Here is a 64,591-nt window from a genome sequence, read left to right on the forward strand (position 1 = left end):
GTTATATGTTGACACATGTTGTATGATGGGTGAATTTGGTGAACATGAATAGAATGCTTGTGTCTATTATATTTTTTGTGTTATAGAATGATGATAATAAGTATTGGTATGCTATTTTGTGTATTTGAAATGATAATAAGTATTGGTGTGCTATCTTGTGTATTTAAAATGATAATAAGCATTGGAATGTTATCTTTGTGTAATTAAAAAGGTGATGAGCATTGATATGCTCTGTATGATTGGTATGTTATTGTTGAATGAATGGTGTTGCATTGATATGCTATTATTGTATGAATTTTTATGCATTGGTATGTTATTCTTGGTTGAGGTGTTAAGCATTGGTATGCTATACATGATTGATGTTATTGATCTCTATATGCATTGACTGAATGTGATGTATATAATAGATACATGATGATGTGTGGATGCTGAGAATGTGGTGTGGCATTATAGCATGATGGCTAACTTAGGATTTGAGGAGAAAAAATTATTTTAAATACTGAAGATCCCATATGGGGTATCTTGGAGTGGTGTTCGGGTAGGCCATTGTTTGAAAAACCCTCCTTGCGTAGGTGCGTCTCTTGGAGTATGTTTTGAGGTGTGTTGAGTCTCCTCCAAATATTTAGTTAGTGGTAAGGTAGGATGTCGATGGCTACAATCCTTAATCAAGTACTTGAAAAGGTTGTGTGATTCCTTGAGGATAATCAGTAGACGAATTCTATATGTGACTTGGTAATGCATGTCAAGGTCATGGTAAGCCTATACCCAGCTATACTACTCTTGATGATGGAATCGAACTTTCCTAGTGTAAGTGATAAGATCCGAGAAACCAAAGGAGGGATTGATATCCCATTTTGTTGTGATCGAGCTAACGTTTCGGGCGTGAAAACGATTAGGTTGGTTTGATAAGATGGAAATCAATTAGACTGTTCATGTTATTAAGATATCTCCGTAGCTAAATGTGCGATGACACATTGTTTGATGTGTTTGCATATGATATATGTTGAGGTGTGTTTATATGCATTTTGATGTCTTTTAGGACATGATTGGGTGAGGTACATGTTTGTTTTGCATGTGATTAGCTTCCATGTATGATATCTAGTGTGTTGTTGTATATTATAGACTTGTTTTCTATATGTACATGTTTTCGAACTCTAGCTTATCCTTTTTGTTTCCATGGTGATTCGGACTGCAATGATCATACGTTGTATAAGAACAGATCAGGGCTAAGCTTGAGGAGCTGATGTAGACAAGTGTTGTGACCTTTTGATGTCGGTACTACTAATGTGTCTTGTATAGGCGTGCTTGACCCACATTAAAACATATGATTATTTAGGATGAATATATATATATATATATATATATATATATGTGTGTGTGTGTGTGTGTGTGTAGTATATTTCTTCCATTATCTTGTACGCTCTAGTAACTTAGCTTTAGTTGCTAGTAATAGTAATTTCAAACAGTGACGACTATGACAGATTATTATATAGGAACATATATTTTTTGTCTCCAAAATTAAAAACTTTTAATCTCTAATTTTTTTTATAAATATTTTTAAAAATTTTAATTTTAAAAATTATTATTTTAGTCTCTTTAATTTTAAAAAATATTATCTTAATCTATTAATATATACATATCTTAATAATAATAATTTTGCTCCAATGAAATATCAATGGCTAGAAAGGCTAAAATAATATTTTTAAAGTAATGCAGAAATTAAAAAAATTATTTTAAATTTAAAGAATTAAAATAATTTTTTTGAAAATTACACGATTTAAAAATATAACTTTTAAATTTAAATAACAAGAAAAGTGTACTCTATATTTAGAGAATTAAAAATATAATTCAGTCATTTTAAAATTATAGAACAAGAAAAATTGGGAAAGTTTCAACGAAGATAATAGATACATAATGATGATTTCCTTTGTCCTTTCATGATGGATAAGTGATTAAGTGCAGACTGCAGACAACGGATTGCAATGTTTATGAGATGTGTCAGAAGCAGAAGATGTCATTATTCTTGAAGATAGAGTCGTGGTTAAATTTGCTTTAACAAATTAAATATTCTAAATCTTGGAAAAACCAAAAATAGATTCGGCACATTTGATATATATGCATTATATTTCATTGAATCACATCATACGTTACATGCACGTCTAAACTTCTTTAACACCTTATTAATTTTCATGTAAAAGTCATCCTTTACATTCCCTGAATAAAAAATTATTAATAATGTCTATACAAAAAATAATAACAGTATCAAGATTAAAAAGAAAGAAACAATATTTAGTCGTGAAAGTTTTATTTATTTATTTAGGTTTTTTTACTTTTCATATGAATTCTTATAATTTTATTTACTTGAATTTAAATCTTTAAACTAAAATAATAGTTTTCATTTTTTCAAACTAGGGTATCCAAGCTGGAAGCTAACGAAAATAGTCATTTAAATTTTATTGTTACAGCTTTAACTCGAACCTTTATTTTTTTAATTTAATAATTGTACATTGTTATGTAAAAAATAACTGTTTATATAACTTTTAAAATGGTTAGTATAAAAAGTCAACTAACTTATTATTTATGATTAATTATAATTGAATAACTATATAAAATTATTTTATATTATGGATCACCATTAAATTTGTGTTTTTAGTTAAGTATTTATATCTTTAATTTTTCAATTAGTAGCTAAAACTAAAATTAATAGAAGAATATAAAATTCAAGACCAAAAAATTATATAAACATATGTTATATATAGAGAGAAACTAATATATACCTACTTATTTTGTAGTTTGAGTAAGTTAATAAGTTATAATTAAAATTATCTTAAAATACGTTATAATATAACTTGCTAACATACTCTAATAATTTTATTACATTCAATTTAAATTTAATTTCTTATCTTGTTTTATATCAAAATTTAAAAGATAGATTTAAATATGTTTTAATCTTTACAAAATAATCAAATTTTGATTTTGATCCTATAAATTTTTTTCTTTATTTCATCACTCCAAAATTTAAAATTATTGTTTAGTTTTTATTATTATGTAATTATTTTTAACTATTTATTTATTCATTGAAAGGTTAAGTGGCTCTTTTTATAACAACTCAAACATAATGAGAGGGATCCACATATTTGTATTATTTATACCAACAAAGCGTGTGTTTGCGTTAGAGTCAAGAAGTGATTTTTCAAGTTTAATTAGAAGTAATAAATAGTAGCTTTCATGTAAATTCACATTTGGATGTGCAGAGAGAAGAAAAAATTACGTTAAAAAATGAAAATCAAACACGTATAAAATGCATTTACTTTTTGGTAGCTCACTACTTAAAAACTTCATAGTTAAAATGTACTTGGTTTGGAGCAATTTATGGATAGGTAACCTTCTAGAAAGTTCTCAAAGAGTGTGTAAGTGCAGACAAAATACGTTAAAAAGTCTTGTGTTTAATTTGTGAAGTTAATCGTTGATCCTAAAAGCAAATGAACATCTAAAAAAAGGCTACCCACAAAGTTTTTTGATAGTGAATGGTTCTAACTAACGAGAGATTATGTGAAGTGTCATAGAGTGGAATTTGTTGAGAGTCTGAAATGTCATAATCTAAAGGATAATACACTCTTACGAGTTACTCACAATTGTTAGAGATATCATGTTAATGTATGACACCTCTAAAAAAATATATTGGTCCTTAAAATAAAGGAAAAATTGTTATGACCTCCCTTGAGGACTTGAAGTTTATCAAAATGATACCAACCTCCCTTCTATTTTATTAGTTGACACTTGCTTCACTTATTTTATAATTTAGATTTCACATATCACCCTTTTTCATAATGTTAATTCATTTACATGTTAAAATTCATTCTCTCTTACTATTTGAATTTTTTTTACTATTGAAAAAGTGTATAGAGCCATTAATGCATATTTCAACTATTGGTTTCATTTTATTGTGACATAGTACAAATATAAAATGAATGTCATTTACTGGTGGTCAACACAAAGATACAAGTGGTTAATTATTCTTATCTAAAAATCTTATCGATGTTATTGATCACTCACAATTAAATTCAAAAAACTTAAATAACTTTAGGTGTATTAATTAAATATGTGACCTTGTATTTCCAATAGTATATTCCTTTATCAAATATCAAAACTAAACCTCTAAAAAAATATATAGGTCCTTAAAATAAAAGAGAAATTGTTATATCCTCCCTCAAGGTTTGTCAAAATGACATGAACCTCTCTCCTATTTTATTACCTATTTCCCTTATTTTATAATTTAGTTTTCACATAACACTCATTTTCATAATAATTCATTAACATGTTAAAATTCATCTATTTTACTACAATGATTTTTTATTTTTTTTTTGCTGTTGAAAAAGTGTACAAGGCCATTAATGTGTATTTCTACTCTTGGTTTCATTCTATTGTGACATAGTTAGAGGTATCAAATAGGTCAGGCTAGCTTGACCCAATTTTGACATACATGAGTCAAATCCTATTTTATTTTAGGTTTAATTAGCTTGGCCTATAGTTTTTTTAGATGTCAGTTTTTACCCAACTTGACTCATGTTGGATCATTAGACCATCAAAGCAAATTAGCCTAATTAAAAAAATACATTAAAAAAATTAAATCATTTTTTACAATGAATATATATATATATATATATATATATATAATATGATTTATTAATACTATATACTATCATGAAATGCCTAATAGTTTTACATGTATATAATTTTTCACAACCATTGCATTTGCATTTATTCACCCCATCAACTAGACCAACCTTTTTATAATAATTTTATACCTTAAAGGTATTTGACTTAGTTTTCTTAATATTTTTAGTATCTTGGTCTTTGTCATTAATATCCTTAATCTTGTTTTTATCGTGACTCCATGAGCACATGCATGAGCATAACTACATCTTTGTCTTCTTCGACAAACAAAACAAAGATCAAGTCATCAAGGTTGCAACAAGAGCAACAAAACTCTCATTAGTAGCTAAGTTGACTCTAAGTTTGTAATTACAACTCTGTAAACGAACATTAAAGAGTGGGAAACTATTACTATTATTATATTATATTATATTTTATTATTTTATAATACATTATAGATTTACAAATTGACTTATTCATTTAATGGGTCAACCTATAAACATGTGGGCCATCCTGACCTAAGCCCATTTGACTTGTCAAGCTTAATAAGTTAGGCCAAAATGATCTAATTCTATTTAAGTCATCTTTTTTAAGATTTAGCCTGACTTTATTTGCAAGTTGGTGGGTCAACCCATTGGCTAAGCCCAAATTAACAACTCTAGACATAATACAAATATAAAAGAATGTCATTTTCTAGTGGATTGCACAAAGGAACAAGTGATTAATTATTCCTATTTAAAAAATTTATTAATTATATTGATCACTCACAATTAAGTCCAAGAAACTTAAATAACTTTACATGTGACTTCGTATTCCCAACAAAAAGTTTTTCCATTCAAATATCAAAATCACTAAAAGAACAATTATGCAACATTTATGAAACTAAATTTTTGTTTGCATAAATAAAAAAAGAAAACAATCTAGAAAGATTTGCTTAAATAAAAGCATTCAAAAGAAGAGATAGTAGTGGAGACAGGTCTGTTAATGAATGAATGAGAAAAGTTATGCACATTAAAGATTTATTACTTTTTACCTAGATAATTTTGTAGTTTCATTTATAATTTAAAAAGTTAAATAGAATTAATGTTAGGGAATGTCTTTATTTGTCAAAAATTAGAGAAGTGATTTGTGTCATTTAAGCAAATTTTAGGAGAGGTAAATGCAATTTCTCCTAAAATAAAATGTTATTTTTATATCTTATAATTATTGTTAAAGACAAAAAATAATGATGTTAAATTTTAGAAAGATGAAAATTAAAGAAAAAATACATTACATAATTAAAATCAAAGTTTACTCATTTTAATAGGACAAAAAAATATTTTATAAAAACAAAAAATAATATTTAAAAATTTTAAAAGGATATAAAATAAAAAAAAATTACAAAGACCAAAATTAAAACTTATTAATTTTATAAAGACTAAAAAGTAAAAATATACTTATTAATTAAAACTTATTAATGCCACACAGATCAAAATCCTCGATCTCCAACTCCTGTCCCCAAACATGTCTCTCTAATCATAAAATACCATCTTAATTAAATTACCACGTCATTATTTTTAATTTTTAAAAAATGTAACTGACGGTAAAGAGCACGTAGCGAGGCACGTGAGGGCCGGCGAAGTACCTCAGCGTGAAAAGCACCATGCCCATCGTAAGAGACAGCGAGATCAGGTAAAACACCCACATCTCTCTCGTGCGATGTGGAATCACTGACACTGATTGGAGAGGTGATAGATCATAGATCAATTGCGTCGCGTTGCAACATATGAAGCATCCATGGAAGGGTCTTGTTGGAACATGTCGTTGAAGGAGTACAAGCGATTTGAGAAGGAAGAGCAACGCGACACACCAATTGAATGCGCTCCTGAAAGTGTTACCATTTCATCTATTGACAAACCCTTTTTGGAGAAATTACTAACGAGTTCATCGGCACTAGAGCGTGGTCCAGGAAGATGTAGAAAATAAGAGAGACGAGTAATACTAGTATTGGGTGAACGTAGCAACTCACTGTACTTTATTGAATAAGAGATGACATTTAAATAGTCATTGTACAACGTACCAAATTAACAAGAAGATAACAAAATATCTTATCAAAACAAATCTTATCAAAAACTATCTTATCTAAACTGAAACAAATAAAACAGATAAACTAACTCGGATATCTCTAAAATTTAAGATTATCTAACAAAACTCCCCCATAAGCTTAAATTTCTCCTTTTTCTTTCATTCCGAGTAACTTCCTTAACTCCTGAAATGTTGTTGTCGGTATGGTTTTGTAAAGATATCAGCTACTTGCTCTTTACTTCCTACGTGTTCGAGCTCCACGCTTCCTTCTTTCACCTTCTCCCTGATGAAATGAAATCAGACGTCGATGTGCTTACTTCTTTCGTGATTGATTGGATTTTTGGCTAACTCGATTGCCGACCTGTTATCTACTCGGATCAATACTTTCTCAGCTTTCATAATTTCCAGTTTGCTTAGCAAGTTTCTAAGCCAAACTGCATGTTGGACACTCCAAGATGCTGCTACATACTCGGCTTCACACGTTGATAGAGCTACGATTGGTTGTTTCTTTGATAGCCAAGTGAAAGCCGTGTTTCCCATGAAGAATACGTACCCTGCTGTGCTTTTCCGATCATCCACATCTCCACACCAATCACTGTCCGAGTATCCAGTAAGTCGGTAGTTGTCCGACTTAGTGAAACACAGTCCAAGTGACATCGTCCCCTTCACATACCTTAGTATCATCTTCAATGCTTTCCAATGAGAATACTCGGATCCTCCATAAAGCGGCTTACAATTCCCACACTTAGCATCAGGTCGGGTCTTCTACTTGTCAAATACCTTAGACTTCCGATTAGGCTTCGGTACCTACTTGCATCAACTTTTTCAGCTTCTCCATTTTTAGATAACTTCGTTCCAGGTTCCATGGGAGTAGAAACTGGATTGTAATTCAGCATCTTTGCCTTGCTCAAAATCTCCTCGGCATACCTCTTTTGGGACACAAAAATACCTGTTGTTCTTTGGTCTACCTCTAAACCCATAAAGTACTTCATGATGCCCAAATCGGTCATCTCAAACTCCCTCTTCATCACTTCTTTAAACTCCTCAACTAGCTCAGCTTTGCTTCCCATGAATATCAAGTCATCCATGTATAGAGCAACGAACAATATATCTCCTCTGCACTTCTTTAAATAGAGAGCATGTTCATAAGGACATTGTTCATAACCATTTCTCTTGAAATAGGTGTCTATTCTCTCATTCCATGCTCGAGGAGCTTGCTTCAAACCATACAAAGCCTTTTTGAGCTTCAGCACCTTCTTCTCTTCACCTCTCCTCATGTACCCTAGAGGTTGCTCCACGTAGACTTCTTCCTCCAACACCCCATTCAAGAATGCTGACTTCACGTCCATTTGTTGTATCTTCCATCCATGCTGAGCTGCTAAGGACAGTTATAATCAAATCGTTTCCATCCTTGTCACGGGTGCAAAGACTTCATCATAATCAATGCCTTTCTGCTGTTTATAACCCCTCACCACAAGACGAGCTTTGTAGCGCTCCACTTCGTCATTTGCATTTGTCTTCCTTTTGTATACCCACTTCAAACCAATTGGCCGAGCTCCTGTGGGTAAATCTGTCAGCTTCCACGTCTCACTCTTCTCAATTGATCCGATCTCCTCATCCATTGCTTTCTTCCATCTCTCATCAAGTACCGCCTCTTCAAACTTTATATCTTCTGTTCCTGTCAATAGACATACTACATGTAACTCGTCAGTAGAGTTGTAGATGTCTTGCTCCTTTACTTTGTACTCGAACGAGTTCAGAAAACTTGTTCTTGTATGCTTTCCGAGTACACACGCTTCACAAAACTTCTTGTCAAACTCAACACCACGTAGTCCGTGCACCAACTCCTTCCTTGATAGCTCGGCCAAACCTCCAGAGTTTAAATGCCCAAAACGAGAATGCCTCATCATTGCTTCATCCTTCACGTCCAGCTTTAAGCACTTATTTTGAATGATGTTCAGCTCCAGTTTATACATCCGATTCTTTTTCATCTCCACTCGGGCTATTAAACGATCATGCTTGCCCTTCAAATAAAGCACTCGATCCTTCATCAAAACCGAGTTGTCTTTCTCCATCATCTGCCCCATGCTTAAGATGTTATTCTTAAGCTCGGGAACGTAGTAGACATTCCTTATTTCTCCAACTCGTCCATCCTTCTGCATATGCCTGATGGTTCCACGCCCTTTTACCGCCACCTTGGAATCATCCCCAAATGACACAAATCCAGCCTTCACCTTGATGAGTTCGTTGAAAAAACTCTCTTCTCCACACATATGATTGCTCGCTCCAGTGTCCAAATACCAGATCGAGTTGTTTAAGAAACTCGAATCAAGCTCGACTTCTGACATCTCATCTGAGCTTGGAAGCTCAACTACTAATCTCTCCACGCAACTCAAGTTTAGCTGAACCTCGGAGGCACAACTCGGACGTAGCTTGGTCTCCGAGCTCTGCGTCATCATAAAAATTCCTGCTTCCTCGTCCTCTTCTTCTGTGAGAAGATTCTTCTCTTTCTCTTCACTTCGGCTTTTAGCTCGGCAATACTTTGCTATGTGACCGTATTTGCCACAATTGTAGCAATTTTCCGATCTGCATTCCTTTGCGTAGTGGCCGAGTTTGCCACACTTATAACATTCCACCTCCGACCTTGGCTGACTTCCTTGGCTACGATCACCTCGTCCTTGTCCACCTCCATGATCACCTCGTCCTCTATCTCGTCCTTGATCACCTCGTCCTTTGCCTCGTCCTTGATCACCTCGTCCTTTGCCTCGTCCTTGATCACCTCGTCCTTGTCCACTTGATCTTCGGCCCTAGGTGTTCCGAGTTTCATTCAAAGCAAGTTGCGCCTGTAATGCTTGATCAAGAGTACTCTTCATCTTCCTCCTCCTTTGTTCGTGGGCTTCGAGTGACCCAGCGAGCTCTTCCACTGAGAGAACTGACAAGTCCTTTGACTCCTCAATTACGCATGCAATACTCTCGAAATCATCTGTTAATGATCTCAAGATTTTCTCCACAATTCTACTTGCTGGCATTGGCTCCCCATTCCTTCCGAGTTGGTTAGCCAACTTCTCCACCCGAGTTATGTACTCGGATACTTGTTCCTTATCCTCCATCTTCAAACACTCAAACTTTCCTCGGAGAGTTTGAAGTCGGATCTGTCTGACATGGTGGTTACCTCTGTGCGCAACCTCCAAGATCTTCCATGCTTCCTTTGAAGATGCAGCGTTTGCAATCTTCTCGAAACCTGACTCATCCACGGCATTGTACAAAAAATACAAAGCCGATTTGTCCTTCACTCGTGTCTTTTCCAATGCGGCAATCTGAGCCACAGATTGGTCTTCGTCCTCCTCGGGTTCTTGGAACCCCTTCTCCACTATGTCCCATAGACTTTGGGAACCCAACAGGGTCTTCATCTGTAAATACCAATTATCATAATTGGTTTTCTTTGAAAGTTGTGGTACGGTCATTCCATTAACAACCTTCACCATTACTCTCTCTTTCTTCTTTCTTTCCCTTCACAGGCGCACACTGTTTTCCTCTCACACTCGGCACTCAGAGCATAAAGCTCTGATACCAATTTGTAGAAAATAAGAGAGACGAGTAATACTAGTATTGGGTGAACGTAGCAACTCACTGTACTTTATTGAATAAGAGATGGCCTTTAAATAGTCATTGTACAACGTACCAAATTAAAAAGAAGATAACAAAATATCTCATCAAAACAAATCTTATCAAAAACTATCTTATCTAAACTGAAACAAATAAAACAGATAAACTAACTCGGATATCTCTAAAATTTAAGATTATCTAACAGAAGATGTTGTATCACTTCGTCACCGATTGAGACACGACCGTCTCTGCGTCCTGATGGGACCTCGTAGTTTGTGCCACCAACTTTCACAACATTATCTTGTGCGTTGGTTACATTTTTTTTAAATCAAAATTAAAATTAATGATGTAATAATTTAATTAAGATATTTTATAATTGGAGGGCAGGTTTGGGAATAGGGATTGAAGACAGAAAATATCTCCGAACAGATGCATCAAATCAATCAACTCACTTAAAAAATAAGTTAAAATAAATCAGACAAACTGAACCAATGTATTTTAGATCATGAGCCACTTTCTAATTTAAAAAGTTAAACTCATCAATATATCATGATTTCTAATAAATTTCGAATATGGGATAAAAGTTAAAATGATAGTATTTCTAATTTCCATTCATCTACTCGATCGGTTCCGGATCGTCCGGCTATATTTACAATTAGACATTGAAGCAGTTTTACGAATCAATTTGTAAGTGTAGGTTGAGAGAGAATTAAGAGTAGCAATAATATGTGGTCGGTCTGGTTACTATCGAGAACCATACAGCACATGCTTGAAAGGTATTTGCGTGGATCATGTCGAAGGAAGCCAAAACGAATACGGAACAGGTGAAAAAGGTTGACAAAACAACAACATCATAAGACAGAAAGTGCATGTAATGTAAGATCAATGACTTTGGACCATGATAGGTTGTATCTAAGTGCATGTACGTGACTAAGGAATATAATATTCATAGTTGTGTTGTGATGAAAAGGTTAAGGCCATGATTATGAAGCTGGGCCTGAGATCATATCAGACAAATAATCTTACGAGGCCTAAAACAAGCTGCGTTGGCAGTCGACAAAGATTGCTTCTTCTATTCAACTTTCGTCACACATATAAGAATCATTCCCATTTAAAATTCATGCTAGTTGAACTATGTAACATTCTAGCTTATTCAATAAATACCGCATAAAAGAAAGGGTGGGGCCTTATAGGATATAACTTAATTAAGGTCAAATTTCTAATAATTATTGCTGCAGCTGGATCAGTATAACTATTCACCGACCTAGGAGAATCAAGAAGATTTGGCGCCCATAAGTTTTGAAGCTTCATCATACTACAATAATATATATATATATATATATATATATATAATACTAGTATAACTTTTATTAAGTATTATATCACTAAATAATTTTATATTAAATGTGAATTTTTTAAATTTAACCGTTAGATTGAAAGTTTATATTACTTTATATATTTATATTAAATTTTGTTAAATAATAACTTGAAGGTAATCAAAATGTTCATATTGTAGTATATTTTAAAATGTATAGTTTACGTCAATTTTGTTTTATAAAAATAAAATATCAAATCATTTTGAATTAATATAAAATTTTGTATATATAATTTAAGAATAAAGAACTTTCAATCTAATAATTTTAATAGATATGGTAATTCACTAATAACCTCCTTGAGTAGACACATCTCTAAAACCTATAGACAAATGAAAAGCTTTAGTTAGTGGTTCAATGCTAAAAGTATTGAAGCCTACACATAATGGCTTGCACCTATTTGAACACATTAAAAAATATGCTTAATAACTAAAAGGGAGTGTTTGGCATACTCAATTATCAAACCTTCCTTATCTCACTATCAGAGAATTGGTCTAGTAGATCCAAGTTGGTTCGAACACTTCCCCTAAAAAGAATTGGTTCTTGAGGGATGATGCTTAATTAGCTTCATCCTTAAATCTTTCAGGCCAATTGAGCATATATGTTAAAGCTCAAATATAATAATTTAACCACTTTTAGGCTCTACCAAATGAAATAAGTACACTTAAAGGATTGTTTTTTCACTCCCAATCCTTCCTACAACTCTTGGTCTAATCCCTTATTTGAAAGTACAAGTAATTTTATTTAGAACTAATGGAGCATTTAGATGATATTTAACCAGAAAATAATTGTTTGTCGGTCTAAACTATCAAATGTGGGATAAGTGACAAACCAAGGTTGACTAGAATTCCTGCTATATAAAATTTTGACTAAAATATATTTTTGGACTCATTCTCTCATCTTATTTTTTTTATTTTAGTTTGATATTCTAAGTTTAATTTTTTTTATTATTTTAGTTTGATATCCTAAGTTCAAAAAAATTTACTTTAATTTAGTCTTTGAAGATGTCTTTCTTAGATCAAGTTGGTTCTTCTATTTGTTAATCATACTAACTTGATAAATTTGGTGATTATTCATGACAAACATTAAGAAATTTCTTACTAAATGGACATTTATTACATCACAATCAGCAAAAATTAACATCGCTAGTGCTAACAAGAGACAGAGGGAACAATTTTGTGTTAGAGATACTTTAAGAGACAAAAATGAAATTTTGAAAAGAGTGTTTTAATCTAAAAATATTCATTTGTTTACCTTCAAAGCTTGAAACTCTATCCTGCCCTTGGAAGGCTATGAAGATGGTGGCCTTTCATTCTCCAATATTTTTGGAGGCTCATGTGATATCTGCATGAATTGTTTGATTCGTTCAACAGAGATGATGAAGTTTGAAAGGTTACTAGATCACTTAGTAAAATACAACAAGGATCTTGTCAATAATGGACCATAAAACAGAGAAAGTTCCACAAGCCTTGAATACACCAGAAAAATATTGAAAAAACATGTCAAAATCTTATAGAACTTGGCCGTAACTGGACACAAAATATATTATAGTATCATTATTTTAATGTCACCTAGAGTTATAGATCCTTTGGGAAGAAACACAAAGAAAGAAGCTGCAGTGAAAAGGATCAAATTTTGAAGCATTTCAATTCTTGCTTGTAACCACTCCATAGCAGCACTAGTATGAAAGAAAAGTGCAGCATCTATGTTAGCTAGATGTAGGAAGGTTTGGAAGAATATGTCAACCATCATAAAAACTCTTATTTTGTGACCATTCCTATTGATGTCTCCGTTGCATAATTCACAACTGGAGCATGCAAGACACTCCAATGTGTTGACACAACACAAACTTATTGTAAAGGAGAAGCTACAATGTGTTGACCACTCTGCTGATACCTTTGTGTTGACACAACACAAACTTAAGGAAACGATCTTCTTGATCAAGTAAAGGAGAAAATCAAGAAGTGTATCAAGTGAGCTCCAAGAGTATGTCATTGCTAAAGAAACTCCAACGATTCACTTTTTCTCACGCCTCAAGAACCATTAACAAGTTGAAATAGGGAGGTGATTCATTTAATGTCATAATCAAAAAATGGTACAATGATTTGTTGGAAATATAAACAAAATTTCACATTCCTAGAACGAAAAGATGAATACTAATTTATAAAAAACACAAAATCTTTCTTTATTAATATGAATTTTTTTGGATGATAACTAAAATAAATTTACAAAGACTTCATTTCAAAGTGTACAATATCATATCAATATAGAAATGTGTGTAACTTTTGATACACAACAAAGATATTATATTCCTCTTAAAAAAATATATTTCTACAAAAATAAAGACAAAACAACTCAACTATGGTATAAAACAAGAAAGTCCCACATTATAAAACAAGAAATTAAAAATGACTTTATAAAACAAAATCTTCATTATTGATTATTGATATGAGATTTTTGGAGTAATGATCCAAAACACTATAAAACCTCCTCTACAAAAATACATCTCCCATTGAAAGACAGCATGCTGCACTAAGGACACATGGTTGACCAAAAAAAATACTATTCCACTAGTGTTTTTTAATTTTTGGTATACAAATTTTATTACATAATTTATCCTTATATACTTAATTCAGGTCTGTATTTTTAAAAAAGAATAAAGCTTGCATATATATTTTTAGTTTAATTTTTATCTACCGCAAAAAAAAAAAGTCACTGTCAATTTTAGAAATTATGATAAACATAACTTTTAATTTTTTTTTGTAAAAATTAATAAATTTATTATACATGATGATTTTTTATTAGATAAGAAATAGTATAAAAAAAATTACATTATTGATGCATAAATTATATATTTATATATATTATAAATGTATCATTTTATAAAAACTCTATAACAACTTTATATATCTATAAAAAAAATTTATTGTAAAAATTAATGAATATTTTTATTTGAGAACACTTTTTTTTCAGAAAAAAAACAATATAAGTTTTTTCTTTGGAAAGTCGAGTATTATTTATTTATTTATTTTAGAATTAAGAAATCGTAGAATTAGTAGGTACTTCTAATACTATCATGATGTCAATAACATGTTCGAACCTAAGTAGGGTATTATTTAGTTTGAGAAAATATTTTTAATTTTACTTTAATTATTAAATAAATTACTTTTCTTTAACTTTATTTTCTATTTTTAAATTTTTTTAAAAAATAATAAAATATTAATATTTTAGCATGTATAATATAAATATTGTCAAAAAAACATGTATAATGTACAAGATATATGTTTATTTTATATAATTAAATTTATAATATATAAATTGTATTATAATTAAATTTATAAAAAACTTTGAAGATATAAATTATAACTAATATTTATGATAAATAATTTATATTGTGCTACGAGATTATTTTTAATTATGAATATTTTTAAAATTATTGTTTAAATATAATGATAAAAGAATGGTAGATTAAAACTTATAGGCAGCTGAGAAAATTAAGTATACAAATAAAAATAAGGTTATTGACAGTCGAGAAAGAGATTTGTCGTGCTAGTTTTTCAGTTAAATTAAATTATTTTAAAAAATAATTGACTATCCATTATTAATTTTTAAACTAAAATATCTTGTAAGTTTAACACACTTCATATTAATGACAAATAAATCGTTATTTAACAAAAATGTAAGAAATATATAGTCGGTTTGTAATAAGCGGAAATTCGGGGAAGTTTAGTTGAGTAGGACTTCCTTAGAGCCCATTAAAATTAAAGTTGGGCCGAAAGCCTTACAAGCTCCTTCTTTATTAGGCTCATGATATATATACTTTCTTCTTTTTTTTTATAAGTACACCTCTTTCTTTTAAAAAAAATTATAAAATATTATAAATTTTTAAAAAAAAAATAATTTTACACTTTCAATTTTCAGTTTGCTACTTTCTTCTTCTTATTCACACACTTTCTTTTTTCTCTTTCAATTTTCACATGCTACCAAAATAGGTGGGGTGAAAGAAAAATAAGGGGGTGCATGTAAAAATTGAAAAAAGGAGAAAGATATGTGAAAAAAAAAGTACTAAATTAAATATTGTGGATGTAAAATTAAAAAATTTAAAATAATAAATTAAGAATATTTTAAAATTTTAATTTTTTTAAAAGGAGGTGTACTTATAGAAAAAAGGAGGTGTATATATCATGAACCTCTTTATTATTGGGTTTGAAATACTCGATTAACATTATATATTTAGATATGTTTAGATAAATTTTTTTGATAGCACTTTTTGAAAAAAAAAATCCCCATAATCTAAAATTAGTTTATAATTGGACAAGTTAAAAGTATTCTATAAAAGTTAATATAAAAGAACTTGTTTAAATTAGTTAATTTTAACTGTTAAGAAAATTTATTATATCTTTTTTCTAAAAATATTTCCTGAAAAACTTTATCCTAACATTTTAACTTGGCTTCTCATTTGTTAAACAGTTTCTTCAATGTTATGACTACGGTTTATTTTAGCTCAGTAAAAGATGGCAGAATTTCTATTTCTATTGGGCATTTGGCCCAATACGATTTTTTTTGTCCTCACATATATCCCCTTCATCTCCAATCTTGTTCGAATCAATTAATCCAAAAAAAAAAAAAAAAATTGTGCACACCCCCTCCTCTGATGGTTCTCCACATTTTTGTTATAAGAAACTAGTTCATTCCACTAAACCTAATCTCTATTGGTAAAAATTTTGGGTCATTTCTCAATTTGTGTGCATGTCATCCTCTTGGATGAATATTCATGAATTCTCAACAATTTTATGTTTTTGACACAAAAAGTGGAATTTAATGATTTTCCTTTGGCCAACCTCAAACACAGGAAAAACTTATGCTCATTGTGTTGTTCCCAACGAATAAAATGCAATACAATCAGCCAATTAGTCAAAACTACATGCCAATTAGAAAATATTGTTTTGCTGGATCGAACTGAAGTTATCTGTTGAAATTTGAAACTACAAAACTAAGTTTTATGAATGTCGGCCAAATATAACTGATGGACCAAACAAGCAAATGATACAAATGAAAGGGGCAAAACAATAATTTGGTTTTGGGACAATAATGGTCATAAGTCAACGTATTTCATGTGTTTTGTCACTTTACTGAGATGAATTTGTCTTACTAGCAGAGTATGCAGCCAATTCGCACAGTGTAATATAATAGTAAAATTAAATTGAGCAAAAGAAAACAAGAGAAGAATTAAACCGAAAGTTTTTTTATAATCATAAGTAGACAAGGTTTGATACTGTAATGTGCTTATTGATTTTGCAGTTTACAAAGCAGCTGCATGGGGAAAAAAAAAATCTTGGGTATGGCTAGAATTAGTTATTAAATGTTTCTTGAATCTCACTTGGAATTTCCATAGAATCATTAATAAAGCTCATAATTGAAAGAGACATAAAGCAAGTATGTGCAATGTAGGAAGCAATAAAGGTCCTCTCTAGTGGGGGAGGGGTTAGGGGCTTAGAATAGAGGGTGACCTAGTCAAGATCATCATTTAATAGACACAAGGTAGGAACATATTGGGGGTGTAATGTAACATGTCAACCCTACGTGAGAAAATTTTCATGTGGCATAAATGGCCCACCCATGAGGGCTTGCATTATTGAGTGTGTCATACATTTGGTGGGGTCTTTTTTTTTTTTTTAATTTCCTCTGATATTTTAATTTATTCCTTATCATGGGTTTTGTAGAAGAGGTAGGGTTGTGATTGAATTGGTAGCCAAATTCTTGAATTTAGTTTAATGTAGTTGTACCATTGTTCCCTATAAACAATAATGGATTAGAGAGTGACCAAGAATAAAGATGGCTATGGTCGAACCCACCAACTCTTCCTTCATTTTTCATTCTCCAACGCTTAGGTCGATGTATTAATATGACGTTGTTTTAATTTAATTAATAACTTTAAGTCCAAATCTAGATATGTAGTTACATTGAATATAAAATGGGTATACAATTGTGATGTATGTAAAAAAAATATGATTAATTTATAAATTTTAACATTATTTTTGGATTCAGTTTTGAACATTAATATAAAATTATTACCAATAACCTCTTAAAGTTAATGATACCATTGTAAAAAAAATGAAAAAATTAATGATATCATAATAACATGAGACCATAATAAGAATTAGAATATAATGCTTAAATATTTGAGCTATCAATCTATATTGTATGATAGAGATAAAAATATTTTTATCATAAATAAAAATATGAGTTATATATTTAAAGTATTTATTTATTCAAATTTTAAATATAATTTATATATTCAAATATAATATTTATTTATATACATAATTTATTTTAAATTTTAATTATATAATAATAATAAATATTTAACATATGCATTACACAGACTAAAATATTAATTATCAAATTAAATCCAAATTAGTGAAGGAAATTATATGTAAAGTGTGTTTAAGATTGCTTTTTTTTTCTCTTTTATCTCACAAGTATTTTTTTAAAATATTTTAAAGTAAAATTAAACATTGCTTGGAATATGAAGGTATTGTTTGACTTGATTTTTTCAGTTTCTTTTCTATCTCAAAAGTATAAAATTCTTTTATTTAACTTCAATAGAAATTCTTTTTCACCATTTTCTTCACATAAAACACTATTTATTTTTTAGAGCATTTTAAGGACTGTTTATGCCTTGTTAAATATTTTGGGCACACTTAGGTGAAATAACTTCCGTAAAATGTTATAAGTCACTTTCATAAGGGGAAATAAATTTGTTCAAGTTCTTCCAAAAACACATGTATGTTGGCCACAAGCTTTATAATTTAGTTCTGCTGGTATTTTTTTTTTCTATTAGTGAGGTAAAAAAAATATTTTAAATATTTATTTTGCATATATATTAATAAGTACCCTCATTTTCAATTAAATGTAAAGAATAGATGAGTTCAAGCAGCATGCAAATTACTCAAGGGCTTAATTGAGTTTTTTTTTCACACTGCCTATTGTTTTTGTTCCTGATCTAGATGACTGTTTTACCCTTTATGATGAATCAAATTGTTAGGTAATTCACGTTCGAGCTCGTCTTTTCCCAAATGACAAACCATCAAATCAAGTTTTGCTTTTAACTGCCAAACCCACTTTTTATCACACAGATGACCCAACAAGTTATAAATAGCAAATGAGATTCCTATGAAAAGAAGTTAACATGTTTTTTATAAATAAAAAAAAATGTTTTTAAGTTTGTATAAGATGAGTGAATTTTAATTTGAATTTTGTTAATTTTTTTATTTTTTATATTTTTAAAATTTATAAATACTTTTTTTAGTTTTTGTGATATGAGTAAATTTTAATTTTAATTTTTAAAAATATTATTCTTTAATTTTTATTTTTAAAATTTAAATTCATTATCTTTAATTCTTAATGATATTTTAAGATAAATAAATAACTTCTATTTTAAGAATTTATAAATAAATAAATAGAATTAGAGACATCAAACACATCTTCAATCATATATAATACTTAATATTACCACTTAACCTTTTAATAAATAAATAATGGTTAAAAATGACCACGTGAAAAATAAGAAATAAAAATAATTGTTTTAATTTTAGAGAGATAAATAAAATAATTTTAAAGGAAGCAAAATAAAAATTTATCAATTTTATAAAGATTAAAAAATATTTATTATGTTTTAATAAAAAGATTTTTTTCTTTTAATCTCAAATTAGTTTCTATAAAAATAAAGTAATATTTGTAATGGTGACCTCATACTCGAATTAAAAATTATACCTTCATCTTCAATTAAAGAAGAGTCAACATCGATAGAATAGAAAAAGGAAGAAAACATGCACTATACAACTAGGCCACACCACGCAGCTTACACAATTATATATATATATATATATATATATATATATATATATATATATATAATTGGAGATATAACTTTTTTTTTTATTGAGTCAGTTTAGTTAAAAATAAAGTAATATTTTCAATCAAGATTGAATATCTAAATTAAAAATCAAATTTCGATACATAATTGATTAAATACAAGTGTCAGGTGACAATAATTAACTTCCAGTATTGTTTATGAATATTAACATATAATAGTTGTTAACAATTTGTAAGCTTTATTTTTAGTAGGCCTCAGATATATTTATAATGATAAATAATTTTGTTTAAGTTGAATAAAATTATATAAAAGATTTTTTTAAAATATTCAAAACAATTATTTATTCTGTTCACCATATTGATCAGGCTAGGGTTAATCATGCGCCATCCAGAAAATTCACCTAACATATTCGTCCTAATTTGACATTTAAACCTTTTTGGTATGATAGTGTACGAAAAACGATATCCAACAAGTTAACCATAATTGTTCAATCAATGTCTGCATGAAAAGAAGTTTATGCAACGAAATCTTGTTGTTAGGACCCGATTTTGAGCATCATGTACCAAATTAGCCACTCAAACTCAAGAATTGGACCCATGTGCTTATAGACTATGGTACTAATATAATAAAAGGACCCCACCACTCTCTAACAGAGACATAAATAGGTAATCTTCTCACTTTTCAGTGTAAACTATATAACCAACTTCTAAAATATGGTTAAGAATGAAATAAAATTAATATGTTTTTCAAAATTACAAAAACATTAGCTTCACAAAAAAAAATGGTATATACTAACGTAAAATAGTCGTTACACACTTGAATTGATGTCATTTTTAAGTAATGAAAATTATATTATAAATATTATAAATTTACGCTAAAATTGTACACCAAAGACTGACAGAAGTATATTGTAATTGACTTCCATGTAGACCATGTCTATGAATTAAAAGAAAAATATGGCAATATTGACAACAAAAGTTAAAAAATAAAAAACTATTTATATAAAAGTGACAAGAAATATTCTCAAACATTTGATACAATAAGAATAATATATAATAATATTTTATGTACTAGTATTGGAAAATATAAATATATATTTAATAAAAAAATAAACACCTAATTTTATTAAAATGGTTTATTATTTTACATACATAATAAAAATTGTTTGGATTTTTTTTACTCTCTTGATCATATGCACAAGGCGATCTCTCAACCTCTGAAGACCAAGCGAACATGTTATAGTGTCGTGTCAAAGACAATTCAATGTTCATTAACAGGGTTGTTTTTTTAACAGTAGAACCAAAACAAAATTAAAAGTCATTATCTTATATTATATATAATAAACTAATGGTTTTTAAATATGAATACTATGGAAAACGAGTAATTAAAATAAAAATTTTATAATGATTCTTACTATATATGAGTAGTTGGTCTAATTTAAAACAGTCAGCTGTTCTTAATTAATTAAATATAGATAAGAATGGTTCCAAATATAAAAGTTATACATTTGGTTGGGAGCACGAGTAGCACATAGGACAAATTCAGGGCATAGAAAACTAAACTCTGTTGTTAGATTTACACACTTTGCTCGATGAATATAAATTTATAAAATGACTTTCATGAAATTTAGGTCACCATTTTGTCTCTTTCTGAATGTTTATGTTTTGTTTATGCGTTTGAATAAACTAGAAGAGTAGAAGAGGAGACAGACAGTTTGGGCGTGCATTGCATATTCTTTTTTCTCTTAATGCAATGAATTTAACCTTTCTGATTAATTAAAATCTTATCACTATATGTTATTATTGCACTAGATTCAATATCACTTTAGAGTTGTGTGCAAACTGTTAAAATAATCTTAATAATGTATAGTGAGGTGCTCGAGTTGGATAAACCTCGTTATTTGCATGGCATTGAGTCTGGAACACGCTTTCTTAGCATGCATCTATTATTATATAATAACATTAACGTTACATTTACATCAGATTGTTTTTGGTTTTCCTAGTGAAAACAAAAGACAAAAAATAATCATGCATGTTAAACAATATTGGGAACGGGCATTAATGCTTTTTTTTTTTTAATGTATTCCTGCATTTGTCTAGTGAAAACAAAACTGAGTATTCAATAATGATTAAATTTGAATATATGCTCCTTAATTCAAATTTAGCTTTGAATTCAATCTAGGTTTTAGTTGATTCTCTACGATTAGAAAGCCTCAAAAAAAAAAAAATTTAAGGCGAGATGACCATATAATGTGTGACATCTTCGCTAATTTTTTTTATTAATAAAAATTATAATCACAACAACATAATTTTAACATAAAATTTTATATATTATTCTAATTCTCACCATTAAATATTCATTTGATTTACATCTCCACTAATCTATGATCCCAATAATATTATAAAACTTTGATAGATATTGCATCTGTTTGTTTAAATTAAAAATAAATGTTTCTAAATAAGTATTTTTTTTAGAAAAAAAATATTTTTAAGAAATAGATAAAAGTTATTTCTTAAAAAATGTTTTATTTTAAACAAAAGAAGTTTAAACAAATGTAATGACTTATTTTGATCTTTACACTTAACAGAACAACATCTAACAGTGAAAAAATGACTAAATTACCTAGAATTAATATAGTCATAATACCTGGATATATATACTATATGTAATAGATTCATCTAACATATTCATGTTTACCAATTAATCATATAAATAAGAAGTTGTTATAAGGCAACTCGCACTCGACACCATTTCGGTAGGGAATCCTCTACCTCGCCCTTGCTTGACGTGGATGAAGTAGTGACCCTTAGACCCTTATGCTTGACGTAACAAAGTCTCACACTCGACCCCAATCCAAGTAGAGATGATTCTCTCTCTTCATGTCTGACGCTACTCCTTTGATGTTCAAAGCCTATTTAAGTGAAGTCAATTCTCTCACCTCATGTCAAACACCATTCAACCCATGTTCGACGTTATTTTAACTCAAGATAATTCTCTTTTTTCATGCTTGACACCACCAATCTTGCGTCCAACGTGAACGAGACAAAAAACCTCTAATTGAAACCATACCTAATGCCTTAAGGTTCACCCGACACGACAATGAGTTCTACACATAGTAGACTCACGAATTGGTCCTTTTTTACCTAAGATCTAGGAAATTAAATATGCATTGCACCAAATACATGTTTACACATCACCAAAATTCATATGCCACGAGGAATTCAACATGAAATCGCCAATTTGATCAAAACCAACAAATTCACCTCAAACATGCTTCAAAGCACCAAAACTTAACAACTTCATCATACAATCTAAATCCAACCAACATGATACCAAATGGATGAAAAGAAATCAACATACATCTCAATTAACTCAAATCCAACTTCAAAATCTCCACATGCAACCAAGATTATTTAAAATTCACCAAGTCCTCCTCTTGAAACTAAGAATACCCAAACTCCACAACCAAGCATCAATATCATGCAATCCCACCAACATAGTTACAAATCAAGCATGCAAAATAACTCAACACTCAACAACAATTTTGATTCTAACTTTCCTTACCTTGAAATTGAGAAGAAATGAGAAAAAGAATGGAGAACAAGCTTTGAGCTTCTCCGAGAAACTTTCCATGACTCAACAACTATGATTCATGATTCAATTAACTTGAATCAACAAATATAACTAATTATAATTTCGGGAGGAATAGTCACTCTTTCAAGAGAAGGTTTAAAGATGAAAAGAAATTTACGAACTTTAGAGCATTTTTATCTAGCTTATCTTTATAAAATTCTTAAGAACTAAATTTATAAAGTTTAATTCTTAAAAGAAATCTTATATGTTTTTATCCTCATAATTAAATTGGACTTCTAACCAGAAAAAATTTAAGAATCACCTAAATTCATAAGAATTTCTTAATTCTCAGAGCTTCTTGATACAAAACACTTAAAACACTACAATTCACAATTATTGATAAAAATACAATAATTAACAAAAAAATTTATAATATTATAATAAACATAAAAAAATGTTTATTTCATTTTTTAAAATATTTTTTTTTTTTTTAAAACAAGCAGATCCATTAAATTTAATAGATACTTTGCGATTACAAATCACAATGGATATCTTTATGTTTGTAAAAAAAAATGGATATCTTTATTTTATTTTATTTTAGTGTACGACATCTTCGTTAATCTATAATAGTAATTCAAAAGTAATATATATATATATATATATATATTAAGAAATACCATGTAATATAGGAAAATCGACTTATTGGTATAGATTGATTGTCAGTTGTCACGCACTTATTTCATGAACAAAACATATTTGAAATTAGTAAAATAAAAACACGACTTCCCAAACTTATAATTAATTAACATTTGCATTTTGCCACTCCCATCGAATTAAATAGATAATAAAAACTAACTGATTACGATGCAAATATCATGTGCTAAATATTTAATGGTGTTTACATTTTAGACGCAAATTTAGACGAACATAAGAGTGATAAGCCTTTGCTAATAGCAGGAAAATGTTGACTAACATGCCTAATATGATTATAGATTTTATGCTTGCTAATTTAGCATGTCCAATTTTGTCTCCTACGGTGCATGTCAAAAAAGTCAAATTATTCCAAGTCCAAAATATAAAAATTAATGTAGTTGTTTTACCACACTAGTTGATAAATTAAAATGAAAAATATTTTATGAATTATCAATACATTTTATTATGATTTTCAAGAGTTTAATATACTATAAGTATAAACTTTTTCACAATAACAACTAATTAAAAATGATCCTAAATATGATTTTTAAAATAACTATTACAAAAATCAATATTTTAACTGTACATAATAATCTCTAATTATCCTGTCAAAAAAATTAATCTCTAATTACATGACGATATAAAAAAAAGTTATATTATAAATAAATTAAATTTACAATAAGTTCCTAACGGTTTTTAATTACTTACTATCATCATTTATTTAATTAATGCCTTTACATATATATAATACTGAAGTGATCATTAATAAAATCATGTATAAAATTGACTATTAATAATTAGTTGTTTTCGGATATTTTAATTATTATCTATTCTAATATTAAAGGAGCTGGTTACCTCCACAATTTTTTAATATATTTTACTCTTAATAACTATTAAAAAAGTATCATTAATATAAAAATATAAAAAATATTATAATTTTTTTTCTCTATATTTTTAGAGAGACAAAATCTGTCTTTTTATTCCCGCTAGTATTAATAAAGAATATTAATTCAGTTGTCTTGTGTCTGGCCAAAGAGATTGAATTGGTACCTTTTGTAAATGATTATTCTCTAATTTCTTATTGTTTAGATGATATTTATTTATTTTAATCAGAATTTGCAAATAAAAAACGTTTCGCAGGTTCCAAAACTACAAGACACGATCCGGGGTACGTGGAGTTAAACAAAACGTTTCGTTGAGTCATTATATTTATATATATCGTATACCCTATAAATTTTGCGAATATATATTTTTTATTAATAAAACTTACAACAAGATTCCAATTTAAAATTTTATGTACAGTATCTCACTTTTTCACGACTCTAATAATTCAAATATGTGATTATCTAATGCCACACAAGTCAGTTTCTATAAGGCTATAAAATCAATATATCTCATTTTAAATTCATATTATTAAAATAAAACAACTTACATAATATCACAATTCATGTTTACAAGTTGTAAACTAATGGAGAAATTAAATTAGTATGATATAATTTAGTAAAAATCTATGACATGATAATTTTTACAATTTATTTTAAACTGAAACTACTCCTAATTTATCAAATCCACGTGCTGTTATAATAACTTATTAAATATCAGTGTTTGTTAATAAGTTTAGATTATTGAACATTTTATGACTTTCATTTTGATTTTTTTTTTTGCTTTAAGCATTTAAATTTATTTATAAGTATTCATTATTTAAAAACAAGGAAATATTAATTATTTTGAATTATAACTTTTTTTAATATGTCTACTATTCTATAATAAGACAAAATATTAGCAAAATAAAAGAATAATTTAATAAAAAATGTAATAATATAACTCTATTGAGAATAAGAGAGGTTTAGACACTAAGAAGAATTGTATCGATGGATCATGTGTAATTGATAAGTGAACTTGATATAATATTTTAATTTAAAATCTTAAGACATTAAATTTATGATTTTTTTACTTATATTTTACTTAATATATCCTAGGAAAAGCTTTATGTTAGAATACTAAAGTGTAACATTGATACTACTATTTTTACTGACTTTACAAATATGGGACTTATTGTATTCGTGTTCATCTTCATGACAAATTCTTTTTAGTTTTAATCGGTTGGAGTCAAGACAATATTATGTCTTCAAAAACAAAAGTAATGACTTTATTCAATGCATTAACATGAGTTACATATATGAATCATATATAAATATAATTGTCAAAGTTATAACGTGCAAAAAAATTTATGCATAATAAAACTGACTCTATTTTGAGGAAGTGCGACGATCTTTTGATTACAAATTTGAATTATATATATAAACAAATTTGTTTGTAATTAAGCAAACCAATTGAGTCAGCAGATTTATAAATATGCATTTTTTTTATGAAATCTTTTATTATAAATAAATATATATGATTTACTTCATCTTTAATATATATATATATATATATATATATATATATATATATATATATATAAATATATAATTATCAACTTCAGTTGCTGTAAGGAGTAATTAAGTGATTAGGGTTTGACTCTTACAAATACAAAAAATCTAAATTAAAAGAAAATATTTATTTATTTAATATTTATCAAAATCTAAATAAAGATTGTTTCCATGTTCGGAAAAAATATTTTTTAATAATAAAAAGTAAAATTCATTCACACGTATAGACTAGCATATTCAAACAAATATTTTTGTTTTTTTTATTATGTGACGACAAAATCTGAGTTTAAAATTCTATGTGAATACTAAAATACTCTACAGTACAGACCAAATGAATTTGTGTAGGGTATCTGACGTAGTAAATTTATATATACCCGTGACAAGGAAATAAACTATATTTATTCATACCGGTGGGATATATAAATAAATAAATATTAATTTTTTATTTAATGATTCTGTTATAATAAATGTTTTACTTTATAGTTTTTGTTTCTTAATTCCTGAGAAAAGTCTTTAATTAATAACTTTCAATTTTAATATTACAATTTAAAATTCAATTCAAATAATTAGACAAGTTTAGTATTCTTTTTTTTTTTTGTTCGTGCCTGGAGTAGGAGGCACCTTAAAGGATGAGATAACTGGCTCCAAGATTTAACGCGGCTGCATACACAAGGCAGGATTCGAACTCCTGACCTTGCTTAAGCGTGGATCAACCTCTATCACTAAACTACAGGTTTGGAGTTAGACAAGTTTAGTATTCGAAACAAATAAAACTTTTGGCTCACATAAAAAGGATGAAATTTTATGTGGGGAAGAAACTGAACCTTCCTAAGTTAGAATATTAAATGCTTGAATTTTGTTAACGAATGTGTTTAAACAAATAAGTATTTTTAATGTATTTTATTAAATAATTAAATTATATTTAGAAAAATATTATATAATATATATATTTTGAATCGACTTAAAGTGCTGGAGTGGCGGTGGATCCCACGTTGTCAGGAGCGGAATAGGGTTTGTTTGGTTTGAAAGTATTGAATGTTACTAACGGTGACGTGACGGTGCATTTTTAAAGTTTAACTGCTATGGCATTTATGGTATATTATATATTATATATGGCAAAATCCAAAAACCATTTAATTCAATGGCCTCACACAACTAATTTACTATTTACTACTCACACTTAATGCACATTTTTTTTAATTTTATTTTATTACAATCTGCATCGACTTCATAGCTACCTTCACCACGAGCTTCGTGCATCCAGCATAGGTGGCTTCTTTATCCAAATGGTGTAGTTTTTATTATTAAAATCTGGAATAATAATTTTTTAAAAAAATTTCAAATTAGGGTCCGTTGTGCTTATGAAACATCACTTTTAACGTATAGATATGACTTGTACTTTTTATTTTTTTTAAATATTAAAGTTTAGTTTTTGTCTTATTTTTTAAAAGTGCATAAGAATTATTATTTTAATATTAAAAGAACAATGGGAAAAAAAATATGAGTCATGTATAGACTTGGGACTTAAAAAAAAAAAAAACTAAAGTCATATTTTTATATATATTTTTAAATATTAAAGTTTAGTTTTGGTCTTATTTTTTTAAAAGTGCATAAGAATTATTATTTTAATGTTAAAAGAACAATGAAAAAAAAAACACGAGTCATGTATAGACTTGAGACTTTCAAAGGAAAAAAAAAAATTAAAGTCATATTTTTAAAATAAACACAGTTTCTATTTGAAAGTTGTGTTTCTCTAACACAACTTACCTTCTTTCATAATTTTTTTTAAGACTCATCCCAAATTTTTTTTTTAAAAAATTATATAATTTAAATGAAAAGATCTAAATGAACATAAGTCAATATAGTTTATATATAAAATAAATTATATTGGTAGAGAAATGTTTACCGTACACATTTATGATTTTTTTTAAAAATTAGTTATTATTTATAATGATATATAATTTATAACAAATATTATGATAACAAAAAAAAATTGTAAGATACAACATATACTTTAACATGACTAATACATAATTAATTATTTTAAAAGATATATTAATACAAAGTTGATTATAGAATGGTGTATATAATGAAAATAATACTTATTATTATTTGGTTAAAGATTTATTTACTAGTATTTTAATCCGTACAACGCACATACATGTTTATTATATATAATATATTTAAAATTTATAATAAATTATATATATAAAAAAATATTATATTTGAATACATAAATTATATTTTATATTTATGATAAATATTTTTATTGTAAAAAAATATTTTTATTTATTAATAATTTACTTTAAAATATTAATATTTAATTAATAAATAGTCACGATAAATAAAAAAACAAATCAAATAAAAAATTGAAAAAAAATTCTAAAAATATTTTCATATAAAATAAAGATTCATATATAATATATAAGAATTAATTATAAATTTTAAAAAACTATATAAGAACTTTTTAAAATGAATTATCGGTTGAAAAATGTCTTTAATACTAATACTAAAAAGTTGTTTATAAGAATTTGATAAATCATTTTTCCCCAAAAATTATCAATATCTTTGTATAAGTAATTTTTGTTAGAATATCCTTTCAAATTTTATGTTATTAGATATTTAAACTCAAAATCAATATTTTTGATTAAGTTAAAAATCAATTACTAATTAATCATTCGGACTATAAAACAATTTTATTAATGAATTGTTATTTTATTTTTTCATGTCCACAATATGCTTATTTTAAATGTCGTAAATTGTGAAAACATGTTTAATGGAGGGAGATGTATTTTCATTTTGAGAAACATGACTGGTCTACGTGCCAAATTATTATTATTATATATATATATATATATATATATATATATATATTTTAAACAATAAATTTTAAACAAATAAATTTATATTAATTTTAAAATATTTATTTTTATAAAATTTAAGATAATTTATTATTTATTGTTAAGATGTGTCTATACAGAAAATAAATGAATAAATAAATGTAAAACAGAAATAAATGTATATGGTAGTACTTAGTTTTATAAGATGCAAATATTCTTTTATACAATTAATATTATATCATCCTAGTTGTCATAGTTATTTATGACACTATTGATGTATACATGACACTTGAAAATATGATGTTCATTTGTTACTAATGTTTACATGCCTACATCCCTATTCTAATCATTGAACATCAATTATACAGCACTTTAAGATCGATGTAGCAGCAAAACCAATCATAAACTAAATCATGAAGGGAAGATCTGATAAAGGAACAATAACAACGTTGGACACAAGATGAAGAATCCTTTTTAATTCAAATAATGATGAGACCCATCCCAAATTCCCAATTACACACCTTAAAAAGCATAAACACATTGTCCGTTTGAGTTGAGGTGATGTCACCTAGATTTCCCTCCCAAACTGTTTTGGTCTCAATACTCAACCGGCACACAACTTTAGGAAGAAGCAAACTTTAGAACAAAACAAATGTTACTCTTTAATTTGAAATTTAAGATGAGAAGAAAAAACAAATACCCGAATAAGATCGTGTAGGTCCCCCACACGGTTTATCTTCCCATTGCTCCAAGTAACATATTGTTTCATTCGGCAGTGAGTTTGTCATAATAACCACATCCATAACACGACACTGTCCCTTTATTAATGACATATAAGTCATGAAAGCATCAATGCAGTTCAGAGCAGAGAAACACCTTATAAATTTTCATGGATCCCGCCCATGAACCAACATTTAAATTTTCAAGAATCTTCAAATTCAAGGCTTAAACGACACGTTTCAGTCTATGAACAAAGTTGAGGGGCATGTATGAAATTAAGGGAGAAAAGGGGGGCATATTGATTTCCAAACCCGACCACCCTTTGAAGGTGATTTTATTGCAGAAATCAAAACTGATCCGAGATGAGTTGCCAGGTCCCTCTGCATTTCACCTTACGTTGTACCATGTACACCAAACCAAAGAGGATCACCATTGCCTTTTCTATCCAAATTTACATTTTTCTTAAAAAAGAAAAATAATATTATAAGTTAAGAAACATGCATTCTTAATATAAAATTGATTAAAATACCCATTTAATTTATTCTTTATAATTAAAATATTTTATTTTAATCCATGTATATATCAATTTTTTTATAACATTTATTTATTATAAAAACTAAAATAAAATTTATAAAATTAATCAGACTAAAATGTAAAATTTATTAATTATAAAAATCAAATAGGTGTTTATATATATATATAGTTTTTTTAAAAAAAAATTATAAAAGATTTGTTTAAAAATATTTTATTAACTTTTACCATAACTATTTTAAAAATTATAAATATAATGATTTATAAATTATTATATGAACAAAGGAAAGATTTTTACACCACAATGCGTGCATATGAACCTCAAACTAATAAAAAAAGTATTTAGTATAATTTTGATTGTAATTAGTTTATTGATAAAAAAAAATAACTTTCATGAGAATTTGTAATTCAATTGAATGAAAATATTAATATTACTATCCTATATTTTCTTTTTTATATAAATTTTGTAAGTTTTGTTTTGGCTGTCTCCAATTCCATTGGTCACTCACTCAATAACAAAGCTGACTTTTTCTTTTCCAGAAACCATTTTGTATTTATTACTCATTTTCCTCTCAACCAACACTGCTTTCTCTTTCAGGGTTGGCTTATCTTTTGCTAAAACCCTCAAATTTATTTCATTTTGGTGTTTCTCTGCTATTGCCCCATTTTCTTATTTTATTGGGGGAAGAGGCCTTTTGATTGAAGTTGGTTGTTCAGGCTTGTTTTAGCTGAAAATCAAATTTTAAGAGAATCTGAAGACAATAATTGTGAGCAAAAAAACAGTTTTTTTTTTTTTTTTTTAAGTGTGATATTCCATTTTTTTGTTTTTTCGCTGGATGTTCATTTGTCCACAGGGACTGCTTGAAGGACCAATATATAATATAAATAAATGTAATAAAAAAAATTGAAAGTTTTGGACTGGATCTTATTTATTCGGGCCTTTCCTTTTTTCTTGTCTCAAATGAAGCTTTTGACCTTCTAAACCAACAAAATGGCGGTTACAAGTAACTAGTAAATCACTAAATCATATCATATGTTTGTACATGTAGTTATTTATTTATTGTCACACACCTAACCCTGCAATATTATTATTAGTATTTTCAATTTTTCTGAATCTGGGAGTATGCAGGGTGAAAATTGAGGGTGAACTTTCAAGGAGGCAGAAAGCTAGATGACCTATATCTCAAGTCATATTTATGTGTCTATGAGGTTCAGGGGAGATTGGATTGGATTGGATTATTTTCTGTTGTAGTAGGAAGGACAAGATACTATTTATGCAGAGGAATCTTTTGTGGAGGCTTCCTTCAAGGTGTTTTCGATAGTAGAGCCAAATAGTTGGATCCAAATCACACACTCCTTTACCTTTATTGTAGCAGATTCTTTTCGACTATTTTGACTTGGTAGGTGGTTATTTGAAGTCACAAAAGGCACAACAGCTAGTGGAGTGAAGGGTCTCCTTTCAAATCTCTCATCAAGCAACAAGCAAAGTAGTGTGTTGTGCTAGCTTTCACTGTTTTGAATCTTGTTGGATTTCAGAAAGCTTTTGCATTTTGAACTGGGAGCTGCTGTATCAACCTCTTGCTTTCTGATCCACAAAAGGGTATCTTATTCTTATCGGATTTTATACTACTTTGGGAATGTACTTGTAGGTAATATAAAAGAAACAAGATTCTGTGAACGTTGGGGGAGGTTTTACTTTTGAGTGTGTGATACTGATACATATGTTTTGAATTTGGTTGTAAGAATTTGTCTCTTTTATTGCCGGGTGGAATGTACAAGCATGTTGGTGATAAGATAAATAATAATAATTGTACTGGTGGGGCAGGCCGATGATTGATAAATATGATACTAAACGTCTTCTTGTGTATCAGTTTCTCCTATATAGGAATTGGCAACGCATATGCTTTTGGTGGTCGTTAAGAGTTGAATCTTTTGAGCAAGTTAGTTTTTGAGGCATTGTTATTGGTGCTGAATCTGATGAGTCGAGAGCAACAGAAGCGGGGGAAACAAGAGAAAGGTTCTGATGCTGCCGAGAAGGTCATTGTTGCCGTTAAGGCATCAAAGGAAATTCCAAAGACTGCTCTTGTATGGTCCTTGACTCATGTTGTTCAACCTGGAGATTGCATTACACTGCTAGTGGTTGTGCCTTCACAAAGTTCAGGTGATTGTGCTTCCTCTTTCGCTTGCATTTGATCTACTTTTGGGCTTCTTTTTCTTGCTGGATATTGTTTTTCGTGGAAAATTGGAAAAATGGTGAATTGTTTCCTTTGATTCAGATGTGAGTATGTGACATGGTCAGTGGTTGAGGTTTCTCATATATATTACCCCGCTCTTTTATCATATATGGGGATTTTTTCTGGGTATTGCATTTTGAAATCATGTCATGGCAGTGTGATAAGAAATGTCTATGAGTGCATTCCTGGTTCTAAACTATGAACTTTGCTAGTGTTTGTTTTGTGGGAATTTCAACCTTCACCTTGCTGTTATGTGTAATTGACTGTTCTTCTACTTGTATTCAGGCAGAAGATGGGGTTTTCCAAGATTTGCTGGTGACTGTGCCAGTGGTATTAAGAAGTACCCTCCAGGAACAATATCAGAGCAGAAGAGTGACATTACTGATTCTTGCTCTCAGATGATCCTTCAGCTCCATAACGTCTATGATCCAAACAAGGTTAGTAGCCTTGGTGTGTGCAAGGTTCATGCAAATTGAATGTTGAGGTTGTATCCTTATTCCAATCTTTTCCCAACAGATAAATGTGAGGATTAAAATTGTTTCCGGATCACCTTGTGGAGCAGTGGCTGCTGAAGCCAAGAAAGCACAAGCCAATTGGGTTGTATTAGACAAGTAATAGTCTCTCTTATCTTTTCCTTACTAAGAAGCATGCTACTGTAACCATGAAACTTGGTGATATCTCCATTTTTTGTTTATTGTTGATCTGAGGATATAATTGAGTTTGTGTTATTGTTTTTGGTGTTGCCTTCTTTGCAGACAGCTAAAAAATGAGGAAAAGCGATGCATGGAAGAATTGCATTGTAACATTGTGGTTATGAAACGTTCTCAACCAAAAGTACTGCGCTTGAATTTGATCGGACCACAGAAGAAGGATGTTGAAGAAGCAGGTCCATCATCTTCTGAGCAAGATGAAATGCCTGAAAAGAAAACCAAACAAAAGCTTGATTCCTTAAATTCTATAAAAGGACCTGCTGTAACTCCAACTAGCAGCCCTGAGCTAGGGACACCATTCACTGCAACTGAAGCTGGCACTTCATCAGTTTCAAGCTCTGATCCTGGAACTTCACCATTCTTTATCTCAGAGATGAATGGTGAGTGCAAAAGGGAGGAAACTATCAAGGAAAGTCAGGAACTTGGTGATACTAATTCAGACACAGAAAGTGAAAGTTTGTCCACATCTTCAGCAAGCATGAGATACCAGCCATGGATCACAGAACTGCTTTTGCATCAACAATCATCACAACGCAATGATGAAAGATCTGATATATCTCATGGTACGCCTCAAACGTCTACAACCAGAGGTTTCCTTGAAAAGTATTCTAGGCTTGATAGGGGGGCTGGATTTGAAATCTCAACCTATAGAAACGACATGGATTTCAGTGGAAATTTGAGAGAAGCGATAGCATTATCCGGAAATGCCCCACCTGGTCCCCCTCCATTATGTTCAATATGTCAACACAAGGCACCTGTTTTTGGAAAACCTCCAAGGTGGTTCAGCTATGCTGAGTTAGAACTTGCAACTGGTGGATTTTCACAGGCCAATTTCTTGGCAGAAGGAGGGTTTGGATCTGTTCACAGAGGGGTTCTACCAGAAGGACAAGTCATTGCTGTCAAGCAACATAAATTGGCTAGTTCTCAAGGTGATCTTGAATTTTGCTCAGAGGTGGAAGTCCTAAGCTGTGCTCAGCACCGGAATGTTGTTATGCTCATTGGATTCTGTATAGAGGACAAGAGAAGGCTACTGGTTTATGAGTATATATGCAATGGATCATTGGATTCACATTTATATGGTGATTTCTCTTGCTCCAATACCAGATTATCTCATGATAGAAATATATATTAAATTGACTTGAACTTAGTGATAAGACATTGATATATAGTCCATAAACTGTCAAGCTCTTAAGTATTTATGATATTTTTTAGTGTCATTAAACACTTGGAAAACTGTATTAGATAATTTAAAATCATTTTTTTGGTTATAAATGGATATGTCAACTATCATGATATTTTTTGTCTTTAAAGGCTACATTCATGCATATTATGTTAACATAACAATATTTTCATGTTACATTCAGTGATGTGGAAATGGTGACTTGATTGTAAAATGATTTAATACTTTGAAGTATTTCAGGGCGACAAAGGGATCCACTAGAATGGTCTGCCCGGCAAAAAATTGCTGTGGGGGCTGCTCGTGGGTTACGATATCTTCATGAAGAGTGCAGAGTGGGTTGTATTATCCATCGTGACATGAGGCCAAACAACATTCTCATAACTCATGATTTTGAACCGCTGGTAGGGTAGTGCTTTGCTTCCTTTCTACAATGTTGTCATAGTTTACATATTGAAAGACTTCATTATTGAATATTCATCTCACTATAACACTTTCTTGCCTCCAATTTTTAGTTCATTAAAATAGTTGTGGACTGCTTGAAAAAGTACTTATTAAAGGAAAATACTTTTTCAGTTTCCCACAAATCATAATTTTAAGTCTGTTTTGAGGTGCATCAAATGTGTGCTTCATTTTCTAACAGTATAGTAATTGTGCTGAATTATGTTATGGCAGGTTGGTGATTTTGGACTAGCAAGGTGGCAGCCTGATGGAGATACTGGTGTGGAAACTAGAGTGATTGGAACATTTGGGTAAGTGCCGTATTGATCTTGAATTAGTTTCATTGTTAAATTTGCATATACAATATGGGATTGCAACTAAGCTATGCTTTTTCTGTGTAGGTATTTGGCTCCTGAATATGCTCAAAGTGGCCAAATCACTGAAAAAGCTGATGTTTATTCCTTTGGGGTGGTACTAGTGGAGCTTGTTACAGGGAGAAAAGCTGTGGATCTCACTCGGCCAAAGGGTCAGCAGTGCCTTACTGAGTGGGTAAGTTAAGAGTATGATAATAACCAACTTGTTATGTTATTGGATTGTTGGTTGTTGGCACCATTTCAAGATTGAATAGTAACATTCATGATAAACATGAAATTCCAATTGACAAACATAAAAAGCTTCAATTTCTTTTGTTGTTTATGCCTACCCTTGCCTAATTGTGTAAACATTTTGGATATTAAACAGGCACGTCCACTGTTGGAAGAATATGCCATTGAGGAACTGATTGATCCGAGGCTTGATAATCACTATTCAGAACACGAGGTGTATTGCATGCTACATGCTGCATCCTTATGCATACAGAGAGATCCACAATGTAGACCACGCATGTCACAGGTAAAGAAAGTTTTTTGTTTTTTGGTAAACTTTGCCTGCTCCAAAGACCAACTGCATGTCTTGCCTAAGTACCTAAATGTTTCCATTTTCCACTTTACTAATGTGTGATACTAAAATAATTTGTTGCAATTGCCATTAAAAGCTGAGTGTTAGTGGAATAATTTTTTAACAATGTAACACAAAAGGCTTAGTAGTTTGGACATGTTGCTGTGCTCTAAAACAACCTAACCATTTTGGCACACCTGTGGTTGTTTATTCAAGGTTCTCCGAATACTAGAGGGTGACATGGTGATGGATTCAAATTACATCTCAACTCCAGGTTATGATGTGGGAAACAGGAGTGGTCGAATCTGGTCAGAGCCGTTGCAAAGGCAGCAGCATTATAGTGGTCCCTTGTTAGAAGAGTCTCTGGAGTCCTTCAGTGGGAAGCTATCCCTTGACAAGTACAAGTCTTCTTATTGGGGGGATAGGGACAAGGCTAGACGGGCTTCATGTGAAGATGATATTTGAAGTGGTTGATGATGCAAATTGCATTCTTATGTTAAATATGTTTGTTGCCTACCTGTTTTGTTGTTGTCTTTTCTGCAATTGGGTCTAGTTTTGCATCTGTATAGCAGAGTGAAAGTAGGATAGGTAAATATAGAAGTTTTTGAAAAAAAATTAAGGAAATCATGTAAACTAGTGGCTAAATGTCCTTCAACTCTCTCTCCCTGATCTATTACATGGTCCAGGAATATCATGGTCCCCCACTTATCTCTACGTATTACATAATTGAGTTTTATTAGCACTTTCATGTAAATGGAAATATCGATTGTATGTAAGATAAAGATCGGCTTAGGTCATAAATACGGAACAATATTGAATTATCTAATAATTTCTCTTTTCTTTGGTTTCAATGCATTTTTGTGCATAGAAATGCATGTTTGTGCATAGAGATGCATGCATTAAGAAGTGAACAAACTTGTTTCAAGATTGTCATTTGAACTAACAATCAAGACAATGAGAGTGTCAAATCAGTTAGTTTTAAGCCTCGAGGTAAAATCAGATTTTATCTTTTTTTTTTTTTTTTGAACTTTCTGAAGCTTGTAAAATCAAAACATCTTGGTTGGTTGATAATGACAATGTAATTTTCTTGAATTCTTGACGTTTGCAGCATGTGAAACAAAATTTATTGGTTGGCTGATGGGGACAGGGCTGAGAGGTTCAGACATAATACAATCAAGAGACATGTCAAGTGTCTTGTTTCTTGATTATGTATTGACAAGTTAAAAACAATGAAACTCCCACACCTTATCCTGAGGACGACTCTGTCTGATTCTTGTCCATATATCTTACTTATTAATCAACATCAACAACAAAACTTTGCAGAACCCACAACTTTGATTCTTCCAACATTGTTATGTAAGTTTCAAAAGAATTTGATGCAAACCTTTTAATATTAGAGGCCCAAACTAGAGATAGATGACATTTAGAATAGAGTGGTCACAAAATGTATTGCTTTCAATTTTCTAATTATACATTGTTGATGATATTAGTGAAATAGGTAAATAAGGTTATATATAAATATATAAATATATAAATATATATATATATATATATATATATATATATATATATGTTTTGATATGCCTAAAAAGTTTCACATCATTTAGGAATCGAAATTAAGGATAGTATATAAACACATTTTCTCTTTAACCCGCCGAGATGCCTTTTCAAGAATAAAACCGTGATGATCCAATGAGTGCCAAAACTGACAATACCTCAGATGCGATGACTCTAATGATGACAGCGAACTTACGATCGAAAATATATATATATATATATATATATATATATATATATATATATATATAGAGAGAGAGAGAGAGAGAGAGAGAGAGGTTATAATTACATCGGTATAACTTTTACTAAGTATTACACCGCTCAATAACTTTATATTAATTGTGAATTTTCTAAATCCAACCGTTAGATTGAAAGTTCATATCACTTTATACGTGTATATCAAATTTTGTTAAAATTGAACAACAACTCGAAGGTAATCAAAATGTTCATATTTTAGTATATTTTGAAATGAATATATTACGTCAATTTTGTTTTATAAAAATGAAGTATCAAATCATCTTGGATTAATATATAATTTTGTATATATGATCTAAGAGATATGAACTTTCAATCTAACGGTTGAATTTACAAAATTCATATTTAATATAAAGTTATTGAGCGGTGTAATAGTTAGTAAAAGTTACACCAGTGTCGTTTAAACCCTCATATACATATATATATATATATATATATATATATATATATATATATATATATATATATATATATATATATATATATATATCAAGAGCAATCCTAAGGCCATAAAGTATTTACATAGTCAACAAAAATATTATACAAAGAGGAGTTCTAATTGTTAAATTACAAACTAAGTTTGACACCATTAGAATAAGAAAAAAAAATTATAGAGTACACGTATATTTTATTGGTTAGAGACTTTTTTTGATGATCAAAAACAAAATTGTAAGGGTTTAATCCTAAAGTGAATAATATCTTATACCAATGCAGAGATGTATGTGCAAATAGTCTAATAAAAATAACAAACTATAACATTTCACTTGATAAATATATCCTCTCAAAACAAAAATTCCAAAATCATAACCGTAACACTAATACAATTGTTTTAATTCACTCTTTTACTATTTTTTATTTATGAGAATTGAATTTAGTTGGAAAACATCGGAGATCTGGGCTGCTCCAGACAACATCGGATAAAATTCCAATTCAAATTAGATGATAAAGATATTCAGTCAAAAAAAGTGTTAGAAATATGTTGAAATATCTTTAGGTGAATAAATTAGTTTTGATAAAATATTTTATTTATGTGATAAATATTTAGATTTAATCTATTTTGATTATTTCATAATTTGTTTCCTTATTTTTAAGATAAGATGATATTAATATTTAATTTTATATCACAATGACATATGATCCATCTACCTTCATATAAGAACTTGCTTACTTTTTCGGCATCTCTCGCCTACTCTTTTCAGCCTTCGTCTTATAACAGGCAAACTTATCATAAATCCTAAGGACCGAAAATACTGGATCAATGGTTCATAGCGTTCTGTTGTACTACCTAAGGATGCTTAAAAGATTCTATCTTCTCAATGGTCTCAATGATCCAAGTCTAAAAAGCACCTATGTAAGCTCACTTCCTGCAGAGTTCCAACCAGAACTCGCCAGAATGGCTACCGCAGCCAACAAAGACTTTACAGCCTTAACCATGGGTATGATGAATCCAGAAATCTTTCCACCTCACTTTTGGAAAAAGGAGACTACATACTTCATAGCTGCTGATGGAAAAACCTTTAAAATAGAGGTTATTTCCCGAGCATCAGTGAGCATCAGACTCTTCAAAGACTGTATTATTTGGTCCAGAGTCATTGGAAGTAAGCTACCCAACAAAGATCTTCTAATAGGAATGGATGTCTTCAGTTTTGTCCTTAAGGCAATTGGGATTGGATTTTGAACAGTTTTACACCATATGGCCCAAAGAGTTGGTTCAGACAGATCCCACCCAATTTCACAGAATAATTCGAAGATCCCGGAGTGGTCTTCTGTAGGGTCAAACATAGATGGAGGAACTGTTTTAAATCTTAAAGTCTCATGAAGATAATAAAAATAATGAGCTAAGTTTACTGCGTGGGTTTGTAGCTTGTAGATGATCTGGTAATGAAGTGTGGCACAGACAACATCAGAGATCTGGGCTGCTCCAGTGATCTGGACTTGAACCTTTAGTCGGTCTGGCATGGTGAAGTCTTTTAAACTAACATTATAGTTGGAAAATAATGTTAATACAACACTCCCAGCATGAAGTGTGGTTAAGACTGTGCCCATCACCACATTTTCATAATGGAGGTAGCTAGTGTCTAGCAAGGAAACCCTTACAGAGACGGGAAGTTCACGTCTTTCATGAAGTGTGAGCATCAATCTGATGGCTCCATAATGAAGATGGGTATAGTGTCACTCTTTTGATAAAAAAATATATATACCTTTATAAAATACAAATATAAAATAATTCATAAATATGCACTTTGATCGGCCGATAGCCTACTTGTCATGTTTCGAATGAATGTATTCCTATCAAATAGGTAATGTGTTTCTTATTTTAATATTTTTTTGAATATAATTATTTATTTAAAATATTTTCCTCAAAACTAAATATTTTTTTCCTACTTAATAATAATTGCTCTTCAAAATCTTCCATTAGAAGGTACAAGATAGTTTTGGGCCCATCCTCAGACTTCAGACCCTTCAAACCTGGTCATTGCATAAAGTAACAAAAGAAGCAAATATATGTCTGCAATTTGCAAGCCTAATTCATCCATCTCACTTGAATTCATTTTTTATGAAGTTGAGATTTATCATTAGCATGCTAGCATTGTTGCTGCAATTTATTATGGAGTCAAAATAACAAATTAAAACAGGTTATATATTTACAATTCGCGAAATTAAATAATTCATCTCACTTGATTAGATTGTTGACACCATATTGGTTAGATCTTAATTTATTTTCAATATTGTTTTCTTAAAGTTTCATACTAATTAAAAAAAGAGACCCCAGGGAGTAGTGAATCACTAATAACAGGATCCGGAAATCTGGGGATGCAGGTGCAAGTACACCCTACATCTCCATGCTACTAGCAACCATTGGGAGATTAGGAGATACCCTAACCTAAGGATAAAAAAACAAAAGAATAGAAGGTACATATTTATTCACTTCACACTTCTATTATACACTCTTACCTTGGAGTAGAAGTTATGTTGAAGATCATGCTGAAAATTGAAGTCAATCTGAATAACATGAAGATTCCATTTTTTGGATTGGTGTTCAATACAAATATAAATGAACCACAAAACACAGTTTGGTCTTTTTTTTTTTTTTTTTTTTTTCTGCTTCTCCTTTTTACATACAATGTATAGACTTCATCACTTTATTTGATGGTTCAATAACATGTTAATATGAAGAAAAAAAAAAGTTAATTTATAACACTTCATCACTCTTATTTGGCATGGTTCTACCAGGACGGAGCTAGGCCATTTTATTTGAAGGATTCAACCATAAAAATTGAAATGAAATTATAATTGTAAAATTAATATATTAAAATTAACTAATAACTAAAAGATCTATAATAATTAACCACACCAACATTTATATTTTGCATAAAAGTGTTTTTAAGAGTTATTCTTTGATGATAATATTATTTTTTTTAACTTTTAATCTAATTTTTTTAATCATATTTATTTATAAATTAAATATTGATATTTTAAAATAAATTATCAATAATTAAAAATAATATTATGTAATAATATAAATTATTTATTTTAAATTAAAAATATAATTTATTTAAAAATATCTGTTTTTATAAATTTTACATATAATTTACATTCAAATGTAGGATTTATTTGTAATATAATTTATAGGATTTGTAACTAAGGAAATATAAGATTTATAGTTATAGAGATATATTAAAGAGGAGAGATGCGTTCACTTTAGGAGTAAATTTATCTAAACTTACTTCATTCGATAATTATAAATCAAATTTCAACTATTAAATCATTGAATTTAAAATTCTTAATACATAAATAGAGTTTGCAAATTTAAAAAAAATTAATATTTTGTGTTATTAATTCAAATCAACATATAAAATACGTTTTAGAATTATATATCAATTTGAATTAATGAAATGAAATATTAAATAATTTTTAAAATTTTTAAAAATTTACAAATTGAATTTAAATATTAAGAACTTTAAATTCTACGAATGAATTATTAAAATTTGATCTAAAATATGAGTTATTAAACGAAGTAAGTCTAAACTTATTAAAATAAACAAATCTCTCCCCTATATTAAAATAAGAGAAACATGATGTTAAATTTTTTTACTAACATGATAATATTTTTAATATATTTTAGAATAAAATATTGACGTAATAAAGAGTAGCTCTAATATAGTTGATGTAACACCTTATTGAAACTACGTTTTCTCTATACAACTCTTTAGTACCATCGATGATTAGCTCTGAATCTCAGTTCAAACTTTGGTAAATAAATTTTTTCCTAGTTCATAGTAGAATAAATATGTAAAACATCAATCATTCAACATTATTTCTATAACCAATCATTGTTGTCGGACTTTGATTACTTTTGGAACTGTCAACTGGATATTATCTTTGAGAATAAGGATAGGTAATTGAATTTGACAAAACCCTGGTGCTCATTCAACATACATTTGGTTTTGCAAAAGCTACGACAGACGATTCGACAAAAATGGGATACATTACTATTTCGCAATGAATTAACGAAGCTAACATTATTTCTTTAATTGGATCATCTCTGTATCTACGTTAATTCACTATGCAATGCAATTCTTTTTGAACATAGGTGATCATGTTCCATGTAGGATCACCAAGATTATCTCGATTCAATTTTCATCTGCAGGGAATCCTAACCATTAAAGAAAAACTTTATACAATTTTGTCAGTAAGAAACTCTACATTATCGAATTTGAACTGCACGACCTTATAATTCTTGATGAACAGCGGGAGATCGTATTAAAAGGGAATATCTAAAGTGTGCAGGTTTACAAAAATATCACCACTATCGTATTATTTACGTCCCACTTCTCAGACCTATTTTTTGAGAACTCAACGCTTGTTAAAAACAGAAAACCATTTCCAGAAATCTAAAATTAAAACTACAGAAGCTTTGTGCCAAAACAAGGCAAAAAAATGTATTTGGGCTGTAACAAAGATTTATCTAGTTGTTATAAGTTTTAAAGACGTGAATTAAAAAACATTTAATGAAAAACAAAAAGAAACAAGGAATAAATCATCTCATATTGAATTTTCACGTCACACTATTTCCTTGACAACATCTTGAATCAGCTCCATACAGCAGAATAAAAAAAAAACTTGGAATAAACAATAGTGGGTTTCTCATGAGCATCATCCGAACTGTAAACTTATCAGAGTAGATCAATTTTGCCACTCTCTACAAGTGCCTTTATTGATTTATAACATATGAAGTGCAGGACACCTGGCTCCATCTCAAACAGCTTCGACCTGCCACAATAGTCGATTGAACAATTTTTTACCTTTTTCTAAACAGAGCAGAATAAATTCATGCAAGAATAAGGGAATTGCCTGTCATCAACAGGTCCATCTTCGAGTTGAATTCCCGTGAGATACTCTTTACTTCTACACAAAACAAATGTGTCTAGTTGTGGTTCTGGGACTGAAATATACAAACAAAACAAGTGTCACAGCTCACAATAGATGGTTCTAGTTCATTTAACAGTTAGTTATACTGAAATACCAAAATCTTATTTAGAAAGCTGGAAATTACACGAAAAGCTACAAGCATAAAGACCAAAATTATCAGAAAAGTACTACAGAACTTATCATCAGACTTTTTAATCTAAGAAATGTAAATTATTTCACGCTACTTATCAAAATGCCAACAGGGTAATAAACAGGCTGCTAATTTCAAGGTTATCAATAACGAATAACGGTTCACTGTGGTAAGCCAAAAATCTACCATAAAACAAAGTTTTAGGATGTATGACTTGTGCTTACTACTTAACATTATGCTATAAGCGAAACAGAATTGGGAACAACCTTATAGGTTTAATGTAGAAAATAACATAACAGAAAACATGATAATGAAATTCTAAAATACAGAGAACTAAATTCCAAAATTTTGAAAAACAGAGAACAAAAACATTGAACAAATGAAGAACAAGAACAATCATACCAAGAATGAGAGAAAAAAAAGAGAGAGAAAGAAATGAGGAACATCTGAAGAAATGAAAAAAAGATGAAAAAAACAAAGAAAAGGAAAGAAATTTAAGGAAGAAGAAAGAACAAACAGAAAACAAAAACAAGCCTTATGAGTCACTGGATTTGTTTGCCAAAAAACTTTCTGAAGCTCAGGCCACCATGGTTCAGGTTGCCGGTGAGGCTGGTGGCCTAAGAAGGCTCACCATAGTTGTCTGTTTGCAACTTAGGAGTTTCATAAGAGAGAAGATGAGAAGAAAAAAAAAAGGATGAGGAGGAATTCTGCCATGAGCACCACAAAGTCATGGCCATGGCAGATATGGTGGGTTACATAGCGGATATGGCAGACACTGTTATATAATGGAAAATAAGGAATAGCGAATGGTGGAGGGGTTAAAAAATGTCATGTTATACCTTTATGACGGTGCCATAACTGTTATTTGTTAATATTGGCTGATTTTCAGGCAAAGCAAATTTGATTACCCATTCAAACACATAATGGTCCAAAAGAAATAATGAAACAAAATAACCTATATTGTCTTCTCTAAGGATGAAAAATTATTAAATTACCCATATCATCCTCTCCACTTGTTACAGATTGCTTAAGAACAGACTGATAATTTTCAGGCAACTTTGACAGAACACTCTCCTCCAGATGTTGCTTTAGGTCTTCTATACACCTGCAAGCAGAAAACTAGATTCAAAAACCACAAGTATGCTTTAATGCTATCAGTTAAAACACAGACCTAGTCAAAAAGCAAATTATAAAAAAAGACAATTTGAAAGATAGCTTTACGCATTGGTGAACTCTTTCTCGTCTTTAGATAGCCTGTTCCAAAGTTCATTAGTCTTTCGGATGTGGAACATGTACTTTTCAATCTACAATAAAAAAAGTGACTATAACATTATTAGAAAATAAAAAATAAAAAATATAACGAACAGAGCAATCAGTGAAGTCAATTCCAGCTAGCCCAGTCTTCAAATAGTTCGCAACAAACATGTGCCATAATTATTTTAACCTATTATAAAGGTAGTAAAAATGAAAAACACAAAACTATTATCAGAGACAAAATATTTAACGAAAAGAAAGTCCATAAAGAAAATTCAATTTACATCTAGTTGAAGAATCACTCTATCATTGCTAATACTCGAGGTTGAGACTACAATAAATTTCAACAGTTCATTTTTCTTTTATTTTTGGTTTAATTAATCATTTGGTCCTTAGAACGATACAATTTTTACATTTTAGTCTTTACACCTAGAAACTATTCGTTTTAGTCCTTACTGATACATTTTAATTCATTTTAGGTGTAGGAACTAAAATGTAAAGAAACCAAATATGTAATTAAACCTTCTTTATTTATTTACTTTTTGTTCTTATATCATCTTCCTTTGAAGACAATCCTATTCGAGGCACTATCAGACACTAAATGTAAGCACCACCTCTCTCAGCAGATATTCAAACCTTGATTTGTTGCATTGCAGAAACTAGTCCTATTCACTATTCAACTACAATTTTTCTTAATTCTTATATTCTTTTTAATTCAAAAAAATTATAAAGACAAAAGAAAAAAAAGAACTAACTAAGAGCCTAGTTTTTTGCTTAATTGTTATGTAATAAAAGAATTTAGAGTGAACCTTTTGGATGCGGATCCGGAGATATGATCGGAAGAGAAAGAGGGTTCTGTCCAAGTCCATCTGATAGAGAGAGAGCGAAAGGGGGTCCGTTGCGGCGGTGGATTTATCTTGGATGGTTTCTTCCATCAGTTCAATCTGTTCTCTGAGGCGGGAAATCAACTGGAATTCGAATCGGAGAACCTCGGGTGCTGCCTTCTCGTTGCGCCACGCTCGCTTCAGAAGCTCAACGTCCGTCGTCGAAATCAGAGCCTCGTAATCCTCCATTGAATCTCCTTCATTGCCTGAGCTTGAAGCCATTCAACTCTCACAAGGGTTTCGCTTTCTCCTTTCTCCTTTCTCCTTTCAACAACAACAATAATCAATTCTCTTGGCGCCAAAGGGAAACATATTGTGTGTGGGGGACCCTATGTTAAGGCCTCTGCACCCCTCAATCATTTAATTTTAATGGATATAAAATAATTCAATTTAAATATGTTTTTAATTTTAAAAATTTCTTTGTTTACATCATTCTAAAATTTAAATGAATTGTTTTTAGTTCTCATTATTATATTTGTTTATTTAAAGATTAAGTGATTATTTCATTTTTCTTTCACTTGCAAAGAGATGATAAAGATTAAATTAAATTTTTTTACTTTTAGTTACTCTAATCTCATTCTTTTCAACCATTAAATCATTCCCAATAATATCATTTCAAGTGTTTTTCGTAACTCTTAATGTTAGTATAGGACATTTTTAAAAAAATTTGTAGATCTTTGGTACTCGTTCAATCTCAATCCAATTTTGAAAAATCAAGTTCGAGTTTTTCTCGACTTGAAAAACCGAGTTTTGGATGCGATTTTGGATATGCAACTTCCTGTCCCTGTCTTGAGTCTTGCATAAGTTAATTAAAGTTAAAATTTTAATTTTATCAATATTAAAATATAAGTTAATTATTTTATTAACTATATAATTTAAATTATAGTAATAACTAATTAACAAATTTAAAATTATATGTTTAATTAAAAATGTAATTTAATTATTAATTTTTTTATGAGTTATTTCTTATTTATTATTTTATATATTATTTATTTTATAATATAATTTTAAATTTTAAATTTTATTTATTTTAAATGCATAAGTAAATTAAATTCTAAAAAAAGTAATGAGTCCCCAAAAGTCTACTCAAACTCAATAAAACTTGATGGGTATGGATTTTAAAAATATAAATATATCCCTTTAAAATCCAAACTTAAACTCACCTTGCCTTTTATAAAGATGAGGATGGGAGAGGAAAATCTGTTATCTGTTATCGATCGTTTCATTGTCATCCCTAGTTAGAAACCAAAATTATTGATTTAAGAGATATTTCACATGACCAAAATAAAAGTTTACTCATTTAAAGGATATAAAATATTTTATAAAGATAAAAAATAATGTTTACAAATTTTAAAAGAATAAAAAATAATAAAAAAATTCACAAGAACCAAAATCAAAACTATCATACAAATACTAAAAATATATTTAAGTGAAATAATTACTAAGAATTACTAAATTAGTAGAGAAAGAAGCATTCTATCCATACTTATATCTATGATTATTAGTAGTTGATTGTTTGTCCATTTTCTATTTCCATTTTCAATGAAAATAGAAAATATTACGAAAAATAAAGAGCTGAAAATTTTGAAAATGAAGTTACGTTAATGTTAAACCTAAAATTTTATATGTATTGTCCTAAATTTGTGACCTCTAATTATAACAAATTTATATTACATAGTTAAAAAATTAAATTTAAAATAAAATTAATAAAATGAAATATTTTATAATTTACTTTTTTTATCCGATGCGCGGGATTATGTGTATTTATTTGAAGAATATGATGTGGAGGGAAGCATTGGCACAAAAAAGCAGGTGAGTGAAGAAAGCTCCTCTGATAGTATAAATAGGTATGCAACTCATTACTCTCCATTCATCTCTTATAACAACATTTCATTTCTTTTGACTAAAATCTCTTAGTAGTCTCTAAAGGAATAAAGGTATTGGAGAAAGTGATGATGAAGGGTCTCCGAGAAAAGGGTTCGGCAAAATCCAAGGGATCGGTCAGCAGCAAAAAGGTGAGGCCTTTCTTTAAATTGTTCCTTTTTTTTTATACTACCGGTGTTCTAATTGCTTACTGATCAAATTCTTGAAGACCTTTCAAAGTTATTATTCAATACTAGCTTTCTTTTCACTTTGAAACAGCCTGCATTGAACCCAGAGCCTGTAGAATCATCTTTATCAACTTCATCTGAAGATCATCCTGCTGAGGTTGGAACCACTTTGGAGATCGATGATTATCTAAACAAACTTGATGATAATCCCTTTGCGCTCCTCGATTTCTTATCAAGTGATGCTTCAGTTTCATCCATGCTATCCCAAACCACAATTCAACAGCCTGTGTCTCCCTCAACTGAAAACGTTTCTACCATTCTTCAAGAACTTCGATCTTTGGCCTTCTCTCAATCTTTCTTGCACAACATTCATCGAGTTGAATACAGAGAACAGATTCAGGAATCTTTGAAGAAACTTGAGAATCATGTTCAAGATCTATCTGAGGGCCAAAACAAGGGGCTAGATGAATTCAATGCTCTCTACAAAAAAGTGGAGACAATTTGCATGGACAAATCCATGAATGAAGAAAAGGCCAAAAACATTGAAACTGAGAAAAAACTAGCTTTTGGCAAACTTCTAGATTCCAAATCTAAAGTTGAAAAGCTCGATGATGTTGTTTCAACGAATAAGGTTAAAATTGAGACTCTGGAAAAGCGCCAAAAGGAGATACAAGATGCCATCAAGAAACTTGAAGAAGAAAATGAGGGCTTGAATAAAGAGAAGACTGAACTTGAAACTGCCAACTCGAAGCATTTGGCTATTAAAGAAGAAATAATTGAATCTGTCAAGCATGTTTCAACTTCATTGGGCAAGGTAGTGAAATATCTTGCTGAACTTGACAAGGAGAGATTAAAGTTGAATGCGGATTTTGAGAATCTGAAGGAGCCTTACAAAAAGATGAAGAGAAACCCTCCATTTTAATTTTGATCCTTTTCCGATTTCTATTGTGAGTATTTCATTTTTACGGGCTCAAAACAATTATTGAGATTCTTTCTATGATTTTGATTTCTGTAGTTACTGGTTTATATTTCTAAGATTTTACCATTTATCGACGTTATTTCACCGTTTGAATGATGTATACGTGCATATATTTTACTGAGTTCTGACCATTAGGACCAAAAATCTATAAATAGGGAACTAGTGAATCATTAACACAACTATTTCAGTCGAATATAACCCTAAACCTTCATATAAGTCACGTGAAAACATGAGAGGATTCACTACAACAGTTCTATGATCCGTTTGCTTTACAAAGAGTCATGGGGTAGAAATTATCTGAATACACTGTTACAAATGTGGCTCACAACTCTAGAGTGCTAATGGTTCTGTGTAATAGTGAGATTCTTTTATTTTTTATGCAAAGCAAGGGTGTGACTTGGATTTTGTCCTGTGGGTGGAACCGTGGAAGCATTTTAATTATTGAGAATTTTCAAATGCAATCTAGACATGTGACATAGGACACTTTGAACTCTAGCCCTCCCACAACAGTTATGGGAACATTTTAACAGAAATTCTAGAAAATCCAGTCATTCTTTTTGTTCTTGAAATTGGTTTGTATGGTTTCTAAGGAGGCTCTAGTTGGCATAAGGTGCCAGTAAAAATTGTTTAATTCTTACCATTGAGTTTTATATGTGATTGTAGGTAAAGTGGTGGAGTATGAACTTTTACATATGGAGACCAAGTCTTTTTCATCCAAGAAATTTAAGACATTTGGCAAACTTCTTCATAAACACTTTTAAAAGAGAAAAATAAGAATAAAAAATAAAATAATTTTTTCTATAAACTAAAATTAGCTTGTGTCATAATTTGTAAAAATTCTCTTATTAATTCCTTCAAAATCTTGCTTTTAACTCTTACATAAGCTAGTTTTAGTTTATGAAAAAAAAAGTATTTTAATTTTTCTTCTTATTTTTCTCCCATAAAAGTGTTTGTGGAGAACTTTATCAAAACACACCATTTTTCTGAATTCTAAGGCTACCACCCCTCCCTTTTTTGCAGTATGCATGCCTGCCTTTGTAGTTGATTGTATGTTTATCTTTAGTTGAGACAAAAGACAAAGAATGTTCATAAAGAAATGACTATTCAATAAGCTAGACTCTGATGGATAACCACATGTGCCTAAATTGATTATCCACAGAATACTCCAACTAGCCTGATTTTTAAATGGATATGATTCTTAATCATTCAAACACAATATAGATAGAACCAATAGAAGTAGTTCACGATCTATGAAATTTGTATACAGCTAACAACAGCAGGCAGCAATCAATGTCTGTCATAGTTAAAATGAATTCTCAAAGGAAAAAAGTGCAATTCTTTAAGAGGAAAAGACAGTATAATTAAGCATCAAAGAGAAATAAGTGTAATTTTGGCTTGAATGCATTAAAACTGATGTGGTTACCATTTGCCATAAAATAAATATGCAGAGTGGTTTTTCTGCCGATAAGGACTCATGTAGTGCAACCACAATTTAATTACAGCACAGTAAATGGTTCTAGGCATAACCATAAAAATGTCTACTGCAACCATTTTGCAAAATTGGCCATCTTTCCCTACATGTTGCAACTATATTTTATATGGAATAACTAGATTGTCCAGAAACTGTTTCGCTCCAATTTCTCCTAATGCTTCCTCATTTTAGACCTCGCATATCTAGAGAGCCCGGTAAGAAAAGAAAAAAAGAAGTTAGAAATATAAAGTATCCAATCATAACAGAACAAAAATCAACAGAATCCGTTAGGTCAGAAAGATACTCTATGTGCATGCCACCCCGATCTGATGATGGCAACAAGCTGCCCTGAAGCTCCTCCAAGACCTTAGCAGCTTGATCAATTTCCTGTCAAAAGAAGAAAGGTTGATAATATAATCAATAATTGAGTAAAAATTCAGGCCAAGGTTATTTGCAGATATGGTATGCTAAACTATTTTTTGGTGACATAGCAATGAAGAGGGCAGGGGTGTATGGGACTGGAAGGTAATTGCAGCAGTCAATAGGGTTTGATAATATTTAAATAAAAAATACCAACCAGCAAATGACCTATGCCATGATGTTCTCATGTTTCTAAAAGGAGTTGCCCAATTAGTGTTTGTGTGCACTTTGTGAAGTTCCCATTAATCAGATTTTGCTCAATAAGACGTTTATGGTCGGCTGAGGAAATGAAGCTATAGTTTCCTAGATGGTTTTCTCATCTCAAAATGATACATGGAATTAGGCTTTCAAGAAACATGCTTCAAAATTGATGATAAGAACTATCCATGATCATATTATGCTATACAAAAAAAGTAGAATTTCTATATAAAGAACTCAACACATCACTCCAAAGAAAAGAAATTGATGGCTGTAACAGGAGAACTTGTTGAAAGAGCAGGACCAAAAAATTTAATGTTATAATCTGCAAAGTAAGACCCAATAGTTTAGTCTGCTTGAAACCAAATCCATAATGTGAATCATCACTCTCTCTCCACTTCCAACATAAGCAACAAGTAGTAGCTCCTCCATCAATTGATGTGATTTTTGCATGGATGTAGATCCCAAACATGCATCCAAACACGCCCCTAATCTCATTTCCTCCACCCTCCATTTTATCTCCCTTCGACATCCACACACAGTATATGAATATTATAAATGTCTACTATTTTACCAATGACTCCTATAGTTTCCTGCTAGAACCAACTTACCTCAAAATCAGCAAATGCAACAGGCATTCCTCCTCTGGAACGCATTTTGACCATGTTGAATCCAGTATATCTGAAAGAATGAAGATGTTTAGTTCTATGATCAAAATCAAGTAGATGAAGAACATTGCAGGATCTAGATATAACAAGAACCAGAATGTTCAGCACAGCTTCAATCTGAATAACAGTACCAGAGGCCTTTGCAGATTCATCAACAGGAAGAAGAAACTTACACAGAGAAAGCTTGCTTTAGTTCATCTTCGGTGCAGGTTGGACCAAGATTTGCAATAAAGAGAGTGGAACACAGTCCTCCATCACTGCCCTTTTCATATTGCTCCTGTGGCCAATTTGAAACAAAATTTCTTAATAGGAAAGGAAGTAACATCTTTTACAAAACTACACAAATTTTCATCAGTTTGTTCACACAGAAGGAAGTGACATGAAATTCAATCCTATGTGCTGCTTTTAAGGCGGAAGAAAATATTGGATGGTTTCTACAAATGCAGTAAGCTGACAAGTTCCAACTTATTTCTAGTTTTCACTTGAACTTACCACAGGTACAGCATTTTCAGAACCAACAGCAGTTTCACCACTGCACACAAACAGAATATTAGACTCACTGAACCACTAGAATATTCAAAGTACTGGTATAATCTTATCATTCATGTTTTTGTATATGTAAACAATATGTAAAATTTTGAACTTTTGAGCTAAGCAGTTATTGAAATTTGTTGTACTCTCAACCTTTGCAGGGTTGCTGGATCACCATGGTTGCCACCACTTTCGGTTGGTTCATCAGGGTCACTCTCACCTAAATGTGAAAGATGTGCGGGTGAGACACAGAAAAAAGAAGGAAAAGAATATGAAACTTATGTTTCTTGTGCTGCTCCTCTCCCTTTATCCCTTTCTAATCTTACCCACCCCATTTAAATTGAAATAAAAAGGACAATTAGCTATGGGTGCATACAGTAACATAGCAGGAAGCTAGATCATATTCATTTCAGAATACACACAAATTACTCTTAACATAACAGAGTAACATTACCATCATCATCACTTGATGATCCCTGAAGATCAGGCTCCCCTTTGGACCTTTTATCTATAACCACGTAGGGTCCACCACCTGTGCAAAATAAAAGTCCAGTAATCATCCTGAAAAAGGCAGTAAAACCATAAAAGTAAAACAAACTGAATTCCTCCAGAATTCATCGAAAGGAATTATGTAAAAACATTAATTGGGGGGGAACGGAAGAAAAGTTACTTGAAGAAAAAACTGAATGTAAAAGTTAAAAATGAGAAAATATCTAGATTCTATATATGCATTATAGCTGGTTGATACTTTCAAAATTTCCATTCCTCCTTTTTTATTCATCCCTATTTCCTAGTCAAGCATGAATAATATATATACCTGGTTTTCGCTTCCTCCTAGAGTTTGACCTGGCAAGTTCAATATGTAAAACAGATCCACTTTGAGGATCAAATTTCACACCCTGGTGATGATCATCAACGAAAAAATAAATTAGACAGAATCCCAATTTCTATGAATTGCAAACACCTCAGTAAAATACGGTCCATTTCGTTTCATACTCTATCAGAAATTCCACAAACTCCTAGGATTTCCTTTTGAGTATATGTGCTCAAGGCCACTGCAATTTACATTTAGTCCAGAGTGGGGAACATAATACCAAAAAATTCATTCTAAAGAACAAAAATTAAAACAAAATAACTGTATTATTATAAAATGAATAAACCGTTAATTTGGTCCATCTAGTATTACTTTGAATTCTAGTGTCTAAAGCAATGAAAATATATAAGTAGTCCCCAAAGTATTAAATATCCATTAGCTTAATCCCTAATTTAATATAGGATCTAATTTGAATAAACTTCTCCATAAACATTTCTTGAATAAGAAAATAAGAAGAAAGAATAAAACAAGTTTCTCCATAAGCTAAAATTAGCTAATACACAAATTAAAAAAACATTTTGGATAAACTAATATGAGAAAGTTTCTTCTACAAATTCACTTATGCATAAACCAATTTTAGTTTTCAGAAAAGTTTATTTCATTTTTTTCTTCTCTTAGAGGTGCTTTAGAAAAATTTATCCAAATAGACCCATATTTTACTAGCTTCTAGAGACTAATTTGAAGAGCTTGTCACGATTTCTAACACTCAATGGACTGCTTGAATAATTTATATACTTTGAGATGAAATTGATGGTTTATTCTCATAAAACTACGCTAACAGTGACTAAATTCGTAACCCTAAGTTCATCACGGATTATGCTGTTCGAACCTACGTACTCACATTCAAAGCGTGCAACGCTGCCATTGCTGATTGATGGTTGAAAAACGTGGCGAATGCTACGACCTGAAAAGAAAAGGCGAAATTGGATTCAATATTTACAAAATTCACGAGTTTCGAAGCAGGAGAAAAGGAGTGGCACCTGGTTGGCGCGGCCGGTGTACTTGAGTTGGCAGGAGTCGAAGCCGGGGCGGCGGCGGAAGAGGTTGTGAATCTCACGCGCCTTCACGTCGTCTGGGAGGCCAGACACGAAGAGCGTGTTGATGTTGCTCCGTTCATCCTGTTGATACAAGTAGTACGGATCGAATGCCGGCTGAGCCATGCGTGCCGTCGTCTACGGCGGCGATGATAGACGCCGGAGAAGACTGTGACGGAGGGGTAAAACGAAAACGAAAACGAATTTCTTTGTATCAGTGTCGTTTATTTACTTCGCTTTATTTCTATCGAACATTGTATCATAAGGGTGTTAAACTATTTAATATTTATTGTTAATTATTGATTAAATTTTATCACATCTATAACTATTATAAAGGATATAACTATTATAAAAGAGATATAAGAGATGTAACTATTTTTTGGTCTTTATTTTTTAATGGACCATTATACCTCTCAAATATAAAAAAAAAATCTTAAATTTTCTTTAAATAATTATACACAACTTTTTAATATTTTATTAGTGAATAACTATTAGAGACACGAAGTGAATCTAGTACTCATAAATTGAATGATGTTAATTAAATATCAATTTTACATAATTTTGTGATGTGATTTTTAATACCATCTCATTTATAATAATAAGTTTCTCATGCTACAAATAAAATACGAGAATTTAACAAAAAAAAATATGAAGTTGAGATTAACATATAAAAAAGAAAATTATTATTTTTTATTTATTAAAATTATAATGAGAACATACTAAAATTGTATGCATGTTATCCTTATCCTACCACTATATTTAATTAGAATAGAAATAGAAAGAAAAGGGTGAAAATTAAAAAAAATATATTAAATTATATTTTTAGTCCTTCTATTTTTATTAATTTATAATTTTTTTTATTTTAAAATAAAAAATACTTAATTTCTTTAATTTTAAAAATATAAAACCTTAATTATTGCATATATTTAATAATATAATATTTAGACATTAAAAAAAATTAATATATAAAAAATATTAATAAAATAAATAATAATCACTTGTTAATATATAAAGATATTTTGTATGATATTTTTTAAAATTTTATTCCAACTTATCACATTACTTAATATTATGTTACTTAAGTAATATCATATTATTAAAAAATGTTAAAATTTAATAATTAATGAACATCAAATATTGATAATAAAGATATAACTTTATATTTTTAAAAATAAGATAATTAAATATTTATATTTTAAAATAGATAACTAAAATTATGAATTGGAAAATTTAGAGAGACAAAATTACAATTTAGTGTAGAATGAATGTGATTTTTCATATTTAGATCTCATGCAAATAAGGAAAGAACGAATAATTTAATGGTCTCTATATTAAATTCAAATTCTTTCAAATTTAGAAAAAATTGGAAGAAAAATGTGAATTTAAGTGAATAAAAAGACATAAATGTCTTTAAATAGCTATTTTTTATTTATAAGTTAACTTTGATAGCTTTTAAAAAATTGTTTAGAGACAATTTAGTGAGATAATATTTCTTTTATTATAAAACTATTTTAATTTATTTTAATTTATTTATTTGATAAATTATTTCATGGTCAACCATTTTTTTATAACTTTTTTTCCCTAAAAAACTATAATCCATTAAGAGTTGGGTTGGAGTTTCTAATTCAATCTTAACATGGATTCAATCCAATTCATTTTTTTTTTAATTTATGATTTTGGTCATTTATTTGACATGCTCATCTAATGTTTAAATGGTTATGAAATGATAATTTGTGGAGATTTTAAAAATATAATAAATCTAATTATAATTTTTTTAGTTTAAGCTGTTGAATCATGCTTAATTCATATTGTAATAATGACAAATTTTAAATTTCAAGTTTTAATAATGAAAAGTTCTCATGTATAGTACTAACAAATTTGTTCAAGTATCTCAATTTTATTTTATTCAATATTCAAAAGCTTAACAAGTCTTACAACTCGGAAGCTTCAATATATATTACTTGACTTGTTATATAGCATCATGGTCTTGGTTTTTTTTTTTATGAGCACACAATGACTGCTGATCAAAGGATTTCAAAATGAACATTTTGTCTCAAAGAAAATGCCTTGAAGACTTAGTTTAAGAATCTAGTTCTTTGAACCATTCATCAAAAAGTTTCAATTAAAACTAAACTTCCCAAAAGACTAATATTGAAGACTCTACTTAAAAGGTTTGAGGATAAGGTTGCTTAAAAGGTAATTCAGAAAGTAACAACTTCTTAAGGAATTGTTGACAACACTAAAAACTAAAGTACAAGTTAATGTCAACATTGCTTAAAAATTAAGCTAGCCTCGATGAATCCATTTTAAAGACTATAAAAGGATGATGAAGGTTATATTTTTTAAGCAAGTTAGATCAAAGAAGTAAATCAAAACACAAGCTGTGAAAGTTGTAATCCTTACTTCATACTTTATTTTTCTAGAAAACTCCATTTTTACATTTGTATCAATCTTGCAATAGAGAAAACGAAGTGTGAATCCTCTTTAGTAGAAGCTCTAGTTAAGAGAAACTATTGTAATCATAACTGATTGCTAGGATACACAAAATCATTCTTTGTAAAAGTTTTTCCTACATAGGTCTAAGTTGTAAAGGTGTATGAAGGAAGGAAAGAAGTCAATTAGGTGGTTGTAGAGATCTTATAATAGCTGATTGTGAGGTTGGGCATCTAAACAAGTTGTTAAGGGAGAAATTTCAGTAGGTGACTAAGCGGAAATCACTAATAACAAGTGGTTGTATAGTGATGAATTTGTATCAGTAGGTTGTTGAAGTTGCAAGTTGAACAATAGTGACTTTGTTAGTAGAAAATCTCACAATATTGTGTGAGAGTTAGATGTAGCCTAGTTTGGGATAAATCAGTATAAAAAATTAATGTACAATCTCTTTGACTCTATTTCCTTACTTGTTGCATTTACTTTATTACCTTATATATATTATTGCATAATTTATTATCAAAATTGAACTGCTTAGAAGGTAATTTTATAAATAAAAAAATTGAACACTTAGAAGATTTACCTTGTGAAAGACAAATTTTCATAATTTTTTTTTAAAGAATACAATAACTCAACTCTCCTTCTTATTACTTAACATTGACTTTATAAGTATTTGATTAAAAATTTATGAACAATTCACAAATTTATCGATTAATTTAACTAAAATTTAAATATCTTTCTGTTTATAATTCACATAATTCTTTTTTATTATAAAAAAGAAAAGTCTCTTTATATTTAAATTTTAAAGTACACAATCTTTTATACTTATTTTTTTTTTTAATTTTGTTAAAGCGTTAAAAAAATATTAAAATTACTCTTTTGTTATTTTGATTAAAATAGATAATGCAAGAATTAAATTCAAAATATTTATTACTTTACATTCTTTTTATAGTGATAATGTCATAATTTATGAACTCATGCATCTTATCCCAATTATCGTTACTACTTAATTTGTTTAATTCATGTGAACCATGATTAAGATTTTAGCTACCATCCAAATTTCATTTTCTTAACAACTAATTAGCACTATGAAATAAAATTACTTTTTTTTTCCTATTATGAATATCTCTTTGCCTATTAGACCAAAGATTAATCCAATTAATCCTATTTATAGTCTATGACTATTGTTAACCTAAAATGTTTCCATACATAATGTGTATTGAATATAAGATTTGTTTGTTAGATAGGTTGTTTTCCAATGTGTGAACACAAATGTTTAATTATTAATCCTACAACTATGATACACCTGATTAAATTTTATCTCTTCAACTAGTTAAGATTTGAGATTGAATTCAATTTCTTGTATTTTATATCATTTCATACAAATTCTCGTTGAAAATCTAAAAATAGAATAGAAAATCTTTATTCTCAAAGAACTGGACAAATAACTTCCATTTACACGAGATAATACTTTATCGAGTAATCATCTAAACTTTTCAGAAAAAAAATATAATTATTATTTTAATCAATCGAATTAATATTTCTCATCAATTATATAAATAAAACTATAGTTTTAATTCTAAGATAAAGTTTATTTTTCTTTTAATCGGAATGCATGTTAAATTGGATTAAAGACACATAATTTAAAGTCTTGACTAGTTGTGTGGTATTAAAGACCCTAAACACAGTCATTAGGTAACCACCTCCCATTCAGATTTCCCTCCCAAACACACCCATTTCATATTTCAGTTTTCCCCTCCCAAACCAAACCCACAGGAACTCAACTAAATGGCACAAATCATAGTTAGAACAAAATATGAAACCCAGGCAAAAAAAAAGAAAAAAAAATTATGTAACTAGTAAAACTAGCTAACTACAATACAAAATAGATCCATCCAAAAAATATAATAATAATAATAAACCATAAAAAAAAATAAAAAAAGAAAAGAAGAATGATGATGACGATGATGATCAAGCAGCACCGGCCAAGCCAGCAGCAGCTTCCTCCTCCTCGCCCAGGAACAAGTCCTCCGTCCTCCTCAACGCGGCGTGCGCCACCACGACCGCCACCCCGACCGCCACCGCCACGACAATGTTGACGGTGGCGTCGGTGAGCAGCAGCAGCGCCACCGTGAGCAGGGCCATGGCGAGGAGCACGAGGCGGTCGTCGACGAGGTGGCCGAGGAGCACCAGCGGTTCGTCGCGGAGGAAGTAGAGAAAGAGCCAGGCCGCCATGATGAGGAGAAACACTATGAGCGAAATGGGGTGCCACAAGAGACTCAGAAACAGAATCAGCAGCCCCACCATGGCGTAGTTCATGCGAAAGTACGACACGTTGATCCTTACCCTGCAAATCGCCTCCGCCACGCCGCCGCCGGGGAGCTTCAGCGACCGCAAGTTCACCATTGCCCTCCACGGCCGCCGCGTCCCCAGCCCCGCCTTGATCCTCTGCTTCGCGCGTGAGATGTACTCCAGGTTCGGAGCCGCCGAGGTTGGGATCGTGCCGTAGGTTGTTGTCATGCTTCAGAAAAATTAAATTAAATAAATAAATTGAAATTTGGTTATGTGAGTGAGTCACGCTGTGAAATGGTTTTGGGGTTTGTTTGATAATTATAGGGGTGCTCGGGTCCTACTCATTTGTGACTTTCTTTGTTTTTTTTTTTTTTTTTTTTTTTTTTGCTTTTGTGGGTGAATTATTATGGGGTTGTGGTGCATGATTGGGTTTGGGTGTATCGTTTGATGTGAATTTGAGTTTGGTTTGAGCTTCTGGATTACACTTCCCCTTGCGCTCGTCCAAGGAAAAGGGTGGAGGGTGGTGTAGTTTCCAAACGAGTCAAGACATTCGTGGGGAGTGTGTTTTGTTGGGTGATTTGGAAGGAGGTTGGTGTTGTTTTCTTTGTGGACTTGGTTGTATTGTTTAACCTGTTTTATAGTGTGGGTGAGAAATCTAATCTTGCACTTCAATAGTTACTTACTTTGTTCGTAGATATTTGTAACAGAATTTTATTTTAGTCTATATCATGTTATTCTCAAAGATCACATTTAAAAGTTTTTCTTCTGAGTATTCAATGTATTTGCATATTTAAGACATGAACTTGGGACAACTAGTTAAACTGAAATAATCTTGTATCACATATTTGAGACTTGAACTCTACATTATTGGTTCACATGAAGTCGATATTATGAGCTAAGTTGAAACAATTATGCACTAGTTGATTCATGTGTGGTTAACAGTGAGAATTTGACTTAAAGTGGTGTTTTATTTTATTTTATCTCACTTGAATTGTTGGTTTTCTTTATATATGTACAAATACAGAACAATTAAAGTGATACATTTGTTTAAAAGTCCACTTGATATCGTATTTGAATCCTATGATAGGTAGCAAATGAAGAATGGAGCAGCCAACAGCCTCTTCTTAACATTCATAAACTCATTTAACTTTAAAGCTCATTGGAGGCACGAAAAGTTGTTAAAAGGGAATGGAATATGACACAGATTCTGATTCCCTTAATTCAACAACAGAGCAAATGATGTTCCTTTAACTATAATGCTTGATGAACAGCTATAGCTTATAGGCCCCATTGTTACACTCATACATGGTTCTGAAATCATGATTGATTCTTTCACAAAGAGAGTGTATACATTGGAGGTTGGAGCCATAAAGTCGTATTTCGGCAGGCCTAAGGTACTGTTAACAAGTCATGCGGGGTCATCTCCATACACTAACTGTAAGCCGTTTCATTTGTTCTGGCTATTATAAATTTGTATAACAGAAATTGAACTATATAACACTATAGGTGTATTTTAACAATATGTATCTCACAAGAAAAATGAGCAGTGGATACCTCAATGTTATATATTCAACACCTTGGGAGAAAAAACAGAAATATAGATATAATAGATGACATGTGAAGAAAAAAAATCGAGAGAAATTATATGATGGTGATACATTTTATCATTACTTTTTCAATCCTTTTGATTAAGAATCGACAAACAGAAAGTTAAGAACCGATAGAGAAGAATTTTTGAGTTAAACTATCATTTTTCAATTGAAAAAACAGGTTAAAGAGAAGATGATTTAAATTGATATGAGTGGAATGGAGGTGAGAAACAAGATGATATTCTTGGAGGGCAAGTCCATGTTTCATGTCAAACTGAGTTGTTATTTTATGTTTGTTGTATTGCATGTGACACAGACTAAAAGTTGCGAGGTTATTTGGATAGTGGGATACGAAGACTCTGTTTCAAAGGAAGGATCCCACACTTCCAACTAACCTTAAAAGGATAATATTAAGTTGAATTATATAGTGCATTATTCAGACCACATTACACCCTATGGGGGGTAGTGAAAGCAAACCATAAGCCACGACAAGTAATAGCGACTTAAGAAGAAGGGTCCCACTTGTCCACGTTGGAATCTACGAGAAAGTTGTCAAACTCTTTTATGTGTTTTCTTTTGCTTTTGTCAAATTAAAGATGTACATTGTATCTAGCGACTAGCTTCTTTCTTTATTTCCTTTTCTTTTTCTTTCATTCTATTGATTTAAATCAGACAGGCTTCACAACAATTTCTTGTTGGTCTTGTTATATGATATGGTTCTTGATGGTAATAAATTGTAGCCCTTATTTTGTTTTAAAGTAAAAAAAAAAATCAAAATTTCAAACTTCTCAATGAAAAACATAACTATGGGTGAGCATTTGAATTGTGATGGGAAGAAAGCTTTTGCAACCCCCCACCATGTGGATTATTGGAAACAACAACCTTTTGTTGAAAGGTGAAGTCTCAATTGGTTCCTATGCCAAGGCTCAAAGTCGTCTATGGTTAAGCCCCACCCGCACAATGCACTATACACTTGGTAAATTTATTTATATGTTTCCCTCTATTGTCTCCAGCAATGACATGAGATAATGAAAGCATTATTTTGAATTTGTTTGTGTAGAGAATGATTATGGGGGTTCAAAAGCATTATCTTCATTCATGTAGAAGTTATTTTTAGAACCACTTATTTAGTTTAATATATATAGTTGTATTAGTTACGAGCTTTAAGCAGCACTAGTTTTGTCATGCATTAACTATGATAACATCATCTATTATACTGCCAGATTTTTTCACCATCTAGATATATTAATTCTACCATTTGCTTATAGTTTAATCATAAAAGGTCCTGCCATCAAGCATTTTTGTTCTTAAAGTCTTGAGGACTTGCGGTTACGTAGAATAACATGCACGTATAATAAAAATTGTGCACAAATTCAAATACATGCTGTCAACTTTGAGACTAATTTTTTTTTTCTTTATTTTTTAAGGACCTGTATACGTTTGTGTTGCATAAAGTAGCTAGAGTAATGTACCGTGTTTGAATGAGCTACGCAAATGGTTTTTTGGACTCAAACTTAACCTATATATCATTTTTCATTTTGAAATGAAACAACATAGTACTTGTAGTGTTATTTTAAGCTCGAGTATTAAAGACATCGAACTTGAATTGCTGTTGTGTTCACTTTTAGCACTGTATTGAAGAAAGAAAGTCAAAGATAGTTCATCTATTTTTTCCCCTCCATCCTGTTTGACAATTCAAGCCAAGATAAGAGCACTTAACTATAAAAATAGTAAAACTCAATAAGTAAATTATCAACATCTATTATTGTTGATTTTTATTTTTTGTTTATTTTTGGTGAAGGATTGGCTCTATTGTTGTTCATTTGGTACCATATGAGAAAGAAAAAAAATGCTTACAACAAAGAAGACAATATGAAAGGAATGTGCTTTCCGTATCAAGAGTCTATCGAGCTACAAGGTGATATGTAACGATTTCAGCATCGACAAAAAAATATACAAGAATGGCGGATTGGGGCCATATAACATACTTGATATTATGGAGCAAGCATTTCATCGCATTTGAGTTGAGAATGAGACGTTGATGGTTTGCCAAAAGCCCAAAACTTTGCCAAGCAATCACTAACCCCGTCAAAAGATGACTTATTGACACTGTATTGGTCACATGATAATATATATATATATATATATATATATATATATATATATATATATATATATATATATATATGGGTAAGAGGGTATTTTATTCTAAGAGATTAGATGATTAAAATATAATTTTTAGATTAATTTAACGAATCAAATTAAATAAGATAATTAAATCTTTAATCATCCAATACTCCTCCTTCCTTTGTTACTCCCTTATTTTTGTTTTCTCCACGGCCTCCTCCTTTTTATTCTCTCATCTCCTCCCTTCTAGTCAACATCGATCATTGGCACAAACCTGCAAGGTATGCTTACATCTCATTCTCCTATTCCTTTTTACGTTTTAAATTGTATAATAAGAAAATGATTTTATGTTTTAATGTTTTAGCTTTCATGTCATTGTTGTGTTTATAATTTCTATTTTTATATTCCTAGTTATAATGATATTTTTTTTGAATGGTACCGTGTTTATGAATAATTGAATTTAGGGATGTATGTATCTATGTAAAAAAAATCTCTCATCATCAATGACTTGCCCTTCCCTCGACATTGATATTGAAGAGATTCAAAGCTCCCAGTTCCACATTTCTTCCGACCTTAACTCCACGAGTCTTAGGCCACCCACACTTCAAGTAACTTTGTTTGATTGTAAAAAAGCTATTATTTTATTATTAACACCATTTTTTTCTATTATTTTATTTAAATTATATATTTTTTACTTTTTAGGAAAATGAATGGGTGTCGAATTGTGATGAAAAATTGAAGTCCAAGGTTGGTCAACAATTTGATACCTTAAAAGAAGGTGACATTTTTTACAAAAGGTATGCACATAATGTCGGATTTAGTGTGCATTGCTCAGCAAAAACTAAAGGTAAAGATGGTGTGAAGCGTTGGAAGTATTTTGTTTGCTCAAAAGAAGGTTATAAACCAGATAAGAAAAAGGTTATGGAACAAAGCAACTCAACTACTAAGTCTAGGCAAAGGAGTCTTACAAGAGAAAGATGCAATGCAAAGGTTGTTTTCAAACTGGTCGGGGAAGGTAAATATGAGCTAATTCGATTTTATGAAAGTCATACACATGTCTTTGCTTCACCTATTAAGAGACAATTTCTAAGATTAGCAAGGAAAGTGAATCTTGTTTGTAAGAGTTTATTGCATGCATATAATAGTGTTAATATTGGACTTTCAAAAATGTACCATCCATTGATAAATCAGTTTGGTGATTATGAAAATATGGGGTGCACACAAAGGGATCTTCAAAATTATTCAAGAGATTTGAAGATCCCAATTAAAGGTTCTGATGCACATGTATTTATTGACAACTTTAGGAAGAAGTGAGAAATTAATCCATCATTCTACTATTCATATGAGGTGGATGGAGAAAGTAGACTAAAGTATGTTTTTTTGGGTGGATATCATTTCTAAGAAAAATTATTCCTTGTTTGGGAATCTTGTTTCATTTGATACCACATATGAAACAAACAAATATTCAATGATTTTTGCTCCATTTCTCGAGTAAATCACCATAGGCAATGTGTTACATTTAGTGCGGCCTTTTTAGCATATGAGAAGGCTAAATCATTCATTTGGTTGTTTGAAAAGTTTTTAGGGGGCATCAACCAAATCTTTTAATTACTCATCAAGATCCTACCATGAAAATTGTTGTAGAAAATATTTTTAATTCTTCTTCTCGTAGATTTTGTATGTGGCACATTATGAAGAAAGTTTCTGAAAAAGTAGGTGTGTCATTGAATGCTAATAAGGAGTTCAATAGTAATTTCAAGTCATGTATTTGGAGATTGGAGTCACCAGATGACTTTGAAGAAACATGGAAATCTATAATAATTAGGTTTAAATTAGAAAAGAATGACTGCTCTCACACATGTATGATATTCGAAACATCGAAACATGTGGATCTCAGCTTACTTTAAGGACATTTTTTTAGTTGGGGTATTGAGAACAACCTTAAAACTAGAAAGTGAGAATTCTTTTTATAGTAACTTTTTGAATCCTCGTGTTAGCCTAGTTGAATTTTGGATGAGGTTTGATTCTACAATAGAAGCATAGAGGCAGAAGGAGTTACTTGCTGATAATGATTCACTTCATTCTATACCAACATTGAAGTTGGATCGCGATTTAGAGAAGCATGGAAGAAATGTTTATACTCATGAGAATTTTTATATATTTCAAAATGAGTTATGGATTGCATGTTTAGATTGTGGAGTTGAAAATAAGAAAGAGGAAGATGGAAAACAAATATTGCAAGTAATTGATAACAATTGTGAATGGTAAAATACGAGAAGTGGTTTATAATCCTTCATATCACAATGCAAATTGTTCATGCAACATGTTCAAATCTCATAGAATACCTTGTAGACACATACTTTGTGTTCTACAAGGGAAGGGTTTAAATGAAATACCAAGTAATTATATTGTGAATAGGTGGACTAAGTTGGCAAATAGAAAACCTATTTTTGATATTGTTGACAATGTCTTGGAAATGTGTTCTAAACTAGAAAGTGAGAGCAAGCTCATCTCAGATGCATGGAAAAGCTTTTTAAAGTGCATGGACA

The 64,591-nt window shown here is 30.1% G+C and overlaps 6 protein-coding genes across 8 annotated transcripts; 2 read left to right on the forward strand and 4 right to left on the reverse strand.

The window, feature by feature from the left end:
- Positions 1 to 8,114: 8,114 nt before the first annotated feature.
- LOC145957706 (uncharacterized) lies at positions 8,115 to 10,205 on the reverse strand. Its single transcript, XM_083074123.1, has 2 exons — positions 9,740 to 10,205; positions 8,115 to 9,265 (listed from the first exon to the last, which is right to left on the reverse strand). The coding sequence occupies exons 1-2, from the start codon at positions 10,203 to 10,205 to the stop codon at positions 8,115 to 8,117; spliced, it is 1,617 nt and encodes a 538-aa protein (XP_082930249.1).
- Positions 10,206 to 30,929: 20,724 nt separating this feature from the next.
- LOC109808846 (inactive protein kinase SELMODRAFT_444075) lies at positions 30,930 to 36,579 on the forward strand. Of its 3 annotated transcripts, none has more exons than XM_020372002.3 (11): positions 30,930 to 31,134; positions 31,497 to 31,967; positions 32,239 to 32,528; positions 32,887 to 33,038; positions 33,118 to 33,212; positions 33,357 to 34,390; positions 34,732 to 34,892; positions 35,164 to 35,240; positions 35,331 to 35,478; positions 35,671 to 35,820; positions 36,082 to 36,579. In XM_020372002.3, exons 3-11 carry the CDS (start codon positions 32,345 to 32,347, stop codon positions 36,328 to 36,330), a joined length of 2,250 nt encoding a protein of 749 aa, XP_020227591.1. In that variant the 5' UTR covers positions 30,930 to 31,134; positions 31,497 to 31,967; positions 32,239 to 32,344; the 3' UTR covers positions 36,331 to 36,579. The 3 variants fall into 3 exon arrangements, with proteins under 3 accessions (XP_020227591.1, XP_082930888.1, XP_020227589.1); XM_020372000.3 differs by lacking the exon at positions 30,930 to 31,134 and adding an exon at positions 31,263 to 31,378; XM_083074762.1 differs by lacking the exon at positions 30,930 to 31,134 and having other exon boundaries at positions 31,234 to 32,016.
- A 6,124-nt stretch (positions 36,580 to 42,703) lies between these two features.
- SLD5 (DNA replication protein-like protein) lies at positions 42,704 to 45,684 on the reverse strand. Its single transcript, XM_020373027.3, has 5 exons — positions 45,304 to 45,684; positions 44,462 to 44,544; positions 44,236 to 44,345; positions 43,033 to 43,123; positions 42,704 to 42,951 (listed from the first exon to the last, which is right to left on the reverse strand). The coding sequence occupies exons 1-5, from the start codon at positions 45,598 to 45,600 to the stop codon at positions 42,855 to 42,857; spliced, it is 678 nt and encodes a 225-aa protein (XP_020228616.2). The 5' UTR covers positions 45,601 to 45,684; the 3' UTR covers positions 42,704 to 42,854.
- A 1,475-nt stretch (positions 45,685 to 47,159) lies between these two features.
- Positions 47,160 to 48,443, forward strand: LOC109806901 (uncharacterized). The gene is made up of 3 exons (XM_020369432.3): positions 47,160 to 47,225; positions 47,299 to 47,393; positions 47,521 to 48,443. The coding sequence occupies exons 2-3, from the start codon at positions 47,331 to 47,333 to the stop codon at positions 48,349 to 48,351; spliced, it is 894 nt and encodes a 297-aa protein (XP_020225021.1). The 5' UTR covers positions 47,160 to 47,225; positions 47,299 to 47,330; the 3' UTR covers positions 48,352 to 48,443.
- A 1,344-nt stretch (positions 48,444 to 49,787) lies between these two features.
- On the reverse strand, positions 49,788 to 53,858 carry LOC109808398 (RNA-binding (RRM/RBD/RNP motifs) family protein). The gene is made up of 10 exons (XM_020371393.3): positions 53,551 to 53,858; positions 53,412 to 53,474; positions 52,514 to 52,595; positions 52,151 to 52,228; positions 51,850 to 51,916; positions 51,658 to 51,697; positions 51,339 to 51,442; positions 51,109 to 51,178; positions 50,184 to 50,266; positions 49,788 to 50,082 (listed from the first exon to the last, which is right to left on the reverse strand). Exons 1-10 carry the CDS (start codon positions 53,728 to 53,730, stop codon positions 50,052 to 50,054), a joined length of 798 nt encoding a protein of 265 aa, XP_020226982.1. The 5' UTR covers positions 53,731 to 53,858; the 3' UTR covers positions 49,788 to 50,051.
- A 3,815-nt stretch (positions 53,859 to 57,673) lies between these two features.
- On the reverse strand, positions 57,674 to 59,033 carry LOC109806879 (PRA1 family protein F3). The gene has a single exon (XM_083074763.1). It carries the CDS (start codon positions 58,552 to 58,554, stop codon positions 58,006 to 58,008), a length of 549 nt encoding a protein of 182 aa, XP_082930889.1. The 5' UTR covers positions 58,555 to 59,033; the 3' UTR covers positions 57,674 to 58,005.
- Between the last annotated feature and the right edge of the window lie 5,558 nt (positions 59,034 to 64,591).

Source organism: Cajanus cajan, chromosome 5 (assembly GCF_000230855.2).
Source record: "Cajanus cajan strain Asha chromosome 5, NIPB_CcT2T_4, whole genome shotgun sequence".
Lineage (NCBI taxonomy): Eukaryota > Viridiplantae > Streptophyta > Magnoliopsida > Fabales > Fabaceae > Cajanus > Cajanus cajan.

Coding starts and splice junctions, on each gene's coding strand:
- LOC109808846 (XM_020372002.3), top strand. CDS start 32,345: ATGAGTCGAGAGCAACAGAAGCGGGGGAAACAAGAGAAAGGTTCTGAT. Junction 32,529..32,886: donor TGTGCCTTCACAAAGTTCAG/GTGATTGTGCTT, acceptor ACTTGTATTCAG/GCAGAAGATGGGGTTTTCCA. Junction 34,893..35,163: donor CTCATGATTTTGAACCGCTG/GTAGGGTAGTGC, acceptor ATGTTATGGCAG/GTTGGTGATTTTGGACTAGC.
- LOC109808398 (XM_020371393.3), bottom strand. CDS start 53,730: ATGGCTCAGCCGGCATTCGATCCGTACTACTTGTATCAACAGGATGAA. Junction 52,596..53,411: donor CAGCGTTGCACGCTTTGAAT/GTGAGTACGTAG, acceptor GATCATCACCAG/GGTGTGAAATTTGATCCTCA. Junction 52,229..52,513: donor TAGGAGGAAGCGAAAACCAG/GTATATATATTA, acceptor TATTTTGCACAG/GTGGTGGACCCTACGTGGTT.
- SLD5 (XM_020373027.3), bottom strand. CDS start 45,600: ATGGCTTCAAGCTCAGGCAATGAAGGAGATTCAATGGAGGATTACGAG. Junction 44,346..44,461: donor GAGAAAGAGTTCACCAATGC/GTAAAGCTATCT, acceptor TTCTGCTTGCAG/GTGTATAGAAGACCTAAAGC. Junction 42,952..43,032: donor GATGGACCTGTTGATGACAG/GCAATTCCCTTA, acceptor CTATTGTGGCAG/GTCGAAGCTGTTTGAGATGG.
- LOC109806901 (XM_020369432.3), top strand. CDS start 47,331: ATGATGAAGGGTCTCCGAGAAAAGGGTTCGGCAAAATCCAAGGGATCG. Junction 47,394..47,520: donor GATCGGTCAGCAGCAAAAAG/GTGAGGCCTTTC, acceptor ACTTTGAAACAG/CCTGCATTGAACCCAGAGCC.
- LOC109806879 (XM_083074763.1), bottom strand. CDS start 58,554: ATGACAACAACCTACGGCACGATCCCAACCTCGGCGGCTCCGAACCTG.
- LOC145957706 (XM_083074123.1), bottom strand. CDS start 10,205: ATGGTGAAGGTTGTTAATGGAATGACCGTACCACAACTTTCAAAGAAA. Junction 9,266..9,739: donor TGGGGAGCCAATGCCAGCAA/GTAGAATTGTGG, acceptor ACGGTCACATAG/CAAAGTATTGCCGAGCTAAA.